General features: G+C 44.9%; 5 protein-coding genes across 7 annotated transcripts in view; 2 read left to right on the top strand and 3 right to left on the bottom strand.

Moving 5' to 3' along the window:
• Nucleotides 1–10,297: 10,297 nt before the first annotated feature.
• pi4kab (phosphatidylinositol 4-kinase, catalytic, alpha b) lies at nucleotides 10,298–34,483 on the bottom strand. Its single transcript, XM_040195067.2, has 54 exons — nucleotides 34,307–34,483; nucleotides 33,317–33,433; nucleotides 32,779–32,872; nucleotides 32,537–32,625; nucleotides 32,378–32,450; nucleotides 32,003–32,259; nucleotides 31,004–31,070; nucleotides 30,548–30,693; nucleotides 30,382–30,447; nucleotides 30,189–30,285; nucleotides 29,733–29,924; nucleotides 29,549–29,649; nucleotides 29,221–29,350; nucleotides 28,696–28,825; nucleotides 28,517–28,612; nucleotides 28,226–28,409; nucleotides 27,273–27,376; nucleotides 26,736–26,904; nucleotides 26,608–26,658; nucleotides 23,032–23,140; nucleotides 22,776–22,912; nucleotides 22,560–22,693; nucleotides 22,127–22,209; nucleotides 21,967–22,037; nucleotides 21,719–21,843; nucleotides 21,564–21,645; nucleotides 21,356–21,439; nucleotides 20,949–21,038; nucleotides 20,502–20,621; nucleotides 19,559–19,651; nucleotides 19,307–19,463; nucleotides 19,090–19,217; nucleotides 18,823–18,981; nucleotides 18,580–18,731; nucleotides 18,346–18,453; nucleotides 18,139–18,266; nucleotides 17,868–18,026; nucleotides 17,626–17,705; nucleotides 17,326–17,525; nucleotides 15,852–15,942; nucleotides 14,970–15,137; nucleotides 14,211–14,264; nucleotides 13,997–14,117; nucleotides 13,783–13,912; nucleotides 12,506–12,649; nucleotides 12,337–12,407; nucleotides 12,153–12,259; nucleotides 11,969–12,073; nucleotides 11,763–11,888; nucleotides 11,556–11,676; nucleotides 11,027–11,186; nucleotides 10,859–10,948; nucleotides 10,694–10,777; nucleotides 10,298–10,609 (listed from the first exon to the last, which is right to left on the bottom strand). Exons 1-54 carry the CDS (start codon nucleotides 34,403–34,405, stop codon nucleotides 10,558–10,560), a joined length of 6,285 nt encoding a protein of 2,094 aa, XP_040051001.2. The 5' UTR covers nucleotides 34,406–34,483; the 3' UTR covers nucleotides 10,298–10,557.
• Nucleotides 23,139–25,924, top strand: serpind1 (serpin peptidase inhibitor, clade D (heparin cofactor), member 1). 2 transcript variants are annotated; one of them, XM_040195068.2, is made up of 7 exons: nucleotides 23,139–23,478; nucleotides 23,647–23,904; nucleotides 24,121–24,764; nucleotides 24,890–25,038; nucleotides 25,121–25,245; nucleotides 25,365–25,509; nucleotides 25,616–25,924. In XM_040195068.2, the coding sequence occupies exons 2-7, from the start codon at nucleotides 23,648–23,650 to the stop codon at nucleotides 25,805–25,807; spliced, it is 1,512 nt and encodes a 503-aa protein (XP_040051002.2). In that variant the 5' UTR covers nucleotides 23,139–23,478; nucleotide 23,647; the 3' UTR covers nucleotides 25,808–25,924. The 2 variants fall into 2 exon arrangements, with proteins under 2 accessions (XP_040051002.2, XP_040051003.2); XM_040195069.2 differs by lacking the exon at nucleotides 23,139–23,478 and having other exon boundaries at nucleotides 23,624–23,904.
• Nucleotides 34,484–34,654: 171 nt separating the features above from the next.
• snap29 (synaptosome associated protein 29) lies at nucleotides 34,655–39,621 on the top strand. The gene is made up of 6 exons (XM_040195072.2): nucleotides 34,655–34,783; nucleotides 35,527–35,760; nucleotides 35,841–36,034; nucleotides 36,731–36,816; nucleotides 36,902–37,006; nucleotides 38,602–39,621. The coding sequence occupies exons 2-6, from the start codon at nucleotides 35,527–35,529 to the stop codon at nucleotides 38,760–38,762; spliced, it is 780 nt and encodes a 259-aa protein (XP_040051006.1). The 5' UTR covers nucleotides 34,655–34,783; the 3' UTR covers nucleotides 38,763–39,621.
• A 2,134-nt stretch (nucleotides 39,622–41,755) lies between these two features.
• LOC120830431 (somatomedin-B and thrombospondin type-1 domain-containing protein) lies at nucleotides 41,756–54,473 on the bottom strand. 2 transcript variants are annotated; one of them, XM_040195070.2, is made up of 5 exons: nucleotides 54,019–54,473; nucleotides 46,001–46,186; nucleotides 45,672–45,762; nucleotides 43,771–43,929; nucleotides 41,756–42,961 (listed from the first exon to the last, which is right to left on the bottom strand). In XM_040195070.2, exons 1-5 carry the CDS (start codon nucleotides 54,257–54,259, stop codon nucleotides 42,856–42,858), a joined length of 783 nt encoding a protein of 260 aa, XP_040051004.1. In that variant the 5' UTR covers nucleotides 54,260–54,473; the 3' UTR covers nucleotides 41,756–42,855. The 2 variants fall into 2 exon arrangements, with proteins under 2 accessions (XP_040051004.1, XP_040051005.1); XM_040195071.2 differs by having other exon boundaries at nucleotides 46,001–46,183; nucleotides 54,019–54,460.
• A 1,890-nt stretch (nucleotides 54,474–56,363) lies between these two features.
• The window catches only part of LOC120831067 (tricarboxylate transport protein B, mitochondrial), a 13,993-nt gene continuing 6,382 nt past the window's right edge, over nucleotides 56,364–63,974 (bottom strand). Inside the window, exons 2-9 of the mRNA XM_040196197.2 lie at nucleotides 63,181–63,288; nucleotides 62,055–62,154; nucleotides 59,317–59,455; nucleotides 58,843–58,927; nucleotides 58,549–58,653; nucleotides 58,244–58,359; nucleotides 58,052–58,125; nucleotides 56,364–57,871 (exon numbers count right to left, since the gene is read on the bottom strand). Coding sequence (XP_040052131.2) covers nucleotides 57,757–57,871; nucleotides 58,052–58,125; nucleotides 58,244–58,359; nucleotides 58,549–58,653; nucleotides 58,843–58,927; nucleotides 59,317–59,455; nucleotides 62,055–62,154; nucleotides 63,181–63,288 — 842 coding nt within the window. The 3' untranslated portion in view covers nucleotides 56,364–57,756. The remainder of the gene's footprint in view (nucleotides 57,872–58,051; nucleotides 58,126–58,243; nucleotides 58,360–58,548; nucleotides 58,654–58,842; nucleotides 58,928–59,316; nucleotides 59,456–62,054; nucleotides 62,155–63,180; nucleotides 63,289–63,974) is intronic.

Genomic DNA, 63,974 nt, shown 5'->3' with positions numbered 1-63,974 from the left:
GTGTGCGTGCCTGTGATTAAACTTAAAGAGACGGAGAGAGAGAGAGAGAGTTGTTGGCTGCTCCCTGACCCCTCTCGTGTAAACACGGACACACTCCGGTGAGGTGCTGAATGGCAGTGGTTATGAGAGAGTCTTGCACCACACACACACACACACACACACACACACACACACACACACAGTAACACACGTACACTGGGAGCTCTGCCAAGGAGGGAAGACCTGCAGAAAAAAGGCTTCCCCTGGCTCACTGCCAATGCTCCATTAACAAACTGTGGAAGAGCAGGAGAGCGAGAAGCAAAAGAGGAGGTGAACAGGAAGAAAGAAGGGAGGGAAAAGCAGTAACACGGGGGAAGGAAGGGGAGTGGACATGTTGTAGTATGGCGAAATAGAGGATATAATAAACTTCCAACTGATGGTGAATTTTTTCCTTTTTATCTGAAGATTAGAGCCGGGTTTATGAAATAAACTGTAGTTTTAACAGTGAAAACCCAAACTACATCAATTCTGTGGCAACAAACATTTTAGGAACTAAAAAAAGATATTAATCCATAAATGAAAAAGGACAAAAAAAGAAGTTCAATGTCTTTTCTCTTTACTTAAGGGAAAAGGCCCAAGAACTCAAAGAAGAAAATCAATAATTCAGAAAAAAGAATCTCCAGAGCACTGATGGCAGGAGGCAGGAGAAGTGCAGGGTTGAAAAGAGCTGATCATAACACGAGAACAACAAGAGAACAACAGAGACCTGCATGGACAAACAGAACCAGATGTTTGTCCGGGTCACGTGCTGTTTACCAGGTCATCCTTCTGCTGTCCTTTGCCCGTCTGGCCTGTTATCGGACACACTACCTGCGGCGGTCAGCTGACCGCGTGCTGCCTTCCTACATCCAATCCAATCGCCCGACGGCTGCTTTTGCTCCAGAATCACAGTCTGCTGCGACACATCTTCCAGTACTAGAGATCTATGTGAATGTCCTTACAGCTGCACTACAGATAAGACCTCTGACCTGGAGACTCTTCAGGTTACAGTCTTATCAAGAGACGGTAAATAACTGACAGAAAACGTGAGCGTTACTGTTTTTTGCCTTTTTCATTTTTTTGGCTTCTGCAAGGCTTTTTCACAGATTGTCTTCCCTGACTACGTGATCCAATTTTACACTCTCAATCCCCGAAGGACATTTTAGCCTAAAGTCCTCTTCAGGCAAAATGCTGCTAATGTTAATGAAAGTGTTTCTTTAGAGTTCTTCCCCACTTGAAGGGCACTCCACTCTCACTCCCTGATAGCTTTTTACAACCTCAATCCAGAAGTGGATGAATTTCGTTTCTCCCTGATTGAGATGGTGGAATCCTCAACTCTGCAGAATAAAGGCTGATGTAAGAACAGAATTGCTGCTGGTAATCTGTACACTTCATGTGAGGTTTGCTATAGAGAACAAAACACACAAAATTGTCAACAACAAGAAGGACAATTTTATAAAACACCAGAAGCTCTGCTGTGTTTGGATCCAGAGTCAACATTCCAAAGGCTGCGGTATAGAGTACAGTCAATGTGGTATAGAGAACGTAGCCCATCTCATGACCGGATTTTGAGGTCACGGAACAAGTGAATCCTGAGCAGCCCTCTGCATCCCATTACCCATCATGCAGCAGAGACCCTCTAGAGTCACTTCCTGTGAAGAGCTGGATGCAAGTGGACATGAACTATTAAATGTCCTCCGGCTACAAAAAAAGATGAGCAGACTTCAATTCAGAGACATCTCTACCTACATATATAGTCTCTCTTGAGTAGCATGGAAGCTGTAAAATGTTCTTAATGGAGCGTCCAGACGATCGCCACCAACCCGGGACGCTGGTAAATAGTAACTATTCAAGCATGCGCTGGTTGGCAGCCTACATATGCTGTTTATTACATGCAGGATTATAAGAAGTTGTTGGTAGATATTTAACATGTGTTTGAGTGTGACATCTCAGGTGATGCTTTAAAGCGGTTCCCAAAGGCCTTTAAAAGGACCTGGCCGTTACCGTTAACATCACTACCATTTCCACCAGAACTCAGAGGCTGCGTGCGCTGTTTTCATGTGAATTCTTTCTACTTTGGCAAATTGGATGAAGAAAAAGAAGAATGTTGTGCTTGGTCCGCTCAACGCCCACGTCTATGACATGAGCCAGCCTGTGCATGTGTGTGTGTGTGCGAATGGATTCAAAGCTCACATTTCTTTGGTGCTGCAAAGCTGCCTTGGCAGACTGCAAAATGGAATTTGACCTATGTGATGTCCTTCTTAATCAGATGTAATTGACACAGATGGACATTCTTCATGACGACTTATGCCCTTGCCCACCGTGCTGGAGCTCTGCAGAGCTCTGCCTCAGTCAATCGGCTAAAGTAATTCCAGCAAACCAAAGAGAGGAAATCACGGGGGGTTTGATGAATAAAAATCACATTAATGCTACGAGTCTGACAGTAAAACAAATGTGTTATCAAGTGATGATACACGATAGGAAACATCTCACTACACTCATCTCCAGCGTTCCTGCTTACAAAAAATGTGCTTATTCTGGGCAGCAGGCCTCGCACATTCGTGTGTGAACTTTGTGCCGTTGGATGGTTCCATTAATATACAGTAACCAGTTTCTCTTTTTACCCTCCGTTCTCCAACCGCCCCCGCTGAAGGAAAAATGTGTCTCATTCCAATTTAATGCATGGCCAATCCCCACCTCGACAGAGCAGTAATTAAAATCCACACGCAAAGCCCCATTCATCAGAGGAGATGACAGAGACACAGAGGTGGGGGACAGGGGCCTCTGTTGCGGTGCCCTTGAATATAGGAACCCCAGTCTGAGGAGTTGAAAGTTGAGGCTGATGTCTCCAGACGGATGGAGCATTTCAGTGTCCTCCGCCCTCGACAATCACATGCGCCAAAGCGTACGCTGCACATTTAAACGTCTTATATTCCTCCGAGTCACACTACCTGCATCATTATCATCTCATTAGCGCAGCACCCACCAGTTTAGGCCCCGGCGCTTATATCAGTGATTTCTCCCCGCCTTGATTGCTGATCCCCCACCTTTTAAGCCACAGATTTTCTGTTTTGACAGCAGCTCTGCTGTGCTGTCTTCACACACACACACACCCCCACACACATGCACACATTGCACAACCATGACCCCCAGAGAGCCCCGTGCATATCCACAATGTCCTTCGGGGACGCAGGGGACGCAAAGGGCCTCAGTGAGGTCGGACGTGTGTGCGTCATTGTTTGCAGTCTGTGATTGCGCGTGTTGCCACCAGGCAGCTGTTTGCATGTTTTATCCCGGGGTCCAGCTACACTGGGATGGGGGCCGTGTCTGGCGCCTCGGTGACATCACATCACTGGTGGGCTCACTTATGTCTTTAAACCCCCAAACTCAGCAACGCATGCATTCTGATTTTGTTCCAGCCTCAACTTGACAAAAGATTTTCAATGGAAAGAAAACGAAATCTGTTTTGAGATGCAACAGAAGAGCTGTGATTGCTCCGTGCAGCCTCTCCAGTCCCAGCGGTGGTGGCATATGTCCACCCCAACCCCCAACATTCTCTCTGTCTGTCTCCTTTCTCTCTATCCTGCAGTGGACTGCACTTGAGCTTGAATGGCCAGAGCAGGCAAGACAAGCAGCTGCCCGGGTCCTGTGCTCCAGAGAGGGACGGACTGAGGGGACGGGAGGGGGGCACAGATTTTAATGAGATGCACAGTGTCAATGGCCACTCTCTCTGAAGAGGGCAAGAAGAAAAGGGCGCTCTCTCTTTCTCTCCACTCCCCTCTCTCCTCTGTGCCCCTTCCTCCGGCTCTCCCTCTCTCTCTCTCTCTCTCTCCCTCCCTCTCTCAATGTCCTGCCCTCCTCCCCAGCTGGCGAGGGGCTTTTGTTAGACACCAGATGATACCCCAGATGCCCCGGCCCAGCCGCCCCTTTCAGCTACATTCACCAGCCTCCCCTCGGGTCAGAGGTCACCACAGGGCATCTGAATGGGTCTCCGTGGCAACAGTGGCCATGGCGGTTGAGAGAGTGGCAGAGGCTTTTTTGTTGTCGCCTTGTTGCCATGTATGGAGCTTGATTAACCTTATTCGGCCGATTTAAGAGGAAAATCACACTTTCGTTATCAGTATACCGTGGTCATAATGCAACAGGAAACCTTTTGTTGTCTGACATGGAATCATCACTTTAAATGGGAACTTTTGCGTTGAACTGAGAGAACGTTGGACTTTTGGGGGGGAAAGAGCTCCTGTGTCCTGTTTGGGATGTTTTACTGTTGTTCCTACAGTCAGTGCTGCTTCAGCCCTCTGCTGTGCACACACGTAACTGCACGCTTATCACACGCGTTCACCAGCTGAAACTTTACTGTTTGGACACATGTTGTGGGATGCTGATTAATCACGCTTCACATACATCGTTCCGGGAGACCTGATGAAGTATGATATATGCATTTCATGCTGAATTGTGGAAAAGGGAAGGTTAGTGTGTAATCAAGAAAACAAAGTTTGGATATTAAATGCACCGTACAAAGTAACCAGAAGTATTAACCGGGACGCTGGATGTTGAGTGGCGTTATGAGGACGTTATGAGTTGCGAGGACAAACAATGAAAGTTGAAACATTATTCCATGTTTTAATGTTGTGCTGTGGTTCCACAGAAAGGGAGCTTTGCAACTAAAACTTTACTTTATAAATACTTTGTTATAACACGGTAGCTCAGCTGTGGCGTATCTGTCTGACAAGGTGGACCTTTGAGAGAGCATTACACAAATCAGTTTTTCAGCATAAATGTGCCCCTGACGCTTTATTAAATTCTTACAAGTTGAACATACAAACTTAAGTGCCCTTAAGCGATTAGGTTTTCCCCTCTGCTCTGACTTGGGTGTCTCCTTCTCCTCGCAGCCTGTGGTCACGCACTGTGTCCAAACAGATCAAAGGTCACGCGATAAGGAGAGGGCAAACACTGGGGTCTATTCAGCAGCCCCGGACTGAAGGCGTAGAACACGTGGGCACGCAGAAACAGAGCGGAAAAGAAAGAGTTCGGGACCCAGTGTGTGTCTTGAAGCGCTTTGAGAGTTCTGAGGAAGTGTTTTAAATCGAGCAGCATTATAGAACATATATTTTGTTATGCTAATAACAAGCAAATTGCATTGAACACAGTGAAATATGTCATTTGTGAGGGCTCGAGTGTTGCTGTCGGACCATACTGCTGCTGTGTGAGCGTGTACAGGGTTTGTGTGTTGACGTGCGCTGTTGCCTTGTGGCCTTTAGCTCACACGAAAACTGTGTGTCCGCTAAGCTTGTTGCTCCAACCCCACCCATTAAGACATCAAACAATCACATAACAGCACTAAACAACAGTGCAGACACCCTCCAGCCTCACGCAAACTGCAACAAATGTGTTTGAGTCTGACATGTCATTTACAAAATGTTCATCAGACATGCATATATATGTCCACTTTAAAGGTTCTAGTGTCCACTTTTTGCTTTTATGGGGCTGCTGCATTCAACTGTATTGCGTTGTACAGTTCTGACCCCATCTATGACTTTAATAATGAGAAAGGTGAAAGCTACATCCTCCTCTAACTTGTTTTAGCACTACAGTAGGTATGGTAACAGCCTGACCTTAGTGTTCCGCCAGTTTCCCTTTGCCTCGATAAAAAACGAAACAAAAATGTCTCATCAATAGGCCCGACTGTCTGGCCTTTGGACAAACAGCCCTTTCTGCTTAGCCTCACTACTCACAGCTTTAATGGCTGGACGGGCTCAGAGAAGAGTTCATTTCTGCATAGCACAAGGCTGGCATGAAGCCTGGATGTGTCACAAGACGCCCTGCAGCGCCACGCATGTGATGAACAAGGATGTACGGAGCTGCAGCATATGTTTGTTCAGAGAGAGAGGATCCACATGAGAGCATAGACATACACGCCTCCCACATGGACACACACGTTACCATCGATATAGGTCTTTGCACAAAGTGGTAATTAGTCATCCACTACTTGTTTGTAATGATTTGTATCTTTTTGATGACGTGTTTAATGTTCTATATGATCAGCTTCTTGTGTGTTCTTCCCACTGTGGAGTCCGTGTTGATATTCTCCTCTTTGTTTTTTATTTTTCTACATGAAGAAACCCAGAAAAGATTCCTTTCATTAATCACAATATTAGGAACAAATTTGATTTGATAAGTCCTATTGAAACTTATCCTAACAATATTTCACAACATCTTGAGTAACACCACAATAAAAGATGGATGCTGACTGAAGGTTGCCTATATCTGTTATTCGTGATACTTGGGTCACTCTTAGGTCATGATACCTGAAGATCCATTCTGCTGTACACAGAGACACACACACACACACGCACACAAACACACACACACACACACAGACAGACATACACATGCAACTACAGGGATGGGATCAGTATACCTGCAGGTCCACTGGGAACTGATCTCATCAAAAATACATCAAAGTGTTTCCCCCACAGACATCTGTAAGCAATGAAATATTAACCACATAGAGTGTTGGGGATCTGCCCATGAACAAGCACACACGTGTTTTTCTTTATATCAATTATATCTGTCGGCTTTTCATTTCTACTGCCGGTATGGATCAGCTGCCAGAACTAAAGGCCCGAGCAGTGCAGTGTGCCATCATGGGATCTCTGCATGCCTCACCCACCTGAGCTGCATGGCCCCCCCAAACACACACACGCACACACACACACACGACAAGATTATACAATTTCAACATGGTTTCTGCTGTTTTTAGATGTATGAATGAATCATTGGCTTATGATGGTAAGAGAACATACATGTTGTTTTCTAGCTTTAAAATCAGCAGATATGATACAAACATTCTTGACGTTTGCAAGTCATGCTGAATGTCTCCGATAATTCACACATCTCTTCTTTGTGAGGTCCTGTTGTTCCTGGGCTGCTCAGCTGGGGCAACAAGCTTCAGGTCACGCTGCTGGCAGAGGTCTTTCTCAGAAGAGTCTCTCCAAAGGGGGAAACGGTTCGACAGCTCAGATGACATCACTTTAGTACTCAATGTCTTATCAACACTGAGAGCCACGCTGAATGCTGTGGTAGCTGATTAGCTTTCACACCAGCTGATTGAATGCTTTGGTCTTTGAATCAATCATAACAGGCACCCAGATAAGGCGAGACAGTGACATGTGTAGATAGGTGCTGCCCTCTGGTGGATGTGCATTTTAGATTCAGCTTGGCGGTGCTCATGATCACATATTGTGGGAATCTGTTGACATGTTATGTGTGCTAAAGAACACGAGGGGAACAATTTGGGTTGTGAAATAGGATTCTCAGATTGGTGATTCGCTGGGGACATCTCTCTAAATAAAAACACCAGGACAACGCTTCATTTATTTTCTTGTTTCTTGAATTGACATTGATTACAATGATAAACCCTTCTTCTAAATTGGTTCCCTTTTGTAGGAGCCGCATTTAAGTTTATGTCTATGAATTTAAATAACAATTTTCTGTTCTTTATTTGTGTTTAAAAGCAATGTGAGGTAGGCGCTCCTATGAGTTGGTGTGACTGTTCCTGATAGTAATTGGTATCGTCAGACATCTAAACAACGCATCTTACTTTTTCTTTTATGTTTTCATTACAATAAATACCAAGCAACAAGTAAACAGCAAATAGTTTCTGGTTTTCTGTTTGGCCAAACTGGACCCGATTTCCCTGTGTGGTTAAAACCAATAGGACGCATTAATAGGGGCCAAAGGAAAGGCCAAAAGGAACGAGCGTCATTGTATTGCATGACAAAATCATTTGCGCAATATGGCGTAGTATTGGCAATACTACAGTATGTAAAAAGGCCCTTGTAAATCAGTGAAAAAGAGCAAAAATAAATATTGTCACAGAAAAGTGTAATTAAAAACATAGTTATGTATTGATATAGTAGTATGGTGAGGTGAAACAACTCATGGATCAAAAGGCCATTAGTTAGTATGTCAAATAAATGTTTAGGGTGATGTATAAGATCATGGTATGTTATGGAAAAAAAATCCTTAAAAAGTGCACTAATCAAAAAAGTCTAATCAAAATACAAAAAGTCATAGAGTCTGATGTCTCAGTATACACAGGATCAGTCAAAGGTTTGGACACACTTTCTTGGACTGGTTCTGTATGTTGAAAGGAACGTGGGGGGCTAGTGTTGTTAAACGTTACTGTATAGTATGTCAAAGGAGCCATTATTTTGAAAAAGTCATTACATGTTATGTTGAACATAGTGAAAATATGACAGTATCATATGTGAAAAAGTCAGAAACAGGTGCCACAAAATGTCGTAGAAAGTAGGAGAAGGAGAAGTCACATTTATTACTCAAAAAGTAATAAAAATAAATTGTACAGTATGTCAAAGGAGGTTATGGCTTATCACGTAAGCAAAACGTAAATAAGCTAGTGTCAAAGAACAAATAACTAGTAGAACAGCGTGACAGAAAAGCAGTCATTGTCAGAGTTATATTATTATATTATATTACCGAGGCCGTTTTTGACTGAAAGATGTGATACAGATATCTCTGTAATCTGTGTGTTATTGTCTCGGTTTTGTTTGTTTGTAGCATGTTGCTTCAATTGATGGTGGATGAATTGTGCAGTGAAATATGTAAGGATGTTTTTCATAGATTTATTTATTGCTTGAGTTGTGTTTCGAGCATGTACAAACAACTTTAAGATCTTTGTAGCCCAGGCGCTGATGTTTCCAGAGATATCTGCCATTATTATATTATGTTTTTTCTAGATTGGTATTTTTAGAACCAATAGGTTTGATCGGCTTCCTGGTCCACCACGGCCTTTATTGGGACTAAAGCAGAGGTCTTCAACGTTTTTCAAGCCAAGGTCCTCCAAACAGATGGCGAGGTGGAGCAGGGACCCCCTATTCTACGGAGTTTGGTCCGCCATCTTTTATTTTTGAGCTTCACGCTCTGTAGACGTGAGCATAAAGGTGATCTGATTGGCTGGTGCCTGCGCTGTCGTATCAGCATGAAAGTCAAGTCAAGTCGAAAGGAGCTGTGAGTGAACCGGCGCCCAGCTTGAGAGCTGCTGAGGGAAGCTGAATGTGTGTGTTGCGGACTGACGGATAACGTCTTCTCCATCAATTTATCAGTTCGCTACAATATGTTGGATTCATGTTAATGTGTATTTAAAGACCATAAATAAAATTCTGATTCTGATTCTGAAGACATTTACATTTGTGGGGATTTTTTTTTAATTGTTTAAAAAAATTGCCTTATCAACCAAAAATTTTGCGACCCGCCTGCAGTACCTCCTGTTGAAAACCTCTGGACTAAAGGGTTAATACTTTTTCTGAAAAACTATACTCTTGCAACTAACTATACTATGCCTTTTTATAAATTATTTTGACATAGTTAGTCCTAAAAGACATACTACTATATGATGAAAAAAAAAAGTACAGTTTGTGAAAAAAGTTTTTAAAATGTCAAACTACATTCTATGCAAGAGGAAAAATGTCCTGTAAAAGTAATATATAATACTTGGGTTATATTATACTTATATACTATACAAATGAATCGAACACAACCAGCAAAACAATTTTTTTAAGTCAATAGATATTTATGTGATTTTTTTTATCTCATGCGTTCTCATTCAAAAGGCATGACAATAGAAAAGGAGACTGAAAATGGGCTATGGCTATAAATATACAAAGAGGCAAAATCTTTAGAATCAGTAACATCAGAAGATGGCTTAAGCTACCCACACGGACATGGGGCACAGCACTTTGGATTACGAAAGAAGCTCCCACCAAAAGCCACATGGTAGTTTACGCTTAACTTCATGCAACTGCCCGACATTCAAGCTGTGTTTCACCTTCATGCACGAACAATGGAAAAGTTTGATTCATGTGCATCATTTACCCCCCGCCCCCTCCCTTTGGCAACGCTAAATATAAAACACTAACCCACCCTGTTTCCCAGAACTTGTGTGCATAAGTTTCCCGTGATAACTACAAATACAGACACCCCATAATACACACAGTACTCGTCTACATACAGTACCATGCTACAGATCGAAGTACTCAGATCGGTCCGTCAAAGAAAAAACACAGTAGTACCGTCAGGTACAAGATGACGCAATAGGCCACACTGGTCAGGACTGAAAGCGGTCTTCTTTAGCTACTTCAAGTGTATGATTCCACTCCAAACCCCTAAAATCAACAACTCAAGGAATCCACGTTCACAAACATGACAAGAGATTCAAAATCGGCACCAAATATCTAATTAGGTATTTACGGAATGTGCAAATTAACGAGAAGGTTTATTTTACCAAAGCGCACAGAAGTCAAGATGCAAGTGCAATAACGTAACGGTTAAAAACAACATTGGTTTAGAAAATAATAAATAAGGGGATAGACAACTAAGAAAAATGGTTTGAGAGGAAATAAGAAAACATCCAACCCGCAGCAGAAACCATGAGCCACAATCTTCAATGTTGAACATCAACAAAAGGCACATACGAGCACACACGCACACTATGTACCAGCTAAAATATGCACATGCTCAGTACGGGATCTGGTTCTGGTAATACTGGATCATGTCATAGGTCCGACTCCTGCAGGACAAACAAAGAGGGGACAGATGAGAACAATGTCTCTGGACTCTAAGCATCAAGCAGCTGTGAGCCTTTGTCGCGAACCTGTTGCTGAGGAAGCAGTTCTGGATGACTTTGATGATTTCGGAGGCTGCGTCTTTCTCGCTCATGCCGGGGTTGAACCGCTGCCTGGATGTGGGGTAAAGAGGAGTCTGAGCCACAACACTCACACCGCTTCACAGGCGGAAACGCGTCACTCGGCACACTCACTTCAGCTGTTTGATGGTCTGTCCTCTGAAGCAAGGGAGGCCAGTGTCCAGCATGAGCGTAACCAAGGAGACCACTCCGTCCATGTAGGGCCTGGTTCAGCGGAGAACACACACTTTCAATGTCACATCCTTTGTAGAGCAACAAACATGTGGCCTTCTGTGTGCTCACCTCACGGCCAGGTATCCCCTCACGCACATCTCCATGAACCATTTGAAAGGCGTCGCCTCCATCTTCCCGCCCATGATCATCACCATCTCGTCGGTCAGCTTGATGTCGGGTTCCCAGCGCAGGTTCCCACCAGGAGAGCTTTCAAAAATGAACCCAAAGTCTGGAAGCATAGCAACGCAGGGACCGGCACAAACACAAAGGCTTAGGCTTCCATTTCAGAACCTTGCGGCATGATGCATGAGGATGGGGCACCACTTTAATCACAAATCGAATCAATACGAAACAGTCGGCAAAGTGTGCACAGATCGATGCAAAATAAAACCTTGGTAGACCAAGTTTCAGTTCCAACATTGTCTCAAGGTCCAAACTGGAACTTTCCTTTTGAAGTTGAAAGCGTCCGAGAAGCCTTTAGTACGGTACGTCCTATTCTACACGTTAGCATGGACCTTAGTATATAGGTGTATTTCTATGGGCTGTCGCTGTGATGTGACTACTGAACATGCTGTAGCTGTTATGTGTGTGTACGCACCAATGTGGATGACGTGGCCTTGGCTGTCCAGCATGATGTTGCCGTTGTGTCTGTCTTTTATCTGCAGCACGTAAAGCAGCAAGCTGTAAGCCGCCATGCTGCGGATGAAGTTGTACCGCGCCTGAAAAGATAATCTGTTAAGCCTGTAAAGGGAATAGAATTTGCGAGCACTTGAGAACTCGGGAGAATTGCACAGGTGTGACCCACCTTCTGGAAAGCCAGAGTGGATTCATCTCCGTACTGGTTCCTGAAATAGTCGTACATGCCGAAGTCCGTCTGTCGGCCCAGCTGGTCCCGGGACTTGCAGTCTGGGATGCACTCGATCACTCCGCACTGTAACAGGAAGGAGGACAACGTGGCGTTCGTTAGCGGCAGCTCGCGGCAGGGGACACGGAGGTTTCCTGTGAACTCACTCCAGGGGCCGTGGCCACCACTCTGTAAGGGAACACGTAGAGATCCAGGCCCACCAGCTGGAAGATGTTCTTGAACAGGCTGATGATCTGAAGAGCCAGCATGTCCTGGAAACACAGAGGAAGTCACGACCATGGAACACACCCTGCAATAGATGGGGCTGTAGAAAGTGAGAGGAGAGCAGACCTGTCGGCAGTCATCTCCCACTTTAAAGATGGCCGCCTGCCAGCAGATTCTTTTTGCCTCATCTTCACTCTTTGTCTCATCCACAGAATCTGAGAGGCACTTCAGACCTGAAGGGAAGAAATCTGTGTTTACCCTCAGTCTAAATATGGGAAATACAACGGTGAATTTAGGCCAACAAAAGTACCTTCTTTCTCCAACTCACTGACTCCACACCTCCTAACTTTGAACTTGGCCAGGTAGGGCGCTTTGGCAGCACTAGATAAAGACACAGAGGGACCCACCAAGCCAGGACTCAGTCACGCTTCTTTTTGAAAACTGTTTTGCACATTATGGAAGGTGGTTTTAAAGCCCACCTCTGCATGGGGGTCCCAGACGTGTAGTCTATATCCAAGACTATGGCCTCTGGGTTACTGGGAAGATAACAGCCAGGCTGGACCTTGATCTGGGACATGGCTTCCAGGCAGGCCTTCTTTCTCTCCTCCCCTTTGGGAAACGGCCTGATGAAGACAAACAGAAAAACAACTTCAACACACAAGAGTTTCCACAGCTCTGAGAGCAGCATGCATGGGTATCTCACTGAATGTCCTGAGACCACAAGTGACAGTGGAGCTCTGCTGTTAGTCGCAGAGCAGAGTCACTGGGGAGGAGAAGCCAGGGGATGGTAGAAGTTTGTTCCCCGGACAGTTGCAATTAGCACTGTGTAATGAGGGCTGAGGGGATTTGTCTTCCTCTGGTGAGAGCCAGCGATAATGGGGCCTGTCAGAAAAGCTCCAGACCGGAGCACAATCAAAGGGACGGTACAGCAACCAATAAGTGAGTAAACCAACAACAAAAGGGATTAGGAGATCACATCACAGAAGGTACAAGGCTGGAAAGGAGCAAAACATCTGGGCTCAGGGGAACATCACCAAGGGGCTTCTAGCGAACAAAAGTTTCACTGTAGTACGGCTTCGAGGCCTGTGGCAAAGTCCAGGGTCTCAGATCCATAAAGTGCTTTTCCTTTTCTTTCAATGCCCCACTTACGATTACGAGTGTATTATGCATCATTACAGAGAAATGGAGGAGCTTGTTTAGAGCACGACATTGGTCCAGGAGGTATTCTCATGTGCTTTGGGGGATTTACAATGTAGCTCGAAACTTTCACTCTGGGAGAGGTGTTGCTGGATGGAAGAGGAGAGTTGTTTAACTATAATGCCCTGTATGTATAAAGAGCAATAACCAGCCCATCAGAGAAGCTTTTTGTTCGCCAGACACTACTAAGTGGTGCTACGGCAGGAATGTCAATTACTATTCTGTCTATGCAGCACATGATTGGTTTAAAGTTTAGATTCAGCTGATGATGATAGTGAAACTAAAACACGTGATGGAAAAGATAAGAGATGAGAGAAGGATATGGAGATAAGCAAAGCAGAGAGGAGAAATGGAACTAAATCCAGGTAATGACTTCTGGTCAAGAAAACTGACCATAAGACGACATCTAATTACATGTTCACTGTGATGGAGCCAGATTTTGAATCCCTCAAAATTGAAAATGTGGGATGTCAATCAAGATGTTACGCTGACTGAGGAAAATCGCAGCTGTAATGTAAAGAATACGTAAAGAAGGACAACAAAAAGAGCGTGTTCGTACTTGATAATGGCCGAGACGTTGGTGATCTTGTTGAAGAAGTCGAACTCTCTTTGGTAGAAGCCCTGAGCCGGACCGGACAGAGAGGTGGTGATCTCCTCCACCATCTGCTCCAGCAGCTCCCCTATGTCGGCTGCAGGGAGAGACGAGGTTATGGCTCTCTGACACTCCCATGTTCACGGGTTTTGGGCGTGCACATGTTGAATGAGTGTCTCACGGTCTTTCTGGTTCGCTTCCTCGTCCAGGTATATATTTGTCTTCATGTTCCAGATGAACTGGTGAGCCAGCAGCTGAGATGTCTGAGCGGCCCTCAGGATGTACTCTCTCACATAACCCATCTGCAGCAAGGGAAGGTTGAGAGGATTCAATTCTCACGAGAGGTGAGCGGCCTTTGATTGCATTAGAACACTTATTTGGATCGGATGCTTTACCTTGTCGTAACGAAGCGCTTGGACAATTTGAGGAATGTAAAACAAAATTGCATCCTAGAAAAGGGTGCAGAGAAAGAAAGGATTTACTGGCGAGAAAAATAAATAAAAGGAATACCATAAATGCGACATTCATTGTCATTCATATATAAGTGAAACTTCTAAAAATAATAGTACTTAATAGTTAATAGGGACTTAGCCTATCAAGTCACAGTCTAATCAAATATCATCAATGGCATCTGACGAAAGTAAAGTACCTTTTCCACCGTGGCAAAAAAGTGTGGTTTTATCTTTTAACTTAATTAAACGTGTATAAATAATTTCTTAATAGTATCAACATTTAAATGTTTAATCCATAATAATACATTATACTACTTTACTTAGTGATTACATTTTACATTTTTAATCTGAATCCCAAAAAAAGAAAAAGTGACCAAGATTATCAAATACACGTAGGAGTAAGAAGTGCAACATTCCCCTCAGACATGTATTGGAGTATAAAGTAGCAGAGAATGGAAACAAGTAAACAGTACTTGTACTTTACTTACTTCAGTAAGTAAACAATTGGCATTAAGTATATAATGTGAATCCCAAATGGCTGAACTCAGTACTCCGGTCAAGTATTGGGCTAAACCAGTTCTGATTGGGTTTCTTACTTTCTGCTACTTTGAGAGAATCCTTGTCATTTTTTTGTACAAGTAACAAAAACAATGTCAACAGATATGGCAACGTTTGACTGTGTGTGTGTGTGCATGGACATACAGGGGGAAAGGAGCGCAGTACTTTGACCCCGTACTGGGCCGTGAGCGGGTGAGGAGGGTACATGGAGGAGAAGTAGGACAGTCCGGTGGGGGGATCTGCAGGGGCCCAGCACAGTATGTGACTCAGCTCTGGAGAGTCGGCATCGATGGTGTGCCACGTCACCAGGAACTGATGAAAAAGACACAGAGGGGGAAAAACATAAATTATTCCAGTTTAAGACATGTAGACCAATACTTGGATAGGTTCCACTATAATGCACAACACACACCTCCGGATCCATATTCCTGCATAAAACATGACAGCCATATGATGCAAGGTCACGAACTCCAAACTGAGGGTGTGCTAACTAGCCTCCAGAGGAAAGGGTGTTTATTAGTTACTGAAGTGACTGGAATAAACAAGCAGGAGATGTCAAGGAGGATCTTTCTCTGAACTGATGGAGGCCTTTGGGGAAGAGTGTTCCGTCCTCCCAACCTCTTCCTCAGACAGATGCACGGCTCATTAGGAGTTTAGTCAGCCGCAGCTAAAGCAAGAGGGCTACAGGAGGCTGGAGAACAACATCCCTCAAGTGATACGAGGACTCCATGCCAAAACTTTTTTCTTCTTAACTTTTGTTGAAACTTTATCTTTCAAAGGCTGCACAACTCCGGTCTATTTAGATGAACGCTTATTACGGAATGGCTTGAGAGGCTTGTAATGGATCAATATATTGTGTATGCACATGCAAAAGGCTGAAGGCAACCAATCCTTCTCTTACATATAAAGGTTGTCATGTCGCATCAACAGCACTGTGTAGCTATGGAATATCCGGCACACGTTTGAAGCTGTTTGCTTCGTTCTAACGGAACCTGCTGTGACACAAGTGCAGGTGGACCGCCTCACCTTAACTGCTTCGGGAACATCGCACACAGCAGCCGGGTCCATTCGCACCAGTCGGGTCACCTCAGAAACAATCGCCTCTGTGTTTTTAAATCTGTGAGAACAACAAAGAGCTGAATTGGTACATATACAACTGTTCATATAAGGCCAACATGCTTGGCTGAGTAACTAAGCCATGTTCTGTCTGAACATCAATCCATCACTGACCCGTAGAGCACAGTGATCTGGTGGTTAACACTGTGACCTTACACAAGAAGGTCAAACATTTTTGATTATTCACTAAACAGTCATCATTATGTTTGCTAATGTTTCATTATTAGGTGACTCTAAATTGACCGTAATTGTGTGAATGTGCTGTTCCTCTCTATGTCAGCCCAGTTGACTGGCGACCAATCAGGATTGTACCCCGTCTCTGGCTAAATGCCAGCCGGGCTTGACTCTCGCCGCCCCCCTCTAAAGCAGTGGTGTCAAACTCAATCATCTAGAGGGACACCATTTAAAAATGATACTGCGTTGAGGGTTGGTGGCCATGCGCAGTAGGGTCGTCATATACGTCTCCCATGCGATCCCTCGCTGTGAGCGTGCGCTGGAGCGGAGCAGTGAGAGCGCTCTGATCGAGCGCTATTTTAATAAAGTATCAATACTAAACACATGCAAAATCGTACCGATGCACAGAGCAACTTAGCGGAGAGAGGTTGTCTGCGCTCGGCTCTGACCGCAGCTGCTGAGTGACAGCAGCCATGTCGCTAGCAGCTTTTTCAGTGCTTTCAGGGAATTTACCGGCAGGCCAGTTATGATAGACACATGATGTTTACAGTTGTACTGCTCTAAAGGCCGGCGCATGCTTCTGCGTTGTTGCGTCGACGCACTCGTTTCAATTCATGGTTCTTCGTGTGTTGCAGAGCAATTCACTGCCAGAACAACAGGCGGAGTAACGTGTTTTTGCTGAAGACGACCTAGAGAGTGACGTCTATTTATTTATTTGTTTATGTATTTATTATAGACTTTATTGCCCCGTGCTGCACCTCTCGACCGGCAAACCGGCGTTTGCAGCGATCTCCCTCCATGAATCCAACCCGCTTCTACAACCCGCCAATGACGGCTTGTATAAGCGGTCATATTTACGCATTTCTTTCGACAAAAGTTCTTCAATCTGATCAGATCTCTCGTAAACATTCTTCGTTTTAATAATGGCGGTATCGGGCTATGAAAGCGGAAACGTGAGACTCCGTAAAGGATGTAGTTAGCAGACCAATCGCAGCCTTGTGCGCTGCGGGAGGCTTGCGTCGCTTGCAATGAAAGCTACGCAAGCCTAGAAAAATGGGTTGACACACGCAAGGAGGTATGAAAAGGCACGCAAGGGGGGCTTGCGTCTGCGTCGCTCTGAAAACGCAGAAGCATAAACTAGGCTTAAGGGATAAGCGGTATAGGAGATGACTGACTCTGGGTTGAATATCTAAACCTGGGGATGCAGCACCTGGCAGGCAGCTGCAGGGCGAGGTAAGGCGCTATGCTCCAGGCAAGGTTGATGTTGTCCTTCCACTGTTTTTCCGTCAGACTGATGTATTTGGACCTCCAGTTAGCGATGCTGGTCTCCACCGACTGCTCCGTGGCAATAGCGAGCTCTTGAGCGGACAACGGGTTGTACCATATGGTCAGCCGCTCAATCTCGTTGGCCTAAAGAGAGACATAATCATAACAGTCATTCGCCCGAACTAAGCGTAGACATGTATATAAATAAATTATAACAATAAAGGGGTTAAGAAAATGCAAATACCAGCAAAGCCAGTAAAAGAGTCCGGCGTTTCATGTAGTACTTGTGCAGCTGAGTGCCTCTGTTGCTTTTTTTAGACGGACCTGAAACATTGAGAAAGTGGAGGTATTTAATTCCTATTTCATCTGTGCATGAGAAACAGAAGGTGGTTTAGCTTCAACATAACCCTCTTCTACTGCCCATTCACAGCTTATTAAAGCACATCATCCCATGTGTGTGTGTGTGTGAGCGAGTAAGGGTTTGACCTGATTTCTTGGATATGGTGGACATCCCGGAGGACAGAGGGTAGGTGTTGATCCACCCCTGAGCCGCCTGCTGCCTCTGGCCCATGGCCGCATCCAGACTGTTCCTGCTATCTGTGCCCGCCATGACGGACAGGCTGTTCACTGACATGTCTAGGGGATCTACGCAAGAGAAAATCAAAAACCATTGATGAAGTGTGAATTCCTGGGCTGCATGAAGTTTCTAATTCTGTTATTACTGCCAGATCTAGGCGCAGTTGTATCAGTGTTGTACCCGAGGGGACCAGCTGTCCGGCTGCCAGGTACTTCTTGTCGGACTGCAGACTGGCATAGAACTTGATCATAATACTGATGTCTTCCCTCAGCCGCTTATCAGTCTGAGTGGGAAATTTGGGAGCGACACTACACAAGAAAGATGGACGGTATCACACTAAAATACAAGACGTAAAACACACAAATTTGATTAAGCTTTTTTTTTTACCTGAAGTAGTCAAAAGCGGAAGAATAGATCTTCTCTCTAAGAACATTTCTGATGGTGGCGTTAGTTACAACATCAGCATGCAGCAGAGTCAGACCTAGAGTCAGCAGCCTGAAACGAAGCAAAGTGATCACACAATAGTCAAGTGTTAAAGATCAAGCATTTCTCTCCTCTAAGCTGATAATAACAGCGTTTGATAATGAACTAATCTGCGGTCGTAACAATGACTTGTGGTACCTGAATCTTGGTCCGATGGCAGCAACATGTCGGTTCAGGGTGCTTCTGGGCCCTCCGACACTCAGGGACAAAGATCTCTGCATAATGGCGGTGAAAATCTCCACCTGGTCAGCGCTGCTGTACTTGGCTATCTCAAACCTCTGCACCAGAAACTGGAGGTCGAAAAAAAAAAAGAAATAGAGAGGAGATGTGGTTCCAACCCGCATAACCAGCTTAACGTAGTTTACACGTGGCGTTACTGACCTCTATCCAGAGGAAGTGGGGGACAACGTCGGGTGCGCATGGGGCCGGTCGACTCTCCTCTGACACAGCCAGAGGGCCGGTCTCCACCTTAGCCTCAGAGAACAAGCCCATCTTCAGCTCCACTGTCATCTGCCAGGCTCCTGCCATCTCACGCATGAACTAGGCAGATGGACAAAAAGAGAAGATCTATTCGATAACATCTCTAAAACCAAAAGCCACAATCGTTTAACACACGCACACACACACACTTGGGATTGATTCACATACTGGCACTTCCGCGCCGTTGTGTCCGGCCAGGAGCCACTCCCAGCAGGCGATAGCCGTTTCCATGCCGTGTTCGGTAAACATCTTCAGAGGAGACCAGCACAGATGGTGCAGGAGCTGAGGGTTGCAGTCTGAAGGGACACAATAATGACACTTAATAGAACTGAAATGTAACAAAACTATAACTGGCACTATTGCTTAATGAGGCAGAGCTGCTCACTTTTGGTGGTTATAAGCAGAGCGGCCATCTTGAACATGGTCTGGGTGAAGGCCTCTGGGTCTTTTCGGTCCAGAGCGCTAGTCATCTGAAGGATCATCAGCTTGGTGAGATCTGACTGGCACTGTGTGGCCTTCGAGAACTGGATCATCCCAGCGACCTAGACGGCACAGAAGCAGGTGTGAATCCTACCAAGTGCAGAAAGTCCAGGAAAGTCCCGTACTCATTCATATTTACAACGTTTCTAGACTTCACCTCTCCTGTGTAGCGGTTGCGCAGGTTGAGCGACGCCATGAAGTTGGAGTAGTCCTTCTTCACGCATGCTGGTCTCTCCGTCAGCTGGGTGGCCTGATGAAAATACACGGTTTAGGGGGCACTCAGGGGGCCACATGGACCGAGGCTCAGTAGGTCCGTACGTAGCATTGCCTGAAAGACGTCTGTGTGTCTACAGTCAGTTATGCCTGAGCCCTGTCTCTCTGTGCTTAGAGTTCAGACCAACCTGAGGGAAAGCAGCCTAGGGTTGGCCACATGGTGTGGGGGAGGGAGGGAGACAGGGACAGCAACAGCATAACCCAGTTAGCCAAATGGGCAACCAGCCAACCAACCCACCCGTCCATTGCAGGTAAGTAACCAGCAAATCCACAAACCAGCCAAGCAACCAGGCGGGCAACATATGAAGCAAATGGAGACACAGATATAGCAGAATTCCAAGCCCAAGAGCACAAAAGGCAATGCATAGCAGGCAAAACAATATCACACGGGCTAATAGGCATGCATACATGGACATACAATGCTGTAAATAAATAAACTACTAGAATCAGTGTAAACATGACCCTTCTGCTCTGTGTTACCACCTGACAAAACTACTAGATGGCACGGTTAAAAAGCAATATTTGACAAACATTAATGAGCTTCAAATTAAGGCTGAATCTTCTTTTAAAGTTACCAGTAGGTTCTGCTCATTTTCTGCGTCCTTCTACTACCCTCAAGAAGTGGCATTTCTCACTTCTTGAGTGTTCTGCAGTCTTTAAATATGCCTAAATGTTACAGGTAGCTCGGAATGAGACCATTTACTTTTTACCTTCCTCTGGTATGGTGAAAGGGTTGGTAAGTAGATGTGCATGGATACCCGCAAGTATGTCTTGTGTGTGTGTGTGTGTGTCTGTGTGTGTGTGTGTGTGCGGGGGGGGGGACTCACGCCGAGCGTAGTACTCTGTCTGTTGTACCCGGCGAAGTGCAGTATGCTCTCTGTGGCCATGGCCAGGCCAGTGTGCTGGGACAGTCCTGGCACCCAGTTCTGGTGCTTGTTCAAGTATTCCTGTACAGGAAACAACATGCAGGAATGGAAAACAAAGAGAGAGAAAAGTGGCAGAAAAGAGACAGAATTGTTAACCTTGAAAAAACAACTTTGCCTATTCAAAAAATTCAGGATAAAGTAAAAGTTTTTGTATCTCAGGGTACTGTGCCTTTTGTTTTGTGATCTTAGTTACCATGAAATAATGAAAGTAATTACAATTACTAGAACTTCTTGATAACTTATTTGTTTTGTTGACCCTCTCTTAAACTCGACAACTCAGTTAATCTTTCTGAAATCAAAAAAAGAGCAGTCGACCCTCTGCGGAAGGATGAAGCTGAAGGAACCGACCTGTAAGTGGGACTTTGTGACTGAAGGGGCCCATTTCATGGCCTCTTTCAGGATCTCACCACAGCGAGCGGCGAAGTCCTTCACTATGCTCTAGAAAGCGAGAAAGAGACCAGGACAAGATTATAAGGAAAAAGAACATGCAGACAAATAGCTTCAATGCTATCTAACTCAGATACACAGATATATTGCTATGCAATAACATTTCTCAAAGATTTATACTTGTGCAAATATGGGGTATATTAAATAGTTAGTTTGTGTAATTTATGTAAAATCATCACATCCAATTAAATCACAAAGATGTGGTAATGTAAACCATTTAAATCTCACACTACCGCCACTACGGTCTTTAAAACCAATACTGTGCTGCACTCTAGTGGCCCTACGTGTCTACAACACTCTAAACACACCTCTCGGCCCTCGTATGTGTCAGGGACGGTGATGCTGTACGGGGTGTCTGGAATGTCGTAATATGGCTGATCCTTGTGGATGTCCTGAGGAAAGAGAGAAGACATTTGTTGCAACTGAAGCTGTTGTATTTATGTTCTTACACCTTGTTTTAAATGAGGGACGTGGGCTCAAAGCTGCAGCAGTGTGGAATAGTCCACACATACTTACCGCACTTAGAGACAGGGAGAGAGTCTGCAGGATGTCCAGCATAGTCTTCAAGACGCGGCCACTCCAAAGCAGATGGGGGAATCTGGTGGAGGTAAAAAAGATGAGGAATGGGATTCAAACTGTATTTGACATGGTGGGGAAGGAGGCGCACTCACGTCTCAGCCAAACCAGAAAGGTACTTGTCCGCCACTCTGCGGATCCTCTTGTGGATGTGGTTGAAGTTGATCAACAAGAATTGGGCATGACGCTCTAACTCCTCCTCATGCTCTTTGGTCTTTGGCTGGAAAGCCAAGAGAGAAATGTGCTTCCATTGTTACTCAGTGATACTGGAGAGTTCTATATACCGTCAACTGGCCCTCCAAGGTAAGCGTTTGAAAGTGTGAAAAGAAGAATTACTCCCTACCTTCTCAGCCATCATCTGCAGGAAGACGTCAAACACCTTGTCGCCGACACAAATGATGCACTGCATCATGCCTTCATCAATGAAAAAAACGTTTTAAAGTGAATTGGAGAGAATGCCTTACAAGGCATGTAGGATAGGATAACGGGTATAATGCCCTCACCAGATTTGTCTTTCTGGATGGCTTTGTCTTCCAAATATCGAAAAATGACCTGGAATCTGTCAGGATCATTGGACCGCAGCATCCTGAAAAGATGCAGCAGGATGGAGGTTTTAGACACTTTTATATACTGATCGCTCTCTAAAATGTAGCATTATAAACTGGCTGAAATTTCCCGACTTCTAATAATCTTCGTGGCATAAAGGTGTTATGGACATTTTTATTACGGAACAAAGCGACACCGATGAAGATGTTGCTACGAGCACAAGCAAACAATATCTGATAATCTTATGAGATCGTATGACTTGTTGAAGTGCCCTTATTGTAAGTCGCTTTGGATAAAAGCTAAATTACATGTAATGTAATGACTTTATGGACAACATATATTCTTGACAGTGACAATGTGCACTGGATCCATTGGTGTAGAGATGCTGACCTCATGTACTCTAATCTGTAAACGGAGAGCAGGTAGGTGGACATGGCGAAGTCCAGCTTGTTGATGAGGGCGGACCCTTCAGGCGGGGGGTCCAGGAGATTGCTGACCGTCGACCGGAGCTCGCTTAGCTCAGCCTGGTGGACAAGGATGAAGTGATCAGTCGCTGCCGTTCTAAAGTGCTTTTTAAACAACTTTAAGAGGAGAGAAGCAGCCTACTGGCGTGACTGTGTCGTTTTTCAGGGCGGAGTTGTACTGCAGTTCGGAGCGCAGAGGTTCTCCGCTGGGAAAGGTGAGGAGAGGAGACGTGGTGGCAATCTCACACACGCCTTCATACCACTCCTCTGGCCAAAGCCCTGAAAGCACAGAATCAATAAATCATCTGATGCACGTTTCCCTAGAAAACAAATAGTCACGCATACCTGAATATTTGTTTTCTAGGGAAACGTGTAGCATGGTGACATCAACTGCTCACCTGATCCTTCCACAGCGAAACCCATGACCACAGAGTACAACCAGAAGTCCCTGAACAGCTTCTGGAGGCGCGGCTTGGCCTCCTTGATCGGCGGAAGCCGTCTGGTCAACTGTAAATTAGAGGATTAGAACACTGAACCCAGAGCGTCTCATGTTGCTTTGGTCCAACCATTTCACTTGGTAAAGTGAGAACTGCATAAAAATAAAAGTGCATGTTGTCATTCAAGTCCAAAATATCTCCTGCCAGTGTAAAAGCTCTTGTTGAACGAAATCTTCTGAGAGATGAGCTGAATGGTGAAGAGTTAACGGTTTGAGTCAGTCCCAGCTCTTCGGGGTCTGTTTGATCTGCTCTATTTGTTCAGTAGGAGCCGACATCAAAGTTCACTTTTGTGTTCAATTCTTTGTGCTCTTCGTCCTACAAACAGAAGCAACACAGTCCACAGCCAAGGTAAGACACTTTACAGAGCTGGGCTGCTGTTACCTAATACCTTTTCTATTTTTTTTCACTGTGATTATAGTCCTACAGAATTAGTGAAACGCAACGGCATTGAATCTTCTAAATGTTGATCAGATTATTAATTGGGCCGAGCTGAATGTCCGTCCCTTATGTCTTCAGCATGTGGGTCCTCGGCGCCGTCTCCGTGGCCTGTCTGCTGGTTGCTCCATCCTTGGCCGAGATAAAAGACCTCGGGTCTCACTTTGCTGACCCTGAACCCCGAGGCTTTGAGGTGGGGGGGGGCGCGGACATGGAGGCCGTCCCCTTGGAATTCCACAAGGAAAACACTGTCACCAATGACCTGCTTTTTGATGGGTTCGAGGACGACGATTATATTGATTTTGACAAGATCTTGGCTGCGGGCAGCGACGACTACACGTGAGTAGGGTTGTTATTGGATCAAAGATGTAATGCTGAGAAAAAATGTGGAGGTGTAAAGAAAGCAGGAATATTTATTTGAAAAAAAAATAAAAAGACTTGCATGTGGAAGGCCGACTGCTTCATTCACATGCTGACAAAACAGGCATAAAATACAAAAACTACTTTTAAGCAATTCTACTTTTGAGTTGATGATGAGGTGATGACGGGTTTCAGGGAAGGGGATGAGATCGATGAGATCGCCACACCGGCCCCAGATATCGACATCTTTGCCGAACCCTCCGACCCAAAGATCCGCCGCGGCAGACTACTGCGTCTGTTCCACGGTCGCTCTCGCCTCCAACGCCTCAACATTGTCAACGCCCACTTCGGGTTCAACCTCTATCGGAGCATCCGCAACGACGTCAACCAGAGCGACAACATCCTGCTGGCGCCTGCCGGGATCTCTGTCGCCATGGGGATGATGTCTTTGGGGGCGGGTTCTGGAACCCGGGATCAGATCTACGGAGCGCTGGGATTCGCCGACTTTGTCAACGCAAGCCATCACTATGACAACACCACGGTGCACAAGCTCTTCAGGAAGCTGACGCACAGGCTCTTCAGAAGGAACTTCGGCTACACGCTGCGCTCCGTGAACGACGTCTATGTGAAGAGGGAGGTTGCAGTGAAAGATGCCTTCCGCGCCGAGACCAAGGCCTTTTATTTTGCAGAGCCGCAGTCGGTGGACTTCGGGGACCCGGCCTTTCTAGACAAGGCCAACAGCCGCATCCTAAAGCTGACCAAAGGGCTGATCAAGGAGCCACTCAAGAGTGTGGACCCAAATATGGTGCTGATGCTGCTCAACTACCTGTACTTCAAAGGTGAGAGCGAGGTTAGAGCGCAGTGTCCCCGGGCCGCTTTCAAGAGGTGCGCATGCTACACTACTTTGAGGGAATAAAATTGACAACACACTTAACGTATGTCCCTTACATGTTCATCCAAACAGGTGCATGGGAACAGAAGTTCCCCAAGGAAATGACTCACTATCGCAACTTCAGAGTGAACGAAAAGACAAACGTGCGTGTGCCAATGATGACCAACAAGGGGAACTATCTGGCGGCTGCAGACCACGAGCTACAGTGTGACATCCTACAGGTGGGTGGGCGCTCACTGACCTCCGGAGGTCCCTGAAGACAGACGGCACACAGGTCATTAAAGCATATGTTCTTGTTTGCAGCTCCCTTACACAGGAGAGATCAGCATGCTCATCGCGCTGCCGAGTAAGATCAACGGCATGAGGACCTTGGAGCAGGAGATCTCTCCCACTGTTGTCAAAAAGTGGCTCAAAAACATGACAAACAGGTCAGGATCTAGTGAACAGCAGAGCAGAACATGTGAACTATTATTGTGCAGTACTTTTTTTTTAAAGTTAATGGCGTGGGTGAAAATGCTGAAAAGGCTATTTGCGTGCCTCCCTTTAGGACTCGAGAGGTGGCGATACCCCGGTTCAAACTGGAGCAGAACTATGACTTGATCGCAAACTTGAAGGAGATGGGCCTCACGGACTTGTTCCAGGAGAGTGGTGATTTCTCTGCAATGACCTCCGATAAGGTCCACATGAGCTGGGTGAGTAAAGGTCGTATCAGTCCTGAGAAAAACATCTAGAAATCATATACTATCAACGACAACAGACTGTTCCAACTAATGGAAGCCCTCCCATCTCCTTCCCCAGCTCAAGCACCAGGGGACCATCACCGTGAACGAGGAGGGGACGGAGGCTGCTGCTCTGACCCAGGTGGGCTTCATGCCCCTCTCCTCTCAGATACGCTTCACGGCGGACCGCCCCTTCCTCTTCCTGATCTACGAGCACCGCACAGACTGCCTTGTGTTCATGGGCCGGGTGGTCAATCCTTCACAGAACTAATATGTTCTCTACGAATTCCATATTGATTCCATACATCCAGCTAAAACATAACTGATTAAAATACCCAGGGTGTTGTTTTGTTAATAATAAACTACAAAATGTTCATGGAACATATAAGCAATGAGTCATTATAAGTATGTATATGTATGTATCTTGAAGAAAGAGTCTTTACATTACATAACATTTAGCTGACACGCATTTTTAACCCATGGTTTTTACATTTTGTCCGGGGAGCAGTTAGGGGTTGGGTGTCTTGCTCAGGGACACTTCGACATGGAGCAGCCGGGGTTCCAACCGTCAACCTTGCGGTTCCCAGCACACCCTCTCTAGTCCATGTGCCACCGTCACCCTTCTTTCTTCATATTTCTCATAGTGTTGTGAGTCTGCTAGAATACCTCAACAAATCTTTATTATTATTATCAATGTATCTAGGTTTCAAGTCATACGGTAGGTCCCTCTATATAATGTATATTCGTAAAGGAGTCAGGCTGTAGTAAAAAGCACATTTTCTCTACAAGCACTCTGGTACGTTGCCCGCTAACCGCCGCCAAAGTCGACTCAAAATGAGGATTAGGTTTCCTGTGGTGCCTTGAGTATAGCTAACCACCATTTAACATTCAGCAGTGAACTGGCGACACAGATGTTGGCTCTGCAGCTAAAGAGTAAATATTTGTCAACAGAGTTAAACGCTAACTAACCTCTTCATTCATCTGGAGCACTCAAACGCTGCAGATCGCCGTATTTCAACACCGACTCTTGTCAACCTGAATGTTCATAGTCTTACGACATCACACACTCACCACTGCAATCACTGGAATGAGGACTCCGAGGTTCCCGGCGCTACTTGATGCCTGCGGGAGACAGCCATCATCAGTTAACCAACTTCTGCTGCGGTTAAGCATCCTTCAGGGTTTCTGTGCGCTTGTACCTTCAGGGCGGGGCCTTTGTCCGAGGCCCTCTCACTGGCTCGCTTTCCTTCCAGGCCGAGCTGCACAAACAACTCTAAAAGGTTCACCATCAGCTCATCCACCAGCTGCTCCCCCTGGAGGTTGGCTGCAATGTTGGCCAGAGCATTTATCACTGCCAAAGAGCAGTGCCTTTGGGTAGGGGGGGGGGGGGGGGGGGGGGGGGGGGGGGGGCAGGGGGTCATAGATGAACGGACCAGTTAAACAAGACTTGAACAAGATGTTTTTTTCAAAGATATTTCTTTCTCTGTTTTCATGTTTTTTCTCCAGTCAGGCCCCCTTTAAGAACATAGGAACAGACCTCTCCCCCTTTGTGTCCCACGCCCTCCCTCCCTGTTTTCTGCGCTAGTCAGCTTGTACCCTGAGCCGCTGTGGGGGCGCGCGGTTTGAACATAGCACATGTCATGTCCTCATGTTGGTTTCTCTTTTGCCTATTTGGATAGATGGTGAATCCGCTTCAGCCCCCCCTGTTTGGGAACCACTGTGCTGCCTATGCTGACCTGTAGCCGTGGTCTCTGTAGTCCTTGGTAGACGAGTAGACCAGTGAGCTGGCCTTCACACTGATCTGCTGGAACAGGTTCCAGCCCTCCTGGTAGATGTATTGCTGCAGGACAAACAGACCAGACATGAAATGCTCTGTTAGCTGATCTTCTGCTCTGGGGAAACTAATTTGTCACAAAAAACCCACTCATACACACATTGGACATAAGCCCAAAATGCCATACGAGACTGTCGCTGGAACCAAAGACCAAAGGCTGAACGAGTACATCAACGCTGTGTGACGAATGGCCTTCAAAGTCAGCAATCGTTTTTTACTTGGCCACGGTTCTCTTTTCCACAGTGACCTCAAATGAGTGCGGGATAAGGCCAATCACTGAGCCAGGCTCTCGGATCATCTTATTGATCTTGATTTTACCATCCGCAGGATGAAAGGATAGGCTTCCTCAAAAAGACGGAGCTTTGTACATTATTAAATACAGCATACACTTTTGTATTTTACAGCAGCTCCGTCTATATTCAGCGCTATGAAGTGAGAATAAAAAGGGAAATAAGAGCCTGTGGTGCTGCGCTTTTTGTTCAGACAGTCGGTAAGTAATCTGTATCTGCTAATCTGTATCTGTAATGTCAGCTTCTTTGCCCGTCCTAATTATAGTCCAGAACACCCCATTACACACAAAGGAGGTGTCAACTAGCACCCTGGAACCCATTCTTGATGCTCAACGTAATGAGCAAGCAAACAGCAGCAAGCAGGTTTCCGGAAGCTAATCACAGTGTGTCAGCCCCACCGGGTTAAGAAATAGCTTCTGCTGTCCCTGTATCAAATGTGTACATATTTGAATGATCTCTTACGGATTCTGTTCTGCCCTAATTACCTGTTTCAACCAGAATTGCGTCAAATAATGGAGGCAAGAAGCTCCAACAGGTGTGTTGCCATGTGCATCTTTGAACTCACGTTTCCCGTGATGACCATGCAGCCAAGCTGGTCGATGATGAGCACATCCAGCTGGGATGGAGGCTGGCAGAACTTCTGCTGAAGGATTTGGAGGATGTGCTCCATAACTTTAGGAGTGTCTCTCAGGGCCACTGCAATATGGCCCAGGGCTCGGATGGTGTGGTCTGGGATCAAATAGGCATCCCTGGCAGAGAGGCAACTTTTATGTTTAGCTGTTTGTCTCATGGATTTGAAAATATAAATGATGAAAGGGCACAATGAAGCACCCTCCCAACCAGAAATGTTGCTCACTTGTCGCTCTCCTGGGAAATGTACAGCCGATTAGACAGACTTGCCAGAAAGGCCGCCACTATCTCGTTGTCCATGGTGAGACCAGCTTTGAGACATCTGAGGAAGAGGAAATGCACAGAGATGAAGTGTCTGGACTTTAAACCTTCCAATCACAGCTGGGGGCCATGCTTGAGTCTGACCTGCATATGTTGTCGATGGAAATATCCCGGAGCTGCTCGTACATGGACGGCTGATCCTTCCTGTTCGACAGCAGGTTGAAGGTGGGCTGAGAGTGCTCATTGGTCACGTTTATCCTTATTTCTCCTGTGCCTTCAAAAACGAAAATCATACAGATAGAAGGACAAATCTAAAGGGCATGTTATCTTTTAGAACACAAATTAGCAGCTACTCTATAAAGGAAGCAGTGGACCGACACATTTGCCTGAATTGTATTTCTAATCGTCTGTATTTGTCCAGATCAATAGTGGATGGGAGTCAAATGGGACGACTGTTATTGACTATGTTTCAGAGTGTATCACTAGCTCCTATTGTCCACTTTCAGCTCGGATCATTTGTGCCGCAGCTAAGAAGTAAAAGGGTTCCAGCTACATGTAGCATGGACACGTTACTAGTGAATATTACATTCCAACTCCTGTCCTGTCAATTAAGAGGTAAAGGCATTTCTCAAATACAGTAGGAAATAAGAAATAAATGAATATCAATACCTGTGGTGTACTGGCTGTGATACTTATAGAGTTTTATGAGGACAGGGGAAGGAACCACAAGGAAGTCCTTGAGAGAGGTGGCGGCAGAGTGAGCGACGACTGGAAACCTCTCACACAGACGACCAAGGCCCTGACACCCAGAGGGAGGCCGGCACAGAAGATTATTACCAATTCATGACATGAAACCCGGGTCTGGGTCAGCTCCGGTACCGGGCCATTACCGGGATACTCGCTGACTTTTAATAAGGTCATTTTTCTACCCTGTTATGTGGTGCTTGGTTTAACATTGCACGTATCTTAGCGCTGTGTCTGCCGAACAGCGTCGTACCTGGAGGCAACAGATGAGCAGAGGCATGTGAGCAATGATGACTTTACTGGAGGTTTTAGACTGCAGCTTCTCTGACAGTTTGGTGCACAAATTCTCGGCTCCTGAAACAAAACAAAAGAAGCAATCAACACCTTTGGCGTGTGATTACGACATCAGAACTCAGTGTTGCGCATTGATCGATTACCTTGCTCGTCTTTGACAGCCCACACCATGAGGTCCACGCAGGCGGCGTTGGCTTGGCAACGGAGCTTGAGGGGGCTCTGCTCCACCGGCAACCCTCCGGTGTCATGAAGCACCCGCTGGAGCTCTGACTGGCTGCTGCTGAACTGCTCCAGCACAAAGTCATGCACTTGCCGTACGAAGGCTGGCTGCAAGGCTGAGACACATGGAGTAGTTGTCAAAGTAATGAGTACAACAAGCTGTAACTTAAGTAACCACTGTGATTCCTGACATGTGAAGAGAGGGTTACCATAGCCTATAAAAGACTCTCTGATGTGGGGAGAGCGGACCACTGTGTCAAGTTGCTTCTGTAGCTTCTAACTACAGAGTTTTGGATCAGTGAGCTCAGATGAAGAAGCCTAGTTTCTAGACCACTATACAGCAAAAATGCATCAGAAATGAGCCTTTCCGGATGCTTTACCTTTCATATAGTACAGAGTGTCCCGCAGCATTTTGAACATGCACACATAAAGCGTGTCGCTGAAGGATTTGTAGTAGAAGTTGATTCCAGGATTAGACTGAAGAACAAACAGAAGAGACAATGACAGAATATTAATCAAGAGATAATGGAATGCAATCACAACATTTAGTGCAGACAGCGGTTGCATAGTTACCTCTCCAACCTCCATCATGATGGCATCCAGAGCTTTCAAAAACGTCTCAGACACAAACTTCTTCACCTGCAAATAGACGACACCCACAAGCACCGGTAAAGACCCAACATCCTCTTAAAGGGGGGTGACACAGGCTTCATGGTAAGTGTGTGCCGGGCCACTGTACCATGCTCAGGAGCTGTCGAAGCAGATCCACAGGTACCTCCACCTCGTCTTCAGCCTCCATAAAGAGAGGAGACACTGAGAAACTGGAGCTGACTGCTGAGAAATAGTGGTCGGGGTCCAGTGTGCTGCTGTCCGGGAGGTAGGCCCCTGAAGTAAAAGGGGAACGCTGAATGCATGGTGTGTGGTACCAAGCAAAGCACAAGGTTCACCCCAATTAAATCCCCTTCACTGTACGCACAACATGGATTATTAGAGCACACCAGAGATATCTGCAGTGGGATCACCAATATGAAAGTAGGTAATGTACTAGTCCAAGTTTAGACACACTTTCTCATCGACTTGAATGACAAAAAGGGTCCAAACTTTTGACAGATACAGTAGTTGTTACGTAAAACAATGTGATGGGTCAGGGTTGGCATAAATGTAGTACAAGCAAATTGCGTTTCTTTGGTTTTACCTTCAAAGAAATGTTGTCCAGCAGCTGTGGGAGAGCAGGGCGAGTGGCCCCCTGAATCTGAACACACCTACAAGACAAAACAATTACAGAGTTTTCCACAGTGACCTCAAATGAGTGCGGGATAAGGCCAATCACTCAGCCAGGCTCTCGGATCATCTTATTGATCTTGATTTTACCATCCGCGGGATGAAAGGATAAGCTTCCTCAAAAAGATGGAGCTCTGTACATTATTAAATACAGCATACACTTTTGTATTTTACAGCAGCTCCGTCTATATTCAGCGCTGTGAAGTGAGAATAAAAAGGGAAATAAGAGCCTGTGGTGCTGCGCTTTTTGTTCAGTACGTTCGTACGTTTTACGCACTTACTCAACCACTGCCTGAACACACAAGTCATCTGAGAGTACACTTCTCTCGCTGATCGACATCGGTGTGAAACTGCCATGATTGGGATATGAATTATTGAGTCATGAGAAATATGTTTTGTGACCTCTGACCACCAAAGTATTACTACATTACAGGTTATTTAGCTGACGCTTTTATCCAAAGAGACTTACATTGGATTTTTTTTTAACCCATGGCTTTTATATTTTAGCCCAGGGAGCAATTAGGGGTTAGGTGTCTTGCTCAGGGACACTTCGACATGGAACATGGAGAAGCCGGGGCTGGAACCGCCAACCGTGCGGTTCCCGGCGCATCCTCTCTACTCCATGCGCCATTGACCCGATTATCTGTTGAACTTGTCTGTGCCAGGTCCAAAAAAACTACAGGTGTAACCCTCCAAGCTATAATTGTTGTGGTCTGTGGTCTGTGACCTTGACCTTTGACTACCAGAATTTAAATCAGGTCATTCTAGAGTCCAGGTGGACATCTTTTGGTCTGACGGACGAACCGAAAAAAATAAACAATGCCAGTGGGGAGGCCTAATAAGCATGTGAGGATATCCTAACTCTGCAGTCACACTAAAAACACAAACACATATGCACACACACAACGCACACCTGTGCAGAGGGATCCAGGGCGGTCCTCCTGCGCAGACTGTCGCTCTGGCACACTGTGAGCAGCGACGACGGCATGATGGAGCGAAAGTCGTTGAAGGACCTGCGTCGCACCCCCTCGGTTTCCTCCGGGACGCAGCGGGCCCGGGGAGAGTCTTTGGGGAACAGCTTGGACAGCAGGGCTTCGTCTGTGTAACTGTACCGGCCAAATGCCCGAGTCATGCCGAGCAGGCTGGGGACGACGTACCTGCACAAGTAGACTGGAGGCAAGAGAGCAGCCGTGAGGATGTTTGGGTGGACTGCTGCTACAGCAAGTGTTTTTTGCCATTTTGTGTGAGAGTATGTGTGTGTGTGTGTGTGTGTGTGTGTGTACTGCACCTTTATCATGATCGTCAGGTGTTTGGCACATGTCCTGCAGTGACTGCATGACCTCCATTATAGTGTTCATGATCTGCAGTGAAAACGGTATCTTAGCACTGCAATACACTGCATTCTGATCAAGGAACTGTGTATTATTTTAATACTTTCAAAGCTGACCTCTTGTCGGGAGTCTGGGTCCCTCTGAGCCACATCCGACAAAAGAGTCACCAGAGAGTAGCTGAAGTTTTCCGCAACCGGGAGAAATTCTGAGAAGCAGAAAAGGGCAAAGAAGCAAGTGGCATTTTATGGATACAAAAAATCATCTTATATACATATTACAAATTAATATGATCGTTACAATGAGTAAATGGAGGCCATTGCAAAACAAAAAGGCCCCACTGTAAGAGTATTGTTCTCACCCTTTCCTTTATTGCCCGACCTTTCTTCAATCCACTGGACCCGTGGCAGCCCTCTAAATAGGCTCAGCAAGTAGGGAACAAGTGTGTCTTTGTGCTGCCAGAGTGAAGCAAAACATTACACACCACAAGCAACTGCACTGGCGCAGAGCGGCACTACTGTTTACTTCACTGGCGGTGTACATCCAACTACAAGATACCATGCCTATATAATCAGATGGCAGGGCAGCTTTCCTCGCCGTGTCTTAGTGTGATGGCCAGCTGAGTGCCTAATTGCCCGTTTAATCAGATCATGCAAATAAAATGACCATGTAGACATATGTGCAGTTCTGCTGAGAGGCTAGTCGCAAAAGCGTACTGAAAGTATTTATGATACTATAATATAATATGATAATATATATTATCTGATAAAAACAAAAAATATAAATGATGTAACCTGTGCTATGTTTAAAACTGAAACCATATTGTCCATTACCTACAAGCACAGTCCAAACAGTGAATGTTTGAACGGACAATGGAACGCCCACTGACTACCACCCACCTGTAGGCCGGATTCCACCAGAAACACAGCCAGCGCAACCACAGCATCTCTGCGCCTTACGTCCAGAGTGAACACGCCCCTGACTTCCACTGGACACATGCATTGCAGCTTTTGGACCTGAGAGAGAACAAAGAAAATGAACTAGTCAAGGGGATCAGACACATTGGATTTTTTTGCACCTAGTGTGGTGTTAAAATACCTCTGCAAGACTGATTGCATGTTTTAATACAGTTTAACAGAAATATCTAGCAGATCTGCCCTATTGCTGTTGCATAAGGCATATGGAAAACATGTTTCTGATTTAATTTGAAGATATCTGTTCTACATTATCTTATCTATTTCTGGGGATCAATAATATATTTATAATGCTGTCAAGGTATGAACCATTTTTTGTTATGTTGCGGCCGACTATTACTGGCATAAACATAGCAAGGATTTATGAATTATGATATTATTAATCGTGACGTTCCCATAAAAACACATCTAAAACTGGCGTCAACTTATATTAAACGCAAATGCTCCATAGAACGAAATGTCTCGTTAACAGTGCATTGATGATTAACTTGTTATGTTGACATATATTTTGGTATCAAACATAATTCCAACTTGTGTTTACACTAATCTCCCTTTATTGCCCCAATAACCGGGATGAACGTTGGACTTGCGCGCGCTCGTGACAGTTTGCCATGAAAACACGGCGCACCGAGAGCCTTCCACTATCAACCTGTTTGACTGCAGTGCTGAGCCGCGCAAGCCGCCAAGCCACTTTATTCACCATTGCTTTGCTTCCTCCATTGCGCTGGGAAAATAACAACAGGAAGGGAGTTTTATTTACGGATATATGCGGCTGTCAAATGTCACATCATAACGCTAGATCAAAAGCAGCCACCGACTGTGCGCGGAAGTGGAGCGACACCCTGTTGTTTTATCGCGAGCTACTTCGCTTTAAAAAAACTAATTTATCGTAAGCTCACTCCGTTTTCTCCTCACCTTTTCGACCGGCGCTGGACGGTGGGCAGCTAAAGAGCGGGCCAGCGATAGTACTGTGTTGAAGTAAAAGCCTCTCGTACCGCCTCCCGATGCAGACATATTTGCCCACACATCAAACTGCAGAAACGCTGCGAAACCTCGATAGTGAAAACACACGGACAACTGGCGCAGCCGCAGTACGGCAACTCAGCAGGGACAACCACAACGTGTAGGGCTTTTTTGGTGACATTGCATTGCACATACAGTCCATGGGGTTTGATTAAAACATAGTATTTTATTTAAAGGTAAAAGGTAAAAAAAATTCTAGTGTCATTTTAATTATTTTTTTGGCTGCAATTTCACGGGGTGCGTTTTTGTTGCGCAGCATTAGCCGCTGAGAAAGAACGCGGTGACGTCAACAAATCTGACAGGAAGTGCTTAGTTGCCGACAGTCAGCTGATAGAGTAACGACATCGGCTACAAGTTCAACGGTCGAAGGTTTGTGCATTAAGTTAACCATACGGTATTCTCATTCCGGTTTTACTGTAGCCATCCGTTCTACGAGGAGATTAGCAGCACATTGTATTCAAAGGTGCTGCTAGTTAGTTAGCTTTCAACCCTCGTTGGTCAACGTTAGCAACCAGTCAACACCCCGTAGCCAGTTAGCACCTGGAACGAAGCTACCGTGTGTGTCATTTGTCAAAATGAGCCAGTAGGTGTTGCAGATATAGAAGCTGAAGCTAACAATCACAAGGAAACCAGGAAAGCGTTAAGTAGCTCTGCTTTAAATCGAGCAAGTATTTGTCAAATCATCATTAATTCTTAAGAATATTTACTTGCCTGACATTATTATGACAATTTACATAAATATGCTTTATATATGTATACTGTTAAAAGATGCACATGGAAGCTACAACACCCCCAAATTATAGTGAATTGCATATTTACATTGTAATGAAATTAAGAAAAGAAATTCATGGTTTTTCGTTTGTATTCAGACTGGATTTCTCAATAGAGTTAATTAGTTATTAAAAACTAATTATTTAACTTGCAGATAGTCAATTTGAAGTTTAATGTTGTTTCCATTTCTATCTTTAGTCCCCTAATCTCTCTCTCTGAGCTCAGAAAGCATGGATGAAGACGACGAGAGCTCTGGAAACGGCTAGAAGAGTTGAGATTATTTTTTTGTCAAAACACACTGTGTGTGTGTGTGTGTGTGTGTGTGTGTGTGTGCTCCACAGATGGCCTACCCGAAATCCCACAACCCATTTGCGGACGATGAGGAGGACGATTTCAGGCCCAAAAGAAGGGAGTGGGAGGACGAGCCGGGCGACAGTGAGATGAGCGAACCGGAGAGAAGGCAGCGGTACCTCCAGCAGGAAGTGATGCGCACGGCTCAGTCTGCTGTGGACAGCAGTCACCGTTCCCTCGGACTCCTCTATCAATCGGAGAAGATTGGTGTGGAAACTGCAGAGGTGCGTCAATGTAGTATTAGCTTTACCCTGCCGTGCAGAGCCTGAACAACAACATGCTATCTATTGCGTTGTCACTGTAGGAGCTGGTTAGACAGGGTGAGGTTCTGAAAAGGGCCGACAAGATGATGGACAACATGGATCAGGACCTGAAGACCAGCCAGAAGCACATTAACGGCATCAAAAGCGTGTGGGGGGGCCTTGTCAACTACTTCAAGGGCAAGCCAGAGGTGAAGCCCCCACCCGAGGAGCCAAAGGCCTACCAGGCCAACGACCGGTAAGATTCATGTCCCTGTTCTCACAAGTCTTTTATGTTTTCTTCAATGAAGAATCATACACATTTCCAGCTGGCCAAAAGTGAAATGGGCTTTTATTGGTTTGTATTGTTCTCTGTACCGTTTCTCTATTAATTTTGGTTCTATGATAACTTTTCTGGAGGTACGTTACACCCGTAAGGTTTTTACAGCGCTTTACCTTTTCCAAATATGAACGCGTATATAAGTATTCACAGCCTTGGCTCAATACTTTGTTGAAGCATCTTTGGCAGCAATTACAGCCTTCTTGAGTATGATGCTACAGGCGTGGCACACGCTTGTAGCATGAATATGAATAGCATAAATATGAGTGTGACTGCAATATTCAAATTAGACTAAAACTATTTGGTGCTGGGAAGTAGAATATTTTATTTAGTACTTGTGGGGTTTTTTTTGTTAATAGATTTGCAAAAATTATTATGGGGGTGCAATCTGTTCTGGAATAAGGGTGTAAGATAACAAAATATGGAAAAAGTGAAGCGCTGTGAACAGTTTACAAGGGCAGCTCAGTTCATATTAAGCGCTGAATAAAAATAAATACATTTGGGCATCATTTTATTACTAAATATAACAATATAATGTCTTATATTGCGCCATACTCAAATCCTTTGTACGAGTTTGGCAGTTGTGTTCAGTCTGTTCTCGTCTGACTCTCTCAGATTACAGACCGCCATTTCCAGCAGCAGAGGAAACGAAGATAAGTACCAAGCCAGCCACCCTAATCTAAGAAAGCTGGACACGGGAGGTAAGAGTTTGTTGCCACAGACCCTCGACGGGGCATAACCGCTAACACGAGCCGGCTGCCATTGTTCCCCCTGTCTGTGTTTCAGGATTCGGAGCGTCTGCGTCAATGGATGACGGCTCATCTGGCAATAATGGATACCCTCAGAACAGACACCTCAGGGAGGCTCACAAGACGCTCGATAACAATCTGGGTAAAAAAACCTATTCACCAAAATTGATTTTATTACGCGTTTAATAAAACGCAGTAAGTGGAAAGGTTAAAGAAGATGTACTTATAGCAGTGTTAATTTCGTCGACAAAAACTATGACGTAAATTTTTCGTTAACGAACCTTTTTTCCATGACTAAGACGAGACTAAGACGTGACAAAAACGATCTTAAAAAATAAAAACTATGACTAAATCTATTCTGACTTTCGTTAATGAGACAAGACAACGAACATGTTGGTGGTTGATCTAACAGACAACAGACAGGCAAAGTACGACGGATATTAACGTGTCATGATGACGTCATCCACGAACCCAGAACGCGCGCACGCATCGGTGCAGCGGTGGTTCTTGTGCACGACTCCGGACCGCGACGACTATTTTACGCTTTAGCGAGTTTGAATGTGGCTTCATTAGTTTAGCTCAGCTGTCTCGGTTTAGCTGCCTGTTAGCAGGCTGAAGCCGCTCTGCTTCACAGAAACATGAAGACCCGTTTAACAGACTGTCGGACCTTTCTGCTCTGTTCTCTGGCGACGGCAGGCAGCGTTTCCTCGGCTGGATGAGATGCTCCGTTACAAACGCGTCTAACATAATAAACTCATTGCAGGTTCTGAAGCCAAGAAAATAATGTATTGCAACGATTGTAGGACGTTAAGGGGTCTCTTTTGTTGGGACAGTGGAAACAATAAAGGACCATGAAGTTTCCGGTGGCCATGTCCAAAGCATTGCAAGTAAACAGACAAAGACAACGAAGTGTTGCGTTTAGATCCCTGGTCCTCATGAAGTTGTTACATCTTTGCCAATTTGTGGAATTGCCTTGCAAATAAATGCTTTGCTATTTGTTAAAATCCAAATCCTTTCATGTAAGGATTTTTCACATGTCATTTATATCAGCTCACACAAACACTTCAACCATTTGTTCTTGGCCCGGCTCCTCCGTCACATTTTACAACCCATTGTGTCCCGCGAGTCAAAAAGTTTGCCGTCCCCTGCTATAGACCTGTCCTAGGAGGGACATCTGATGGAAAACCAAGTACTGCAAGCTAGACTATTACGCAGTTGTCTAGTTGTCGTCGACTAAAACTAAGAAGGATTAAAATGACTAAATGTGACTAAAACTAATATGCATTTTTCGTCTAAAGACTAAGACTAAATCAAAAATAGCTGCCAAAATTAACACTCACTTATAGCACTGTTCTATTACACTCTTATTATTTGAATAATTTCTGTCATAGGAATTGAATGTATTATACATTGTTTACGTTGTTCATTCTGTACACATGACATAGATTGTAGTCTGTCCATCCCGGGAGAAGGATCCCTCTTCTGATGTTCTCCCTAAGGTTCCTTCACTTTTCTCCCCATGGAAGGGTTTTCATGAGTTTTTTGTGTGTGGGTTTCGGGACAGGATGTCGCATGTGTACAGAGTGTAAAGCCCTATGAGGCAAATTTGCAATATCGGGCTATAAAAAATAAAATAAATTGAATTTAAGTGGTTATTATTTTAATTTAGCTGAATATCGTTTGCCCCCATATCCCACCTGCTCCCCTTTTAACTAATGTCCCCTCTGACTGACCTAGATGAGATGTGCGACGGCTTGAGCAGACTGAAGAACCTCGGCCTCGGCCTTCAGTCCGAGATTGAGGACCAGGATGACTCCATCGATTCTCTGATGAACAAAGTGGACAAGATGGATCTTAAGATCCACAACACGAACCAACAGATTAAAAACCTCAAATAAAACCACTTCTTGGACCTAGCGGGACGGAAGACGGCATCAGGTCGCCGTTTCAACGCGGCTCTCCATCAGACTCTGCTCAATGAGTCCTGTGTTCTTTTAAGATATTTTGATCCTTTTTTTCCTCTGGGGGACTTACTCAGTCATTTCCATTTGGCCACAACATCTTCTTTCTACTCAGTTTTATTCTGACATGTTGATTTAACAAATCCTCGCAACTCAAGAAACTGATTTATTAACTTTAATTTTTAATTAATTTTTCTTCCATGTGTGTATTCAGTGTTTAATGTACTGTTCTTTTTTGTTGTTATTCCCTCCGAAGCTTCACTGGCGATTAGTGTTTGACAAATGAAGTAATAGCTCATTTTTCCTTTTTAATTATAAACAACCTGGTAGATGGACAACAACATGGAATGCCTCCAAAGCTAGAATGTTTTTGTGTGTGTGACTCATGTCAACGCTAACGTCCTGCATTCCACATATGTACCAAACACTTGCACGTCACTTTCTGCCTTACCATAATATGTCCAGTACACAAGCCTTTGTCTTCATCTCACCACGAGATGCTTCCCTTTGTTTGTATATCATTCATGTTCCTTCCCCCTGCCTTTATATACCTCGTTTTACACAGATGAACATTGTGTTGAATTCGGCAGAATGTGAAGAAGCTCGCTGTGAATGTGAAAAGAACTCTTAACGAATCATCTCTTCTCTGTTGAGTAGAGTAGACAAACCACTTAAATTGTTTTTTAAACAAAAACAAGCCTATTCCAATGTTTAAAAAGAGAGGAACTATGGTCACATTTATATCATGTAGTCTTTAATGGAAGGTACATACCCAATAAAACCATTTAAAAGGCAAGTCTTACACTTGTGTTCCCATGAGGTGGCGCCACATTTCCAGGGTGACCCACATGGGCTCCTCCTGCCATTATTTGATGGGAACATGGTATTTGATAGTTTGACAGCATAATGAATGATGAACAGTGATGTTTTTATAGGTGGAAGTAGAATAGGGAATTTTTAAAATCTCAAGTAAACTAACATTTAAAAAACGTTTTTCGATTGAAAAGAAAGACGCTGATGACCACCACAGGCTGTGTGTGTGTGTGTGTGTGTGTGTGTGTGTGTGTGTGTGTGTGTGTGTGTGTGTGTGTGTGTGTGTGTGTGTGTGTGTGTGTGTGTTCTACGACGGCTGGTCTTCCAGCTGTGTTGCTGTATGTAGCTTGGGTCCTCATGTCAAGGCATCTATTCATTATCATTCCTCTGTTGGACCAGATGCTCCCTCCGTGGCAACAAGCCCTCATTAGGATGGCTAGCTGATTACAGTACACACTTCCCAAAAACACACACACACACAGAGGGGGTAAAATGACGGTACCACCGGCCAAGAGCACCAAACTGCTGGGGCATTGGGTTATGTTCCAGTTGTGCATGTGTGGAGGGTGACGGTGGTGAAGTGGGTGTGTCGGGGCCTATCATCCTCAGCTACAACCCTGCACTGTACCATGAAAAGTGTGGTGATATAAGGTTATCGTAGCAAAGTTTACACCTTAGGACTGGAGGCAAGAAGACTTTCCCCAAAAACATATAAACCCTACTTGCTTGAGCAGTAACCAATTCCGGGCCACAGAGCGAGGCCCCAGCTGGACGGACTGCTGTGTGATGGAAATGTCTCTCTGGGTCTCCAGATACGGCGCTGGGCTGAGGCGACCTCAGGTGGAGGTACCATCATGCATCCAGCGACAGCAGAGATGAGCGGAAGTGACCCCCGGGTTCTAGCCATCCTGGACTGAGGGCGAGGGGGGACTGTGGGCGGGGCGGGATAGCTGGCTTTGAACAGCTGTCGTGTCAAAAGCAAACAGTGGCCGCGCTGTGACAAAGGCCCGTCGGTGCTGGAATGCCCCCCCCCTTTCACCGCGCGTAATCCCAGAACACACTGCTGTCGGAGCACATCAGGCAGCCGGCCCAGAGACGGGGCCTTCCTGCCCTTTGGAAAGCAGGGCAGCCAGGAAGGGGTGCAGGCTGGGGTAAAGCCCCCTTCAGAGGGAACGGCCAGGCTAACGGTACTCCACTGCCACTGTGGTAGTAAAATGAAAGAAAGAGTTGTGCTGACGGAAGGGATCTGGAGAGGGGGAGGAGGGAGTGAAGAAACAGACGGGGAGGCCGTACATCGAGGTTCAAGTGGCTCAGAGATGGAGCACAGAAAAGTGACCTTTCTCAAAGGAGGAACTAGGGAGGTGTTGATTTGATCTTTCTTGCTTTATGCTTAGATTCCATGAAAAAAAAAAGCGTGAGTGACCTTTGATGTGTCTCAAAGTCGCTTAAACTTAAAGCCCAGACATTTACCTTCTCAAATATGTCCGTCGAGCTTTAGCCCACCTTTGCAGCTGAGTCTCCTGCTATAAGCCACTGTGGGTGCAAAAAACCCTGTGCAAAGGCCTCATGAACATCTCTCAGGTTTAGGGACGAGACTTAGACACGCGCTCTCCCTACGCGTTAAATTATCAGCCCATACATGATGTGTGAGGAGAGCAAGCTGGCTTTTTCTAATTGGACGTCTTCTTTTCTAACCAAAGCTGCTGAGAAAACCACAGAAGATTCTTACTATATGATGTAGGATGTCCTGTGTCTCTCGTGGGTAGACTGTATGGCATCCACACATCACATAAGCACACCCGCAAATTCCAGGGGAAAAAAATAAAAAAACGTCAAACATAATAATATATTAGTTGTCCTTTTGCCTGTCGTCATCCCAGCGAAAAAATGCCATGAATGTGACCAGAAAAGTTGATGTTGATAGGTACGCGCTGCGTATGTTCATAGCGCTGCGTGCAAACATTTGGTCAAACCGAGGGATATACTTAAGCAGGGCTGGGGGCCCTACAGGAGTAATTGCAGAGGAGAGGGGTGAGAAATGCTAATGGTGGTCTGTGGGACATCTGAATGATACAAAAAAGATACTTTACAAAATATGACAAGGTTACAGGCCGAGGGAGAGAAGAAAGGACAGTATAGTAGTTTATTTTTCACTTATGGACAGTGTACAGAGTATGCTGTGCTGCACTAATAACATCATTATAATAAATAAACACACAAACACAGAGACATGGAGAGAGAAAGTCACAATTCAGTCCGTAGAGGGCGGAGAGGGAAAAAAGAAGTGCAGATGGAGCAGATTGTTGCAGGAATAGAACTGGAGTTATATGGCGGTACGCGGGTGGTTCTATTAGATGGCTCTTGGCTGAAAGGATTTCTGAGGACAGCGAGAAGCGTAGTGAAACCCTCCTAACCCTCCTTCTTTCCCTCTCCACTCTCTCCAACAGTGTCAGGACTCGACAAGCCATTAGTCCCTTTATACTGAAACACCGTCAGGGGAGGAGAACAAAGTCGACTAGCACCTGAGAATCAATATCTGATGTTCAACTTGACTTGCTGCTATGAATGTATTTTGACGGATAAAAAAAAGAACAACAGGGACAACACTGTGAAAACACAGATATGTTGACTCAAGGGGTTTAGGTGGTCGGGTAAAATTCTGAAGAACCAGTTCTAGGATTCTCCATTTAAAGGGCGGCTGGCTGAGGGCTTCCACTGCCGTTTGGTGTTCTTCGACTGTTGGATACAATACGTGTGGATATATAAGTACATATACATAACACATAAACGCTCAAAGGTAGAAAATGTATAAAGCAAAATAATATATTTATATATTTATACATTATGCAATAACAAGTGCACTGGAATTGATGGAGGTAGATAGCAGAGATTCAGAGGTAAAAAGAAAAACAAAGGTACATAGATGCTGCTGTGCTTTGAAAGGGAGGATAAGTACAAAATGTGGCTGTAGTAGTTAAAGGAGAGACCTTTGGTGTGCTTAGGTAATAATGTGTACAGTACAGAGTATGATGAGGGGGGGGACAAGTGGCAGGATGCTGCTGATCTCCTTGAGTTTACCCATCCGCTAATCTGGATTGGAAGGGGTTGTGTAGGGTGGTGGTGGTGGTGGTGGTGGTGGGTACGGTGGGTGGGTGGGGGGCGTCTGGCTTGGTCTTCCCCTGTGGGCGTGTGGGCGTGTGGTCGCTCGCGCTTCGGCTCACACGAAGAGCACAGAGTAGGGGGGACACCGGCAACCATCAGAGGACAACTCTCGCACCCAGGAGCCATGACAGCCCGGCACCGAGGCCGCCGCCCAGAAGGTTCTGGTAAGAGAGAGAGAGAGACAAAGACAGAGAGAGAGACAGACAGACAGAGAGACAAAGATGGGCGTTGAGCTAATTAATTACTTACTTTTATTAGACATTGATTGATTTTTGATTTTTGGGAGAGGCGGGGGGGTAGACGACAATCTTTTCCAAATGATTCAATTTTAGACAGACCAATGGATGCTTATTCTGACTGTTCACTATTGTATGTACATGGTCATCATATATAGGGTACAAAGTGTCACCCAAAGTTTTTCCTTTCTTTCAGATCCACAGACCTCCATTGATTGAGCTACATTGGCGGTTCATCATTCAACATGCGGCACCTTTAACTGCATGCAAAGACATTAATTAGTCACGTTTGGTGCCATGCTCATGGGCTCATTCCTGTCTGCAGATGGCTGCGTGACATTAAAAGCTGCTCTGCCCTAAACTGAGAATTTCAGAGACACCTGATGTATGAACATGTTTTTCTTGGGTTTAGTTGGGTGAAGTGAGGTATATTTGGGTTTATCTCGGTTTATTGGATCTAGTAAGGTTTATTTGGGTTTATTGGGTTTAGTTTTCTTTTAGTTGGATTTAATGGGTTTAGTTTTCTTTTAGTTGGATTTATTGGCTTTAGTTTGGTTTGGTATGGTTTAGTTCGGTTTATTGGGTTTAGTTCGGTTTACCTGGGTTTATTGGGTTTGGTAAGGTTTAGTTCGGTTTATTGGGTTTAGTTCGGTTTACCTGGGTTTATTGGGTTTGGTAAGGTTTAGTTCGGTTTATTGGGTTTAGTTCGGTTTAGTAAGGTTAATTGGGTTTACCTGGTGCTCTCCAGGCCGTCACCTCCACAGTGGTCGGACTTTGACATGGCATCGCTCTGACACTCGGCACAGACCAGCCTCTCTCTCACCAGCTGGGCACTCCACAGTTTCAGTCTACAGGCTGCGCTGGCCTGCTTCACCCGCAGGTACACACAGTAGCTGCAACCAGGGAAATGTGTCAAAAGTCATTTGCAGCAGATTTGACTCTCATATCTATTCAAAATAAATGAAAGAATAAAGGGGTCAGGGTAGAACGCAGCAGTCAGACTAAATACTTCATCCAAACTTACAACACAAACATTCTGAAAGGGATCCAGCAGTGTGGTCGGAAAATATCAACACAGCTCAATCTCTGCCTGTCCCTTTGAACTATAGGACACTATTTATTTTGTTTTTATCATCTTCAGTAGGGTGGTTTGGAAAGAAACGTTCACTATTATTTCATATAGTGCTTATTGAGTGCCTTTTTCATTTTTAAGTTCTTGTATCATTATTATGGGACTGTGATTCAAAACTTTGCAACAAGGCAAACACAACAAGAGCAAAAAACACAAATAGAAGTCAATTAACAACAAATGCTTCATTAGTATGTACCTTTGGGATTATTTTAAAATGATGCTAGACTGTATGAGGGAACGTTTCAACATACCGACTTGAACTGGTTTGTGGTGCTGAACCTCAAACAAAGCATCCTCTTAGCCCTTGTAGCGCTGAAATACTACCCTAAATATCAACAACACCCCTACGTGTTAATCCCTGAAAGACTTTAACACGCTATGTAGAAGTGTGTGAAAAGCCACAAAGGGGTTTCAGTTATTCCGGCTGATTAAACATCGGCTCAGGTTAAGCATTTATTCACAAATCTATCAATGGGAATGATGGAGGTGTGATTTGTCCCGCCCCCTAACAACATGTGACATGTCAGTCTGCACATGGCCCCACACTCTACTGAGAAGAGGTAATTCAGGTGGAACGGAAACACCTGCCTTGGTGTTCAGAACATTTAAAGTCAGACCTTCATAACTATAATACAATTTGAAACTTTCCCATCATTGGTTTATCAGAGAATAACAAGCGATCCAGAGACAATCACGATCGTCATTTCCTGTCGTTGTCAACCCTCATTCCCAGGGGTCACTAGATGTTTGTGTGAAAGCCCGCCCTGATTCTGTGACACACACACACGTATGTTTATGGGTAATCCCCCCCCCGACGCTTTGCATTTCAGTCAAAACAAAGTGATCTCTATGATCTCTTTAATCAGAGAGAACCCGCAATGATTTTACTCACTACACGGCCTCTTGATTGTTCCAGCTATAAAAACATCAGCAATCAGCTCCTATCAAAGACGACATACGCACGGTCTGGGGGTGAGGAGGGAGGGTTGCTTTTCATATGGATCACGGCGGCCTTATCAGCAAAAGGTCAGCTCGTGATGCAACTATTCAGCAGACAGCGTTCATATTACACAGTCAAAGCAATTTCAAGGCCCTGCGTGCTGTGGCAGCCTTGGGGCTGTTCTGACTTCTCTAATCTACTGGAGCACAAAGTTGATCCTCAAGAGAACTCTGAGACAAAACAAAGTTGAAACCGAAATTAACCTGGCAGAAAAAAGGTTTTCTGAAATAAAACCATTGCTGGCATAAAAGCTACGTATTACTGATCATATCGTAGTCATGAGTATTAAAGATATCATTACTTTTGGAATATTTTTAGCAGTTTCAAAAAAGGAGCTGCTGTAAATCTAAATCTCTACGCAGGCTCAATCCATGCGCTGCCTTTTTCACCTGTAATTACCCACCCTGCACTAACATTCCATAAGAGCCAGCAGTGCAGAGGCTAAGTATACACAGCAGTGTGTGTGTATGTGTTTGTCTGCAGCCTGATGGTGGGGGCCTTACCTGGCCTTCTCCTCCTTCATCAGCATGTGAGGTCGACGCCAAGGGTCCTTGAAGTTCCTCTTAAAAGAATCCGGTAGGATTTTTGCCACCTCTGCAGGTTGGGCAGACACCGATTGGAAAAATAAATGACAGAAAGGTCAGTGGAAGTATGAACACATTCCGCATGTCTTGTGCCATGAATAGAAATTACTCAAAGTGCTGGTGAATCATTACTGGGAATTCAACAGCAAAAAGAGGTTTGAGAGGATGCGGCTGGAGATTAACAACTAAGGGGGTTCAGCGCAGGGAGTGCGTGCAGAAAGGGAAGTAGGAAGAGATCAGGGTCCGACCTTTGGCACTGCTGCATATGGCGTTGTTGCCGAAGCATCCCCTGCGCTGCTTGAGGTCTGGACAGGGCGTGCCTCCATTCCTTGGGGGCACGGACACTTGGCGAATCCTCTCCGTGCTGCCAACCCCGCATGGTGACGTGCACGGCGACCACGGGCCCCAAGATCCCACCACACAGTCAATGGCTGCTGGAGGAAGCAGGGAGACAAAGATCAGCTGATGTTGAGATTTTTTTGGGAGCAATGATGTTAGAAAATTTTTATTCCGGCGGAAAATCATTGAGCAGGTTTTATTAATTAAAGATTTTCAAGCAGGAGCAGAGTTGCACATACAATCATGCATCAAGGCTACTCAAACATTTCCTTCTTCTCTTTGAGTTATATAGTCTAAGGTGACAAACAATGTGGTCACCTCCACACAGAGAGAGAGAGGGTATTATCATCCATGATTGGAGGAGATGAAAGTCAGAAAAGGAAGGGGAGGAACCAATCGCAAACCGGAACTGATCTCTACCCCAAATGTAGTTGCAAATGTTCCCCTAATCTCTGCTGTTGCGTGAGCTGCAACACACACACAGATATGGGAGTTGCACAATATTGCGCCAAGGCATTTACCCAGGTCGGTGGGCGACCGGGTCATTAGCGTCTGCCCCAGACTCAGGAAGTCTGTGACCCTGTGAAGTCTGTATGTGTGGGGCCGTTTAAACAGGGGGCTAATTGTGTAGCCTGTCCTCTCACTGGTTTCCCTCTGTCACACATTTAATGATACACACAGACACACTCAAATGCAGCACACCACATAAACAATCAGGCTTCCCCTTCGGTAGGCGGATATGGGAAATTACAAGCGCTAGGAGGAAGCTGTGTTAGTCAGATGGCCTCTCGATGAAAGCCCAGACTGGTCTAATCAAGCTACATTTAGTCCCCGCTCGACAAACACCAAAAAACAGCCATATTATGTTCTCATATTGTTTTTTTAATTGTAGACAACAAAATGATTATACACAAACTCATTAAATGTCTTTAATATCTCTCTCTCTTTCCTGTTCACACAGACACATGCACGCACAGCACAATGCTGTGATTAAATATGTGTGTGTGATGAGGAGAAGGTGAGAGAGGGAGACAGAGAGAGAGAAAGAGCTTTCAAGGTGCCGCCTTTTCAGTTCATTCCCATGGTCCCGTTGGGGCTTTGGAGGGGATGGGGGGGCTGTCTCAGTGACACAGCAGATCCACAAAGCCACTGTGGAATCTCTGCATTCCTGTACATTAGTGCTGCCCACCTGCCACTCGCTTTTCCCAATTCATCAACACACACACACACACACACACACACACACAAAAACAATGCTTGTTACACCCTGGAGGGGCAATGAAACCTGTAGGCTAGCAAGTTCCCGCACCGGAGGGGGAAACTATTGGCATCTCTAATTGACACACACACACCAACAAGGCCCTGACTGAGGCTCTCAGACCTGTTGGCCCCCAGAGGTCAGAAGGCAATTAACAAACCGAGGGGGTCGCCGGCTCTGTTTCTGGAACCACCAGTGCGACAGTCCCACCACCCACACGCTAACCCTGCTGACAGCCTGACACAGCCTAACAACCCCCCCCTACCAAACTCCTGTCCCCCATTGTTGACGGGAAAGTGCCCAGTCGGAAAGCAAGCCATTAACTTCTGACCCCCCTGATACAGGAAACAAATGGCACTCATTGTCAGCATGTTTGGCCTATTTTTGGATCAGCTTTTAAGTTTTCAGTGTTGTAAGTGTTTTAAAGTACTCTAGTGAGGTTCCACTCAAACGAGGCGGTTTATCCGCTACTGACTAGATCTGTATTCTCTCATCTTCTAGAGCAGAAGATCCAGTTTATATAGTGGCCTTGGACAAACTGGACAAATGATACCAGCAAAATCTATAAAACTTTATGCCCTAAAACTGGAAATTCTAATTATTGGGCTTAGTTTAAAAAAGTTAAACAATTCAATCAAATCACAGTCGATCAAATATGATCAAACATGCTGTATATACACATTGATGTTCTGATTAAGCTTATTGTGTGTAAAACTCATAACAAAGTTTATTCACATGTCCTTAATCTTGTAGACATTATACCTTTAACAGGATGGTTTAACGCCGCTACATTAACAAACATGGTGACGAATGTGGGTTTGTTTGAAGGAGTTCATGGCACTATGGCTTTTATTGCCAAATCAATTCAATTCATTTTATTTTGTATAGCCCAAAATCGCAGAGGGCTTTTCAGTACACATACAACATCCTCTGTCCCGAAACCCACCATCGGCACAGGAAAAACTCCCCAAAAAATGAAAAAACCCTTCCAAGAGGGAAAAAAAGGGAAGAAACCTTAGGGAGAACGTTAGAGGAGGGATCCCACTCCCGGGATGGACAGACTACAATGGATGCCATGTGTACAGAATGAACAATGAATAATACATGCAATTCATATGACAGAAATGATTCAAGTAATTGTGAGTAGTAAGCCAGGCGCACAGCAGGACCACTGCAGGGGCAACCACCATCAGATAGAACCACCATCAGATAGAACCACCATCAGATAGAACCACCATCCACAGAAGCCTGTGGGGAGGAAGAGCACAGAGACTTAAGGAGAGGGTAATGTTGGTTTATGAGTACAGTAATATGATTAATATCTTAAATAATGATGATGATGATGATGATGATGATGGCAGCATCAGGTGTCAGCAGGGCCACGGCAGGTGTCAGGACCAGGCTCCAGAAGGAACTACGATCTACGGATCTTTTCTTAGTTCTTGTTAATACACGTGCTGCAGCATTCTGAATCAACTGGAGAGGCTTAAGAGATTTACAAGAGCAGCCTGATAACAAAGAATTACAGTAGTCCAGTCTGGAAGTGACAAGCGCAATTAAATGAACCAAACCACTTGCTGTGCATCAAATATCACTTTTATCTCCTTACAGACAATCTGCAGATAATGGTGTCTACGCATTCCTCCACTTTCCACTGAAGTCAGCTTCTATGTCAAGGGTTTCACTAACAACAGACCTATCAGACCTGCATGCCACAATTGGCTTCTAGTCCACCTCCCTCTTCCACTTTGTCACGAGCTCTCCCCTTTTTAACCCCCATCTGGCTCCTTTTTTTGGGTCCATTTCTTTTCACCCTCCCACCCCTTGTGTTCTCGCTCCATCTCCTCTCTGATGGGACCCAGATGTCCAGTTGCTTCAGAGGACCACAACACCCTCCCGCCGCAAATACAAATCTGCGCCTTGGCCCCATCAGACAAGCCTTACGTTTGACTAAACAAGGGAGGAGCCCGTTAATAGTGGAGAGGGACACGGGACTGAGCCCTAATAACCGGTTAGCTCATAAATGTTTCCTGTACACCTTGAGACAAGGATCCAAACACAGCTGAGACAGATTTTCTTTTTGAGAATTGCACAACCTAAAAAAGTGTTTGCCAAGCGTGGCCTCCCAACACTTTGTTCTAGCGTAATAATAAGAGCTACAGCATACATGGACAGAAGAATTCACAATGCTGACTGCACTTCATAACAACTGAAACTGAAAAACTCAACTACCCTGTACTCCACAAATCAATATTCCCATTTCTATTACGGTTAACGTTGTTGCGCATCACTAACTTTCTTTCTTTATTTGTGCTTTCTCGCCTCACAGGTTTCCATGGATCATGGTTCCCGGACCCTATTCCTGCCTCGGCCCTGCTGCCAACTGCTGCCATTATTATTATTATTATTTTAAATATGAATAATTTTACCATTACTCTGATCATAAACCAACATTACCCTTTGCTTGTGAGTCTTTGTGCTCTCCCTCCCCACAGGCTTCTGTGGATGGTGGTTCTATGTGATGGTGGTGGTCCCTGCAGTGGTCCTGCCGTACACCTGGTTTACTACTCGCCATTATTTGAACAATTTCTGTCATAGGAATTGAATGTATTATACATTGTTCATTCTGTACACATGACATCCATTGTAGTCCGTCCATCCCGGGGGAGGGATCCTCCTCTGATGTTCTCCCTTCTCTTTTTTTCACCAAGGAAGGGTTTTTCATTTGTTGTTTTTTTGGGGGGTTTTCTGTGCCGACGTGTGGGTTTCGGAACAGAGGATTTTGCATGTGTACAGACTGTAAAGCCTACTGAGGCAAATTTGTAATATTGGGCTATACAAAATGAATTGAATTGAATTAGAAATTAATTTAATCAAATAAGCCAGATATGGCTATAATATGCTAAAGCTAGCATGCTATTAGCTCATGGTAACAATATTAAAACACTGACGTTGTTCACATATTTATTTGGCGAATGTTAGCATGCTAACATTCGCCAAATAAAATAAACAGGGGGATTTGGTCATAACGCTAGAGGAAAGAGGGGGTACATGAACGTGTGAGAGGGTGCGGCGGTATCTGCAGGTTACAAACCCCGGCTGCTCCATGTCTCTAAGCAAAACACCCAAACCCTAACTGCTGGTCTCCTACACGCCAGCACACTGCTTTCACTGTGTGGGTTTAAAGCAGAGAATAATTTCCCCACAGGAATTAATAAGGGATATTTTCTTTATGTCTTGAAGGGTTGGTTTGCCCAACTTTATAAGAAATCAATCATTATCTTGACAGATCATTCTAGTTTAATGTGTGTACATTTATGTAGATTTCGGATAAACACTAGGAGAAACCTGGCGACAAACTACAACAGCCGGCCCGCTTCACACTAGCCAGCCAAAAACATCCACCACTCTAGAGGTTAGGAACGTGGGGGGATGCGAAGGAAGAAGAAATAGGGAGTCGACGTCGATGGAGACAAGCAAATACCGTAACATGACAGCACTTCACGGAGAGGAGAAGCAGAGGATGAAGGATAAGCGAACCTCTGGTGTATTTGAGGCAGAGGCTACGGTACGCCTTCCTGCTACAATGACAACTACCAGGCTTCACAGTAGGAGAGGAGCGGACCCTTCCATCCTCTCTCTGGAGCATGTGAAGAGGAATGAGCAATTAGAGACTCGCTGTAGGGCTGACATAGACATAATGTACTCCTACAACAGGAGACAACTCCCACCTTGAGTTTTCAGTTTCTGTAAACATAAATAAAAAAATCGGTGTCTGCGGAAAAAATACGGAGCGAAACAGTTGCTGGCATGGACTGTCTAAGAAATGGACATAAGCGTTGCCTCCCATTGGTTTGTGGACAGTCATATTGAAGCCTTGAGTTTGGACGGTTGGTCGTTGCCATGTTGGCTTCTTTGCAACCCGTTAATAAATTAACATCATGCTGTATTGAAGAAGACTTGAAATTATAGATTGAGACCATACTCATGTTTATAATGTTTACTGAGGGAATAAATCGAGAGAGAAATACTGGTGAGGACTGGAGGTTGTGGCGGGGGTTGGTAGGTAATACAGATGCCTTAATCATTGGGGTATCTGGATTGGTTATATAGGGCCTAATGTATGTGTAACAAGCACTGTAAAAGTAGAATTTGTATGGTACATTCCCTCTAAACTTGAAGGAGGTTGGCCAATCCCTAACTGTGACTCCCAGCACACTGGCCACCACCACTCCATAACTAATTCCAAATGACGAATCATTGCGGGAAACCATTTTGGTGCGCTATCCTGCCTAGATATAATTGTTTGCAGAAATTCCCCATGTAGTTTAATCAAACCCACGAGAACACTGCAGCAATTGTCCCGTTCTGCCAGTCTGTTGCAGCAAACACCTTGTACTTGCCAGACCACAACTTGTAAGGAGGATTTAGTCTTTCCTTAAAACATTTCTCAACTGAGCACTTACAATCACAGAAACATTCGCCACACGGTTTAAATCATATCCCATCTTTCATCTGAACAACACCTCCATATCAACTCCAAAGAGCGTCTGACAAGAGCTTAATACCACTTTAACTAAGGGCAGACATGATGCTGACTGAGATGGATCACTACAGTGACTTTTCTACATTTTATTTATTATTTAATTTTTTTTCATTGGGATTTTATGTAATGAACCAACGCAAAACAGTCCATCATCTGGTAATTGGGGGAAAGTTTACACGGATTTTAAAATTACTTTCAAATAAAAATCTGGAAAGTGTTGAGTACATATTCACCCCCTTTACTGATAGACCCCTAACACAGATCTGCTGCAACCAATTGCCTTCACAATTCCCACAATTAATGAATAGGGTCCACCTGTCAGCAATTGGATCTCAGTATTAATACACTTGTTTTGTGAAAACCTCAGAGTTTGTTAGAGAGCATTACTGAACAAAGATTATCATGAAGACCAAGGAACTCAGCAAACCGCTCAGGAATAAAGTTTGAAGCAGGATTAGGTTGTTAAAAAATATCCCAAGCTTTGAACATATCACGAAGGTCCATAAAATCCATCCATCATCAAAAAATGGAAAGAACATGGCACAACAGCAAACCTACCAAGCAAAGGCCATCCAACCAAACGAACAAGTCACACAAGGAGAAATTAATCAGAGAATCAACCAAGACGTAGATGGTAACTCTGGAGGAGCTGCAAAGATCCACAGCTGAGCTGGAACAATCTGTCCACAGGACAACTATTAGCCCCGTATACTCCACAAATCTGGCCTCCATGTGGGAGACATAGCAACATGTGGAAGAAGCTGCTCTGGTCAGATGAAAATGGAACTTATTATACTAAATTCATTGTGGTGGAAACCCAACACTGCTCATCACCCTGAGCACACCATCCCCACAGGGAAAAATGGTGGTGGTAGGATCATGCTGTGGGGATGCTTCTCTTCAGCTGTATAGGGAAACGTCAGAATTGAGGGAAAGATGGATGGAGCCAAATACAGGACAATCCTTGAAGAAAATATGCTGAAATCTACAAAAGACTTGAGAATGGGGCAGAGGTTCATCTCCCAGCAGGACAATGACCCTAAACATGCAGCCAGATCAAAGCGTGTTAATGTTCTAAATTGGACGAGTCATCCCAGACATCAATCCAAATGAGAAGATTGAGAAGAGATTTTAAAATTGTTGTTCAGACGGTCTCCATCCAATCTGACTGAGCTTCAGTCTTTGCCAAGATGAATGGATTTCCATCTCTAGATGTAGGAGGGTAGATACTTTTTTGTTATACTCATGGTTGTTTGTGTCACATTAAAAGGTATTTTGTACCTTCAAAAGTAGGTTGTTTTGTATTGATCAAATGGAAAGTCTATTTAAGTATATTTTAATACCAGTTTGCACACTCCAAAATGGGAGGTCCAACGGGGTGAATACTTATGAACGGAACAGTTTATCATATTGTAATACAAAGCACAAGTGTTCAAGTCATCCTAATAGTTGCAGTAGTGAGCGATGCTGCTGTCCCGCTCGGCTCCAGCAGGCGGCTCGGGACTCAGTAAACAGAGGTCTAACAAACTGCGTCACAGCACTTTAGCGCACACTTTTTAAGCGACAGGATGCTGCCGCCCGTTAACACAGCGGCCCTGGTAGGTGTGTTTACACCGGACGTACCTACGTTTGTTTCCTCTCTGTCACTACTCACACGCACGTTCTGCTGTGACCCTGACCATCTTTGGCACTCCGTTTCCATGGTGTCCATTCCCTGAATTTGTCCATATATAGCAGCGGACAGCGGAGGAAGAGGGACTCTGAGAGCCATCACACTCGCTCTCAAGTCTCTGAATCACTACGCTCATATCACTCTCTCCACATCCCAAATAGATGACTTTTGGGGCCCCAAGGGGTCAACCCCACAAACTTAAAAACACACGGAACCTGCTGTGGGGGAAAATACCACATGAAGAGCAAACATCAGCTGAGACAAACAAGCACCATTGGCGCAGTGAAGAGAGACAGCTATGTGTAGTATGTCTCAGTATGTCCAACTGTCTCCATGTCACCTCAACGCCAGGCATGGCTCAAACTAAAAGGCGTCACAGATATGCGCACTTAAAAGTTGAGCTTCCACGCTTCTCAAAAAGCGCATCAAATGATGCAAGGTGGAAACTCACCAGACATTTGACACACGCGCCGATAGTCCTCGCAGCAGTCTCCGGTTTTTTGACAGTAGGTATCGCAGTAGCACGCCGTCTTCCTCTCGCTGTATTCGAAGCATTCGTTGTTCCGGCCGGTGCAGCAGTTGGGGCTCTCTCTTTCCCCGCAGCCGGCTTCGGCCCGCGGGACCAAAAACGCGAGATATCCCCAAACGACGAACCAACCGAGACGCGGAGAGCTCCATCCACGCGCTCCCATGACGGAGAAGTTGCCCCGGTGGTCCTACACTTGCTCACACGCACGCACGCTACAGCAGGCACACACGCACACACACACAGTCCGCTTGATGCAGAGTTACGTGGTAAAGACCCTGTAGATCCAAATCCCAGGTAAAGTCGGCTTTGACTCCTTGACGCGAACAACCGATCCGTAAAAGTGGAGCCCGTGTGCGCACCAGCTCTCATCTATCCTTGTGTTGGACACCGCCCCTTACAGCTACTGTTGGCGTACAGTGCCCCCCCCACACACACACACGCCAGGTTTCTTAATCTGTTGCTCGACAGACCAGAGTGATTGCAGGGTGTCTTATCTCGGTGTGTTGCTCCTCTCGAGACACAAATGAGATGAAAACGGAGGATACATTTAGTTTTGGAGACAACCTCTCCGAATAAGTTCCAAAATAGGCAATCGCAACGCCTTACAGAATATTTCCATTGATTCACAAAAAGGGCGAGTGGACTAATGTCTGTAGGACGATGTCAGTTCAGCTTCCAATCAGAAGATCCCGTTCAGCACCGCGGACAGCGGCGCCGCCACTTTATGGCGAAAACCGTTAAATAGAAAAGAAGATGCGGACATAAAAATAATCAACAGCTGCTCAGAGATCCCGTTTGGAGCCGCAGCACAAAACGAGAAGAAAAAAAAAAAGAAAAAAGAGTCGAAAGTATCTACCCTTTAGACACGAAGACTGGAGAACAATAACATTACTCACCCTCCCACTCTTAGGGAGAAACTGAGCGGGGGGGGGGGGGGGGGGGGGGGTTCAAATCCCACTGTGAGAGTTAAAGTAGACACATCACAGGTCAATAAGTGAGCTCACTGATCCTCTAAAGTCACAACAGGAAGTGATACACACATCTGGGTCCAATACTAAATATATCAGGTCAGCTAAAAGTTAAAGGGTATTAGAAAGAAGGAACTACGGAATACAAAAATGAACTGTAAATTTCAACTTTACACCAGGTTTATGTCTGGGCCTTTTCTGGGCAAAACGATGGATCAAACAAGAAAGGGTAAATTGCTCTTCTTTTAAATCAAGTCACAAGACGTCACAAGTCAAAAGAGATGGACCAAATATGTATTGAGAACAATGGCAAAGAAAAAGAAAATGAAAGAAAAACAAGGTATAAATATACAAGGATGTGTATTTAGGATTTTAAAAAACTTATGCCCCCCTATTTACACATGTTGGGCAAAATAAAGAAGCAGAACTTTAAAACCATGTCTCAAAGATCAGAGAGGATGAACTTTTTCAGCCCTCAGTTTTGATGAGATCTTAAAGGCCTGAGATGTCTGTGATGATGAGATTTTTCGGCTCAATTGTCTCTCCAAGCAGCGGAGAGAAGGAAGAGTGATGATGTAAGGGTGAAGGGAGGTGGGTAGATTCTTTGACCCTTCTCATAAAGCCCTATTGTACAGATACGAAGGAGGAATTCTCTCCCATCACTGATTCTTGCGTGTCACACAGAAGGAAGCGTGCACACGCACAGACGCACACACTCACACAAACACATGTATTTGAAGCTCCAGCAACAGCTCCACCTACTGTTTGTTTGCATGCACACATCAGCGCTTTCCAAAAGGTATTCATGGTGTTATTATATTACATCTACTCTATACCTCACTACATTTACATTAGAGCTTCATACCTTGCAGATTGAGTTCATAAATAAAAAAACATTTCAAAAATTGAATAGTTTCCTCCCTTTATTATTGGGGCCTAAATATCCACTACACACTGTCCTCACCTTCTTCTGCAGGGAGTTTGCATTCCTTCTCACAACAAAAACGGGGGTTCCCGTGTGTGTGCGTGTGTGTGTGCGTGCGAGAGAGAGAGAGGAAGCGAGAGCGAGAGAGCGATAGCTTACATGAGCATCAGCCAAAACCGGAACAATGAGTGCCCTGTTCGATCCCTCCCTTACCTGCCCGCCATAGTTTGTCCCAACAGGATCTGCTGCAACTGAACGAGAAAAAAGAAAGGCAAAACACCATTCTGCATGCTCTCAATTTTTTAGATGTTTGTTTTATTGAATTTTGAATCGCCCCCTCCCTGCCACTCCCCGGAATAACAGAGGACTCTACGTTAAGTGCAGACAAATGGAGGGGCGGTATTTATTGCACAAGTCACAAAGAAAGAACACACACAGGCGTGAGTACATTGATTCGCTGTGACAATTACATTTATCATCGCTATTTGGCAGCAAGGAACAAAAGCATTTTGTTTGGCCAAACAGAAAAAGATGAAAATCCATCAGCATATTGTTACAACTATTACAGTAATAGACACATTGCAACTGTTGAGTGGATGTTTCTCAGCAAAAGGCACTTTGAAAAGACCTTAACATTAACAAAGCAGCGACTCTCCTCATAGGTTAAATATTATGTCAACGAATTGGGAGGAGCTCCAACCGAGAGCGACTTCCTGAAAAAAAAAAATGAATAAATGGGTCCAGCAGAAGGATATTTCTCTTCTTTCTTTCATATCCTGTATCACTGAAGTGGGGAACATATGAAATCTGCTTCACGAGTGAGCAGAGGACCTTTTGTTTGGGTGGCTCCTTTTAAGGGGTTAAAAAGAGGTCTGACGTACCTTAGTGTTGGTGACTTAAATGTATTTGGGTCATTTAGACTGAAATACCGAAATAAAATATTTTACCCAACATTAAAAACACCTTGACACCCGGACCTGGTCACAGGATTTTAAAATCCTCAACCGTGTCCACATTAAACATTCATCGTTCAATAAATACATTTATAACCAGTGTCACAATACAAGTCATATATTCTCTTGTTACGATCACCAGGCTACTCTGAACACAGGTTCAAAATTTGGCACAGGAATAAAATGTATCATACTTTGTAATTACACTACAATGTTGGCAATAGACCAAATAAGAATCTATACTGTATAAAAAATAATTGACACATTTAAACTTAAACTAGTAAAGGCTTATAGATTTTGCTGCAGTTTATGTGCACTCTGGTTCCTCTGGTTTCAAAACCATATAAGGCTTACGAAGAAGCAGAGAGCCACACCTGCTAACCCTAGAAAGTTCCAGTATGACGCATGCATACTCAGGGTAGGCAGCAGTAGAACACCTGTCTGAATAGAAAAGATATGAGGGTATTTTACAAAGTGAGCCAGATAACCTACTTATATGTCTGCAAAAAGGTTGTTGTAAAAGGAATCATGTTGGACATCCTAGTGTCACATATAAAATTAAATGGTGAATAAAGGATGTATGTATAGGATGAAGCATATTTTGCTGTTATTTGTCTTAACTTTATAATCCCACCTCTACACTGGCACACTGTGTGACACACAAGCCTCTTTTGAGGCTCTCATTCTTCTCTGCTGATCCTCGCCTGCGCGCTCTTTAACTCACTGGTTAGCATACACCCTGATCCCAGTTCAGCAAAAAAACTCCCCATGTGATGCGTGATATGAAGCAGGGAGCTGCCTCTCCTCAGTCGGCTCAGTCCGTCTTCCAGACCACATTCAGGACCTTCACCACCTCCTCGTAGATGATGAACACTATGGCCACGTCCAGACACACCCGGCCCAGCCGGGGGACGGTCCCTTTGTAGAAACTACGGGGCGACACGAGGAGACAGAAACATCACAGTCACATGGTTCCTGGTGTTCTGTGTTTGGCAGATTTAAATCATGTAGACTCCATGTATCACATGGGATTACTAAGAACATTGAAGGAAGCCAGCGGGTGCTTCCCCATTGCAACACAAACTGAAAGAAAGTAGAGTTGTACTCACGCTGCCAAGCCCTCATGTCTCAGGATCTTTGTAGCACAGTCCATTGTGCTTTTGTATTTATGTGCTTCCAGACCCTTTGGCAACAAAATAAAAGTATTGTTGTTTCTAATCAATGTCAGCAGTAGGCAACAACTTCACAAGTTTGATCTACAACACAAGGAAAGCAAGGAAAACAAACAAACAAATGTATACCTGCATCCTCGTCTTGATGACGTCTAGAGGAGTGTTCCCAAAGACACTGGCTGCTCCGGCTACGGCTCCGAACCCCCCAGTCACCAGGGGATTCATGGCTCTGTTTGGGTCGTCACCTGGTGAAAGGATGTTACAGAGTCACAAGAGTCCGTACAACAAAGTTGCACTCTGAACCCCTCCCTGAAGTTTCAAACACTTTCTAAGAGAACTTCTAACATACATCCCAACAAGTTCTCCTATCGCCCATCAGCAGTGTTGGTCTCTTTGTTCAAATATATTTTATACCGATAGAAAGACACACTGACCTTTGTACCAGTTCTTGAGCGAGGTCATTACATAGAATCGAATGGCTTGGTTGGAGCCTTGTTTGAGGACCGTTGCAGTGAGACCCTGATATGTCCCTCTTATTCCTAAGTAACACACAATAAGAAGGACATCAGAATACATTTAGTAGACATCATCATGTCAGGGGGCGGCATGGAGGTGTGGTGGTCAGCACGGTCGCCTCCACTTTTGTAAAATAGCACCGTTTCTGGCTGCATTACCCGGTTTGACCAGTAGATGTCAGGGACATGACATGCACTGCAGCCCGGCTTTACCTTGTGCTTTGATAATCTCTCTGACTCCGTGGAAGAAGCCTTTGTATTTGGGGTTTGCTGAAGTCTGGTCATGGATGAATTTAACCTCGAGAGATAACAAAACAAAATAATGAACAAGGTGATCTTTGGACAAGACAGGAAATGTTTAGTCTGTCTTTCCTTCAAATGATGCAGGGAAACTGTGTGTAGGGGACACTATATCCAACATGATAAGTCGAGGAGAGTTTCTTTTTATCAAAATGTTTGTGCTGCAAATATTTCTTTTGTTTATGAGTTCTTGAAGGCTTTGACGTTTGTTTCAGTCCTTGAAAAAGCACACTACGCCCAATCTGTTTATTAGACATATCTTATAAAGCTTTATCATAAAAAATTCTTGGTATAGATGCTGCAGGTATATTTTGCTTCGCTGGGCATTTGGTAACAGTAAAATGATCAAACATCTGAAATCTGTCCACAGATGATTTAGGAGCCTACCTTGACAGTTTCCATTGGGCAGACCACCACGACAGCCTCCAGGATCCCCGCTCCCAGCCCACAGAACAGGCCTCTGGTGCTGTCCAGTCGACCGGACTCGTCCCTCGCCTGATTGCTGAGGAACTCAAACACCCCGAACCTGAGGAATAGATCAATGGACGTTAGGTCCCTGAACCCTCAGGTAGTAATGCTCAAAATGAAAATAACGAAAAAAATGCCTGATTTGAAATATGTCCAGGATCTCACCTTACAGCGTTAACATGCCCTAGTAACGTCAAATTGTCAATTCACTTGCTGGCAATAAATTATAACAAAAAATTGAAAGACACAATTTAACAAACCTAGTGATTTGCATTAATATATGTGCAACGAATGCATTTCTATGCGTTAGTTATATAACATTTAAATCCTCAATATTGATGATTCTGTGGAGATGAAATATTCAATGCTAAACACCCATGCGCTGTCCTCTTACGGTCCTTCCCCTTTGAACCTCAACATTAGAGCTAGAAATTGGGGGCGAATCCCCTCGGCCAGAGTGTGTGCGGACTTACTGCACGTGTGCATGTAGGACAAAGAACTGTCTGATTCAACAGCGTGCACAGTGGCTCCACACGGGCAACCGTGTGACAACAAGTTCCTTTTGTGGCTGCGCTTTTTGGTCTCGTTTCACTTGCCTCCGAGGCCGATGCCATATATTAAACCATCATATGATCAATGTGGCTTTAAATCGCCCAAAGTCATCTTACAGGCAATGTAAAAATGGCTACAGTAAACACATACAATAAAAGTAGAAATACTACATCTAACATGAGGACATTCTCCATAGTAAAACAAGGATTTTTTGTGCTGAATGTGCTTATGGCATTTACTTTATCATCCCTCCTTCTTGCGTCCTCATTAAGGATGCAACAATAAATCGGAGTGAGCAGGAACAGCTGCCATGGAAGCCAGAGGAAGAGAGAGAGGGTGTGGTTTATGTATCTCTTCAATCAGAAAAGGTTGTGCCAGTGAGTCCTGTACAAGAAAGGTTATTTATAGACTAAATTGAATTGAAGGGAGGACGTTGCCCGGTACATTTAGCGAGGATGGGCGGGGAGGACGGACACTCGGGTCTTGATGAATGCTTTGTTTTCGTTGCGGTCTCTTCTCCGTACAGGACTCGTCCCTCTCGCTCGGCTCGGGTGATTTTAGCTTCCATTAAACATCGAGCCTGCTTCTCGCTCAGGCTTACTCCTGAAATTCTCCACCCATCCATCTGCCCCCCACTGTCAACCAGCACAGCAAAACAAATCCTTTTGGTTGACTCTCTCGCTGCACGCCACCAGCTGACCATGAAACTGTTTTGAAAGGGAATCTTTTTTTATATGAAGGAACAAAAAACCTCCCCGCAGCTTTCTTAGACTTAGACAGTAGTGCACTTAATAACTAACATGGTGGAACGAAGGCAATTCCCTAAAAGCTGCATAAGAGAAATGTGCCTGTGTCATTCCTGCTCTTCTGCCAATTTACTTTCTCTCTCTCTCTACAAATTGTCTCTCTCAACCCATTTACCGAGTGGCCTGAACTTCTCCGCCAGGAAGTGACATGTTTTGGCTGACATAGTCGGAGATGAGTCATTCCCCATCTTCATTAGTGGGTCTTTCTACAAGGTCAGTTGAGGCGATGAGAAGAGTGTGTGGGGGGGGGGGGGGGGGTACGGAGAGAAAAGAGTCAGCGTGGTACTTAAGAAGTGGAGAAAGAAAGGAAGCAGACAGGAGAGAAGGATGTAGATGGGATGAAGGGTCAAGAGGACGGAGAGGTCAAAAGCGCTCTCCTCTATTCCTCCCTTGAGCCTCCCTGTCCCCTGTCAGGCCGGCTGCTAGGCGCAAGATGCTGCACAGGCAATCAGCTAATGGGATGGGGAGGCAGAGAACGGATTGAATGGACGACTTGGGGGGGGCAGCAGAAAATATCCTCTGTAAATCAAATCTAAATGTACCTTTACCAGAACAAACCCCACTGTACTGTGCAGTCTCACATGACGACGGAGAAAACCAGTCACACCCTCTGGGAAAAGCTGACTGACACACTCAGATGTGCGCACACACGCACACGCACACACACACACACACACACACACACACACACACCCTTGACAGAATACGGACACAAGTCTCCCTCTGTGTGCTCCTATTGAGACCCCCGCTGGGTTTGAGTGGCATCTTTGCTCTGCCTGGCTGGGCCTGTCTCTCCATGGAACAGACAGGCTCTGCCCTCAGGCGTCACTCTCACGTACACATACACAAATAAAAGAGAAATAAAGGAAAGGCGTGACTGAAAGAACCGTCGAACAAAAACCAAAGCACCTGACGTTGTTTGTCTTTGTTCCGTTGCTCTGCAATAGTGCACACTTGTCTGGAGATAAATGTCAACGCTATGAAAGAATAGTGCAATTGTACCAACGGCTAGTGTGGCATTTATGGCTTTCATTGTGGGTAATGGACTAGAATAATTGTTGGTGGTTCCAGGTAGAAGATCCAGACTTTACTGCACACATGCACGGTTATGTTCTGAGGTACAGCGTGTGCCACGAGAACCACAATGTCAGACTCTCTCTCTCAGTCTGTGTCCCCTGTTTCTACAATTGCTTTATGTACATTGAGATCTATCCTTAAAATAGTAAGCTTGAGTGACATAATTCATTTAACCTGATATAGAGTTCATTTCGTTGTTGTGTGCTTTGTTATTTGCCTCACCTGACTGCAGATTTGGGTATGGATCCGTATACTAGGGAGCTGAGTCCTCTGTACAGCCCCTTAACACCATGACCCTGAACCGTCTGTTTCACACAGTCACCTGGAGAAAAACACACACGCGCAGACACAAAAATAAAAATGACATTCAATCAATTTACTTATTTCTTTGGTAAGAATATGTATTTTTCACAGTCCACTCATCCACCACAGGAATGTGTACTTTTCACTAAATGCATAATCCATGCGGTGTTCCAGTGTTCTTTATTCACTCATCTATTCCCTCGGTGTCATCAGTATGGAAAGACTTATAAAGATTACACCAATTTCTGTGATTCATCAACAGTGTGTTTTCACCAGAACTCTGCGTTTCTCTTTGAACTTGCGTCCAGAGATATCCGCCCATCGGTCCAGGTCCTGCTATCGAGTCAAATGCACAACTCAACAGACAGCAACAGCTGTCTCAAGCTCTCATTAGCAGGATCTCTCATCCTCAGAACTCCCTCCAACATCACAGTCACACATCCGGCCTGAGAGAGTGTGTGTGCGCGTGTATGTTTACCATGCTACGCATGGATAGGAGTGTGCATTGGTCTGTTCCAAGTCATATAAACAAGCACAGTGACAGCCTGCCAGAATCCCTTATGTACCTAGAGATGAGAGGTAATTTGATAATGAGCTCCTCAGAGAGGCACACTGACAGGAGGAAGAGGAGAATATTCTTCAGGAAGTCAGGTTGGTGCGAAGGTAAGTAGGGACACAGGGTGGAATGTTGGTAGAAACGAATGTAGGTAGGCAAGTGGCAAGGACGGTAGTTAAGTAGGTGGTCAGTCAGGTAGGCGGTTAGGTAGAAAGGGCAGTTAGATAGGAAGGTAGAAACGGGGGCTTGTAGGAAGGAAGGAAGCAAGGCAGCAATATGTAGGTAGGAGAGGAAGGTAGGTATGTAGGCAAGTATGTAGATAGCTAGGAAGGTATAAGAAAGGAATGAAGGTGGGGAGGTTGGTCAGGTAGGAGGGAAGGATGCAAGGTATGTCGCTAGGTGAAACTATTTGTTGAAACAAGTTATGTGGAAGACTTATTTGAATTGTTGAAATAAATCCCACGTTCAGCCTTTTAGTTTTTAGCTCACCTATTCCTCTGTATTTGGGAGGATTGGCCTTCTCGTCCAGTTGAAGTTGGGTCTTGACGTACTCTGTAGGGAATGTGATGCAGATCTCTATGCCGCCTGCGAGGCCGCCTGGAACACACAGACAATCAGAGCAGATGGTAGAGGATATAAGGAGAGCTGATTAAAACCGGGAAGAAGGTGGTAGCGGCGCCGACTCAGAGCATCATGGATCATTACGGCGACTCCACAAATGGCTCTTCCTCTATAAACATTCAAACGCACCGCAGCCGAGGGAGGAGGAGCGAGGAGCCGAGCGGGGATAAATCAACCGCAGCCCAAACGTCACTTTTTATGCCGCCCCCCCCGTTCTGCTCCATAAGAACAAGAGGAGGGACGGCGTGAGGGGACACACAAGTCTCAAAGATGAGAACCATGAGATGAGATGTGTCCTTAAGGGAGGCTGAGGCAGAGCACGGGGAGGTGGGGGACACAAGGCTGACATTAATTAAATTATCCACTCAGCCTGCAGGGAGGGGCTCCATTACCGAGAACAAGACCTTCCATTAACTCAATGACTGACACACACACACACACACACACACACAAAATCCATGATCTAAAACACTTCTGGTTGACGATGAGGAATTATAATTATATGTATTTATTTATGTGCTCAAAAGCGTTTTCTTTCTGTTGTGTCGAATATTCATGATATTAGAACATCATAAATAATATTCACATGGCAAACATTTTTGGCTTGTAGAGAAAGAGGACAATCCAGTTGAAAACGGTTGCAGTCTATGTGCTGATGTTAC

The sequence above is a fragment of the Gasterosteus aculeatus genome, chromosome 13, assembly GCF_964276395.1.
Source record: "Gasterosteus aculeatus chromosome 13, fGasAcu3.hap1.1, whole genome shotgun sequence".
NCBI classification, from domain to species: domain Eukaryota; kingdom Metazoa; phylum Chordata; class Actinopteri; order Perciformes; family Gasterosteidae; genus Gasterosteus; species Gasterosteus aculeatus.
The sequence above is the reverse complement of the archived record's forward strand: the minus strand, read 5'-3'. Positions and strand labels throughout refer to the sequence as shown.

Coding starts and splice junctions, on each gene's coding strand:
- serpind1 (XM_040195069.2), top strand. CDS start 23,624: ATGTCCGTCCCTTATGTCTTCAGCATGTGGGTCCTCGGCGCCGTCTCC. Junction 23,905..24,120: donor GCGGGCAGCGACGACTACAC/GTGAGTAGGGTT, acceptor GACGGGTTTCAG/GGAAGGGGATGAGATCGATG. Junction 25,039..25,120: donor TACAGTGTGACATCCTACAG/GTGGGTGGGCGC, acceptor TCTTGTTTGCAG/CTCCCTTACACAGGAGAGAT.
- LOC120830431 (XM_040195070.2), bottom strand. CDS start 54,259: ATGGGAGCGCGTGGATGGAGCTCTCCGCGTCTCGGTTGGTTCGTCGTT. Junction 46,187..54,018: donor GCGCGTGTGTCAAATGTCTG/GTGAGTTTCCAC, acceptor TGCTTCCTCCAG/CAGCCATTGACTGTGTGGTG. Junction 45,763..46,000: donor CATATGCAGCAGTGCCAAAG/GTCGGACCCTGA, acceptor CCCAACCTGCAG/AGGTGGCAAAAATCCTACCG.
- pi4kab (XM_040195067.2), bottom strand. CDS start 34,405: ATGTCTGCATCGGGAGGCGGTACGAGAGGCTTTTACTTCAACACAGTA. Junction 32,626..32,778: donor GTCGGGCAATAAAGGAAAGG/GTGAGAACAATA, acceptor TCTGCTTCTCAG/AATTTCTCCCGGTTGCGGAA. Junction 29,650..29,732: donor GGCTGTCAAAGACGAGCAAG/GTAATCGATCAA, acceptor GTTTTGTTTCAG/GAGCCGAGAATTTGTGCACC.
- snap29 (XM_040195072.2), top strand. CDS start 35,527: ATGGCCTACCCGAAATCCCACAACCCATTTGCGGACGATGAGGAGGAC. Junction 35,761..35,840: donor TTGGTGTGGAAACTGCAGAG/GTGCGTCAATGT, acceptor TTGTCACTGTAG/GAGCTGGTTAGACAGGGTGA. Junction 36,035..36,730: donor GCCTACCAGGCCAACGACCG/GTAAGATTCATG, acceptor TGACTCTCTCAG/ATTACAGACCGCCATTTCCA.